The sequence below is a fragment of the Centruroides vittatus genome, unplaced genomic scaffold (genome assembly GCF_030686945.1).
Source record: "Centruroides vittatus isolate TY-2023 unplaced genomic scaffold, ASM3068694v2 scaffold_3315, whole genome shotgun sequence".
Taxonomy (NCBI): Eukaryota; Metazoa; Arthropoda; class Arachnida; order Scorpiones; family Buthidae; genus Centruroides; species Centruroides vittatus.
Window position 1 is genome coordinate 3219538 of NW_027122703.1, and position 51705 is coordinate 3271242.

Here is a 51705-nt window from a genome sequence, read left to right on the forward strand (position 1 = left end):
CAATCACTTTTATAATTTGTAGAATTTGATCCTAGAGAAGGTCAGTTGCCCCATTTGTCCCTGTGCAGAGGTTATATGCAGGGCTTGATCATCGCATAGACAAATGAGACAAATGTCTAGGGCCCGGTTTTTTGAAGGGCCCTGTCAAACTGTCTATTTTGAAAAGACTTGTAAATAAGATAGTTTACTTTTCTGTTGCACAACTGTATATAATAAACAAATAAACAAAAATATATTACTTTTTATATGGTTATTGTGAATTCTAAAATATAAAGAAAATGTGTTCTTATATTTTTTCTTGTGGGAGAGGGAGGGGTCCGGTAAGAGGAAAATGACTTGGGTCCCAAAGTGGGTTAATCCGGCCCTGCACTTATGGTACACAGTGTTTCATAAAGCTATTGTACGAAACTCGCATTACATAAATTAAACAAACGAAACTTTTTCATTTATTATTGTTATTTTTTAAACAAAAATACATAAATGCGTAGTAACATTAAAATTTTTATGGCTAATGTTACCTATGGTTCCAAAATGGCAGCTCGTCTCTGATTCTAGCAAATAGAAGAAAGGAAACAGTGGGGACGCACGTTGTAACCTATTCTAATAATTTTGTTGGTAATTATGGTAATTTATTAGAATAGGTTAGGTTAGGTTAGAACGTGTGTCCCCACTGTTTCCTTTCTTCTATTTGCTAGAATCGTAGACGAGCCGCCATTTTGAAACCATAGGTAACATTAACCATTTTTATTAATAGAAGCACATTGTTACAAATTAAGCGTTGAGTATTTTAATTTCTGCGTTCGATTTTTAAAATGGCTTCTTTAGGACTGTGGACTTCGAAACCAGAATTGAAATCCATCACCAACTTTAAAAAGAATATAGAATTATTAAAACAAATCAAAATATCAATTTAAAAATATTTTTTTGTTAAATTTAAATATTCGAACCTTTGATTCTTCACAAAGAGAAAGGCGAAAATGGCGATAAACATTTGCCAGACACAATTTCATTTCCAATTGACTAAATTTCATACCCAAACAACTTCTCGGTCCCAATCCAAAGGGAAAATATGTATAAGGACGAATGAACTTCTTATTTTCTGGAAGAAATCTGAAAAATAAACATATTCAATGAAATATGATAATTGAATTTATAAAATATCTTAAAATATGTATAAATGTTTTACTATACGAATATTGAAGTAGCTTTAGACGATTATGAAGGTTTGGTCACCTTGAATGAAACTATAGTTAACATTACTTTTTGTCCATTTAATTATTACTAATTTTTTTCAATTCTATTAAATTACAAATATAAATAATAACAATAATTTTCCACGCAATGGATACGTCACACACATTTACGACCATTTTTCTAATAATAGAACTACAGGATGAAACCGGGTGAGACGTCCATAGTTTTTATGAATGCATATAACTAAACAGTGGGTTCTATAAGAAATAAATAGGCCTATATAATAAAAGTGAACGAACTTAGATAAAATCTCGACGTAACATAGGAGCAATAAAATGACACTTGCCCGTTTTGGGCATCTATTTCTTACCTCCGGGAGAGTTGCCTAATGCCTAAGGCTGAGTTGCCTAGTTTATTTAATATTTAATTTACTCATAATTTTGCATTTTTTATATTTTCCACGCTAATTATACTTTGTTATATACATTCTACATATTTTATACCGCCATTTTTTGTACATTGCACATCGATTCCAATCGGCTTTACTTCTTTCGATTTTGTAATTTAATTATTTTTAATTATATTGAGAATCAAGTGTTTTGATCGTTTTGGGTACAGTACCTAACATTGAATTTGATTTGATCCAAGTGCTCGCTTTGCTAAATTACTATCTTTAAGTCTTGTGTGAAAAGGATGATATAGAATGTTAAATTCTTTTCTTGTATTGACAAATAATGTACTATTTTCACAAAAGAAAACAAAGTAATTTGTATGGTAGTTTCATATAAGCTTAAGTTACACGTGTCGCACGAGAAAGTGTTTGAATTGGCTACTAACGGTGAATGAGCCATACGATTTATATACGGTATAGTAGAGTGCCCCTTATTTTTCGACTTCAAAATAATTGAACGCCCACCCACCCTTTTTTTTCTTTTTACTTTAAAGCATGTCCATATTTAATTTCTCGGCGATCAGTGAATGTTAACCCGTGCCGACTTGAGCGTCAATGTGTCAAAAACAAATCTGGGTGTGCCGCGCTTCACTCAGGCCTGGACTGGGTATTACACATGGAGCACTGTCAGTTTATGTTCGGTTTTCCGGCTGTTTTAGATGTATTTGCGCGCCTTTAATCCGAAGGATAGTGTGTTTTTGATATAGAACATGAAACACCAAATAACAGAAAGGATATTGCCGTTAAATAGACAAGTGCAAACCGTTTTATTTTACAATATACGAGAGGTTAAGCAAACTATAAGTGAGATTGCAAATCTTGTAGTTTGTGAGTGCGTGATCTTTTCGAAAAGGCGAGAGGCTGTGCACAATTGACAAGAGCAATTTATTCCCTAAAAATGTTTCTCATAACTCAGTATTTAAAATATTCATGAGAGAAGAAGAAACTTTACGTAACATTTCTCTGTTTGTTGTAACAGTTATGTTAAACCGTGGCTTAAATGTAGTGCAACTGAAAAAGCCCGTAATCAAGATCTCTGCTTCTTGAAGTCGTTAAAATCTTATGAAGTAATAAATATAACCATTTCTTCGGCAGTTTTAAAGGAACATAGCCAGCACTTGTGGTATTTACGCGAAGAACTGGCAGTTCTATCTCTTTGATGATGACGCTGACCTTCAAACCAAAAGTAAACTGTTGGTCCATTTGGGCAGAGAACATCGATGTATGAGGAGGAAATTTATTCTTATGAGTGAAGGATAGAAAACGATTTGGCAAGTTTAATTTCTTTTTACTGTAGTAACATACTTTTATTTGCCTTGTCTCATCGATTTGTTTCTCATTTTAAAGGAGAAAGTTGATGACTTTGTATCAATTCAAAGTACAGGATTCTTTTCTCGTCTACAAATGGATACAAGTTTTCTCCAGGAGTATCCTTTAACGTGCGAAACAACACTTTGTATTTAGATCCCAAAGGACAGTTAAAAGCTATAAATGACTCTGCTGAAAGGGTTGTTAAATTATTGCAAGGGTTTCACTGATTATTAAGTGTGGATGAAGAACAAAAGGAGTTTTGTGCAAGGCCATCAAAAGCTATATCCAGAGCTAAAAAAAAGAAACATTGAAGAGAAAATATGCACAATAATTTTCAATCTTACAATTGGATGTTACAGACAACTACTATATCAAAAACAATAAAATGTTATATTTCTTAGTTATTGATTTTTACTGTTGCATAAATTAATTATTATTCCCTTCGTCAATTCCTCGTATACAAGTTTCGCGCTCAAGTCGGCATGGGTTAATGTGCGACCAATGTCAGCCACTATTGAACTTGCCGTTTCTCTCTGGGCCAGGGTTTCCCGAATTTCGCACCCAGTTGATCTACTTTAACTGTAAATCATACCTTATTTCTTGGGGTTGCGGGTTGTTTATTTTTGGACAGATTTTCATCTATTGATATTTTACATCTTGAATTTAATTCCAAATCATAACATAAATATTTGCATTTCAGCACAATTTGGCAACCTTGATTTTTGACACGTAAATAACAGTTACTATTTAAATCAAATCATTGACATAAGAGTAAGTTCATTATTCACATCAAAAATATTCGTCATAGACAATAACTGCGCTAGGATTTTTATTCTGGAAGGGCGAAGATGGGACAGAACATTGTTTCTGTGAACTAGTAAATCGTCAAACAAACTAATTTTTAAAATATTGTGATCGATTTACAGTAAGAAAGATAAGCGGAAAAAAATTTAGTGAAAACGTGTATTCAATTACGTTTAAAGAAACTTTCAATAGTAATCAGAATAGGGAGACTTGAATAAATTATTTCAGGGTAAATGAAAAATTTTAGGATAGATTGGCACCATTCCAGTGTCGTGCGTGGTCTTAGATTGTAATCGATATTAATATAAAGTATACGATTAATACTATTTTAAATGTTACAGATGTAACATTAAATGTAGTTTACTCGAAATGCATCAGAACAGTCTCAGCTTATAAGATGCATCCGTACTATAGAAAAATGCTTTCAAATTTTCACGGCATATTTGAGTCAAATACTCTCATTTAAGATAGCATGTAGACATGTTTATACTTAACACAATTGTTAAAAAAATACAAAAATGAATAAAAATTGCAGGAAGAAATGGCTAAAAATCGACGAATAACATACAATATATATGTAATCGAACACAACAAAAATAAAGCAACGAACACCGAAAAACACAAGCTTAATGCAAAAGAGAGAGCGAAAGACGACTTGGGCGCACAACAAATTGCATTTATACTTCGCATTTATTTTTTGACTGAGCCGGTAGTTCGAACTCCGAAGCGAATTTTTGACAAATTTAGCATTCGAACTCAGAAGCGTTCGATGAACGAGATGTCACCGTATATAAAAAATTTATTTGAGAAAAAAATCCTTATAGAATAGAAAAAAACTGTAAAATACTTTAACATTCTTGTTTCTATGTATACGTCTCGAAGGAAATAATATTTAAATGTAATATTTCACTACCTAATATAATAAGTCTTATTTGATAGCATTAAGTTTCTGTATTCTATAACAATTAACGTTATCTAAAACATATATTTTAATATGTAACGTTAAGAATTTTATAAATAATTATGTATTATTTTTGAGGTATGTCAAAAAAGACAATAATTTGTTTTCTTAATAAAGCATAATAATAATTACCTTTCAGGATCAAACTTTTTGGGATTCGGAAACCATTCTTCATCCTGATGAATCGCATAAATCGGTATTCCGATCATGATATTTTTAGGAACAACAATATCCGTTCCTTCTAAATGATAATCTTCGTGTCCCATGCGAATAACTCTACAAAATAAAATGTAAAGTTGAAAATGATAATATACTTACTTTTATTTATTTGAAAAATAAGAAGTATTTACTTTGGAACTGGGGAGTAATATCTCAATGTTTCAGAAATGACTGCATCTAAGTAAGATAAATTCTGAACGTCTTCGTATTGTAGTTCTTCCTATTAAAATATATTACAAATATTCACATTCAAGTTAAGTTTTATATTTAGAAAAAAGGAAAACCAACCTTGTTTTGAAGTTTTTCTTGTAATTCTTTTGCTAACTTTTCTTGGCATTCGGGATTCAATGCTAAACTGTATACGATAAAGTTAACATTGGCAGCAGTTGTGACGAATCCGACAATAAAAAACAAAATGCACTGGGAGATAATTTCGTCGCGGGTCACATCTAATATTTTTACAATGATTTTATAAAAATATAAATATTATGAGTTTTAAATTTTATTGCAGATTTTATATTAGTTTCAGAAACAATTCTATACTTCTAGAAAATAATTTCCAGAACAAAATTGGGTTATCCATCTAGCTGAACTTGTCTACCTTTTTAATACATTATTAATAAAATTACTAGAATTTAGTGTACAACATAAATTAAATGATTAATTAATAATTTTAGAAATGATAAATTGAAAAACTATATAATATCTTTTAATAACTATTGAAAACTCTCGTAGAAATATGTAAAAATTTTAATTACGGAAGGCAGCCATTTTCATGTTTTTTTAATTTGAATATACTTTGACTTGTATTCCATGTAATTAAGATAAAAAATAAAATAAATTATTAATATATATTCATTGATTCGTATATAATACGATTATTCCCAAACACTAACCAATAAGCAAAAGGTGTCAATTCGTCGTAGCGCTGTACTTTCCTTAAAATCTATGTTTGTTTAGTGTAATTTTGGGAAACACATACAGTAGAGCATCGATTATCCGACTCAATTGGGGACTGGGGTTGGTCGGATAACTGAAAAAACGGATAACCGAAAAGTATGAAAAAATACATTATTAGTATAGTATATTAGTATATCGCTATTAACCTTCTTCGCGTTGAATTTTCATCGATGTTAAGCCTAACAAATTTTTTTTTTAAATAATAATCGTCGCTATTGCATCGTTAAAAGTTATTTCTTTATTTTGCACAAAATAAATACAAAAATAAAGAAAATAGAAAAATTCAGCCTCGTTTAAATACGCCTCCTTTTATGGCCTCCTTTCATGGCTCAAAATGGCCTTTCATGGTTTCAAAATGGCCTCCTTTTATGGTCGAGCCAGTGTTGCCAGCTAAAACACGCAAAAATTTAACAAAAATAATATTAAAGTAGCCAAGACATAGCCAAATATTGTAGCGCACACCACTAGCGGACATTTGAATTTGCCGACTAGAACGCGGTCGGTTAACCGATGTGACGGTTGATCGGGGTTGGATAATCGATGCTCTACTGTAAACCTCATGGATGCCATAGAATATCGACTTCGCTTGGCAAGAATTAACTGATGAATGCATAAACGGGATGTAGAAGAAGTTATGGATGAAAGTATCCAAGAATTCTCAACGAGAAGAGCCTATTGCTGTATTGTTAGGTTGACCAATCTCAACCTAATCGATACAGTAGGACTAAGAAATGAAGACGAGCAAGATATTGAGGAGTTACTGCAAGTTTCTGGTGATAGCCTTACCAACGACGACCTTCAAGAACTAGCAGAACAAGGAATTCGTGTAGAACTGAAAAAAAGTTATTCTGAAAACGAAGAACCCAAAAAATTTCTCTACAGATTTCCTCAGTAAAAGTTTGGTAACGATAACCGAAATCGTTGATCGAATGATCCAGATTTTGAAAGGAGAGACGAGACGTTTTGGATGCGATCTTCTGCTACCGACATTTGCTTTAAGGAAAGAAAGAGAGCGACAAATGAAACTACACGACTTTATCGCAAAAAACAAGAATTTCAGAAGAGCCAAGACCTTCATCACAAAAAATGAACTTTACATTTTTGTGTGCATATGTTTAAGTGTTATTTAACTTATATTATTATGCAAATTAATATAAAAATAACTTAAAATTAAAATAAAATCTATCTACTTTTGGTCGCGTGTTTCCATTTTCCTATTTACTCTGTGTTAAAATGACCTTTTCTGTCGCTGTTTCGTTTAGCGCTTTGTCGACTAGGAACGTACTCCCCGCCTTAAGCGGGGTCTTGCTGTATATATATCTAAAATACATCTCAATAAAATCGATAAAAAGAAATAATACACAGTATAATACTGAAATTGTAAAATTTTAAAAGGATAAAAACAAAAGCTATTATAAATATTAATCATTTCATTATCACTTATTGAAGAAATCTCATTATGCAATGTTACAGAGTTAGGTAATGTACAACTTCACTTATTAAGTATTTTTTTTACAGAAATGTTTATTTTACTCTCTCATCTAGCATCAAATATTCTAAATTTTCGTCTGTAAACGATAGTAAAATTCAGATTAACATTTTAGGGAATAATTTAATATTAGTAATATGTCTCTAACCATGGAACTAATAGAAAGTTCAGCAGTAGATGCACAGTAAAATGAAGAGTATCCAAAAACGAAGTAAAGTTGTAATTTTGAATTTTATAGTGTTATAAACTTTTCGTTATAATAATGCACAATACAGAATTAAAGAAAAATATTTCGAATTTATTACATTTAGAAAATCATTCATGGCTTTTAATTTGTAATTTTAAGAATCTGTATTTAATTGTTTGAGTGTGTTAAATATAAAAATTCCTCTTGTATTTACAAAATAATTGTAAAATAAATAATTATTGTTTCTGTAAAGTGGTACTATTGAGGTTTCCATAGTTTAACTTCAGTATGGTTGGAAGTAATCAATATGCAATTGAAACTATTGAAAACTAAACCTCACTAGAACCATTTCAAAAAATCTGTATACGGAGAAAGTGACCTAATTTATTAAATAAAAGATGTCTTTTTTGAATGCTTTTGTAAGAATGGTGCATTATCCAAATAGGCAGACAATAATCCATCAAAAATTAGAAATTTTAATTTTATAAAAGAAGATTGTAGGACAGAGAATAAGAAAATGAAATGAAAACAGTCTCTTACTAATTATCTGGTTTTTAACTAGTTTATCAATATGAAATGTTAATTTTTATAAGAATGAACATAGCTACTTAATGGAAAAGATGGCAAATAGAGTCTCTTAACAGTAACATATCTCCATAGATTTGTTTAGAATCATTTTCAGGTTAAACGACTCGAGAGACTTCGCTAAAATATTCAAGTCTTCTTCAAGAACTTTCTAGTAGGAATTCATAATTTTAAGATCATCGGCATAGGCAAAGGATAGCGAACGTTTCTGAGTCCGTGTGCCATATAGTAGGCACAATTATTTTAAAAACTGTTGCATGCCAGTTTTACACGTGAAATAACGATTTTGAATTAAATTTAATGAACATTCTATAATTAGAATAAATGTAAAGAAGGTGATTGAGAAAAACATGCTTATTGAAATGAATATAAAACCGTAATGATAAACTGAAATTTAAGAGTAAAATTAAACGAAATCGTATAGGTTACGTGTGAAATAATTTCTCCTCAGATGCCATTTTGGGCACGCATGGCATAGGTTCGCCATTTATGGCATAAACAATAATTGTGGCGTTTACGTCCGGAATAATATAATCCAAGGCTTTACCTGGATTATATTTAATTTTTGGCCAATGTATATCAGAAATGGGCGAGGAAGATGATCTTAACACTCCAATATGGTGAATAGCGCATCGAACATATACTGTGAACTTTGTGGTTATTGTAAATGTTGATGTTGATAAAACAATAGATTTCGGTAGTTTACAGTTATGAGAACACCATTTTTGCAAATGCACATAAAATCATTTAAACCTTGATAATGAGTAATACCTCGTTCGCACCGAGCATTTCAATCTAAATTGTGACTAAGGTCGGCGACTATGCCTTGGTGCGACCTCCCTCGACCGTTTCAATCTCGACTGAAACGAGGTTCAATCGCAATTGAGTCAAGAGAGTTCTTGAAACTAGATCCAGTCATAAGAGAGATCCCACAATCCCACGCGTGCGAGAAAATACAAGATGGCGGCGGAAGATGTGTCGGGCTATCGACAGAGAAATAAAAAAGATACCGTATTTGGAGAGACGATGACATCTGTCTATTATTAGATAAATGGCAAGAAAAAGTACTGTATTTATTTCTAACCAAAACTTCCATTTTGTTTGTTGGTGTTTGTGAATTACCGCGTAGTTATGTCAGTTTTGTCATCGCGTGTAATAGCCGGGTTATTCTCAAGCGGACTGGCTGTGCGAACAGCACGACGTTCCACTAGCGACAGTCACAATCCAGATTGTAGGTAAATCGAGATCGAAATGAGTCGTGGATTGTGTGCGAACGTAGTATAAGGGTACGTTAAAGTTAAGGATACTATTATTTTTGTGGAGAAATGTACACCATTTTTTTATGGTTACGTCCACCTTCTCATTATAAAACTTCGAATTAAAATGACGAATTTTTAGATGGCCGCCGTGTTGACGCCAGAGACTAACTGGTTTTTTCCTTCCCATACCAGGTGTCGAGACATTTGTTTACTGTTTGCCAATACGCTTTTGTTTTACAGTATATCGGAACTTCTACACTTTTGGATTACTCTACAATATTAAAATGAGACAAGTTCTTCCAGTTTAATTTTTATCAACTCATAAAGTGAACTTACATTTGTTTTTAGAAGTATCGTAATTAGATTTTTCATCTATGTTTTCAGAACCTGAACTTTCTAACATCCATTGAAGAAAATCATCATATTTTTCCTATATAAAATAAATTCAGTTTTTTTATTTATAAATATATTTCAAATAATAATAATAATAATAATAATAATGTAAAAATTATATAAAGAATTATAAAAATATATATATAATGTAAATATTACGTTTTCATGCATTTTGCGTTTTTCCAGAATTTCGAGTACTGTTTTATATAAGAATGAAGTGGATTTTGTATCAGCAACGGACAATTTCAGTAACTCGCTTAATTTTGGAAATATTGCTATAAAATTTGTATTTTTCATTATTATACACTACATATTGATGTTAATACAATCCATATGCTTAAAGATTTACCTAACATCAAATTTCTCCATGGAACTGATGAAAATATATTGGCGACGGCATTAACAAAAGGATTTTTAACATAATCGTGACTATCAATGACCATATTGAAAGCACATCTGGAAATTGAATCCATAATGAAAACATTAAAATACCTAGAAAAAATACAAAAATTAAACATTATTATTTATTGGACATGAACACTTAGCTTTATTTTATGAGAAATGTATTATAGTCTATATTACGAAATTTAAAAAAAAAACGCGATTATAAAAAGGAATGAATGATTTGAGAGTAATATATTTACTACTATATGAGAGGAATTCCAATCTGACCCCAAGTGTTTTACAATACCGATAACCTGAACACTGTTTTGTAAACATATATTTTACGTACAGATTCGTTAGTTGCAGTGACGGTACAGTACTGTACATGCTACGGTTTATTTTTGTATATATGATAAATAAATATGTATCTTCTATATCAATACGAAATGCCACAATATTTAAGTAAACATTAAATTTAACATTTTAACAGCATTAAACTTTAAGGACTTTCCTTGATTTTGAAACAGGAATGGCTACTCGAGTTTACAAACTTTTATGCTTAGGAATATACAAAGAAAGAAAGTAAATTATTTTCAAACCCTACATCAGGTTATAGATTGTGTCAGAAGTTACCTTGCAATAAGGCTTGAAATGTGGATTGTGTCTGGCCAATAGAAAACTGAGGCACAGTAACTGGTCCAATAGAAGACCAATGGAAACAATCAGAAATTCTTCAACCGATGACAGTAACTACCACACAATATAGAACGTCACTAAGAAACCCGTAATTCCCAGATAAAGATCTGGAGACTGCCAGAACTCATATTGAAGTCTGTAAGTCATAATCGCAACTGATTCCCGACTTCGTTAGTGCAGCAAGCTTCACGCAGCCATTCGGACACAACCTTATCAAACTCAATAATATCTGCATATTTTTGGTTTTAATTTAAATATTATCGTTTAAATTTGCATTAAATAAAAATGAAAAAAGGTTATTATCCGATTGATTTCTGAAAAATTCAACATTTCCTGGGTAAGCGATTTACTATGAAACCGTAATTTTCAGAAAACGAGATTTGAAAATTGGATCAACTTTTAATTGCCTACCAAAAAATTCGGTATTTTATGTAACTATTTGGAATTTTCTATGCCTGTTTATGGTGTCGAATATAACAGGAATAATGTTTTATTGAAAAAATGCAAAATTTAGAGTTAGTCGTATATAGTTCTATATCCACATAAATGTATTATTTACTGAATTTGTTTAGATAATTCGGAGCAATTAGCCTTTTTGTGATGATTTCACGAGTTAGTGTTGTAACTGGTTTTTTATCTACTTTGGCAAAGACTTATTTTTGCGCCCATAAATTTTTTGCAGAAATAATAATAAAAAGAATATGATTAAGAAACTGTTTATAAATAATTTTTGTGTACACAAAAAATATACAAGAAAATTGACATGTATTTTATAAACGAAAATATTATTACGGTATTTTTTACAATTTTTTGTCAGTTCCATTTCGAAGTCCTCTTCGTCCTGGGCACCAATTGCACCTGTGACGAATTACGCAATTTTTTTATGTAGTTTACGAAATAAGCAACATTCCCGAATTCGGAGTAACGTGTATATATATATATATACATAACCTGAGGAAAACTTTTCTGATCACACTGAATTTTCGAACAAGCTTTAAGTTTATTAGAAAAATTCAAGTCATTATACAATAAAATAAATAACAAGAAATGAAAGAGAAATATTTTGATTATAAACATCACTTTTTCATTATGCTGATTTGATTTTACAAGCAGGAAATATATATATATATAAAAACAAGAAATGGAAATTTTGAAAAAGAGCCCGATCATGCAGTTTACAGGAAAAATATCCGATTCGTTGAAACATTGTGTCAATGAGGCGTTTGCAAAAGTCTAGATGTATCTGCCCAGTTAACCCAAGTTGCATAATACAATTCTTCTCTGATAAATTGGTTTACTTATTACATACTAGTCATTCGTTTTAGTTCCGTCTCACTTTACGTCGGGGCTGTTTGCTGTCCATGGAACAACGCTGATGCCATTCCGAGCGTGAAACTGTATAATAGAGTTTCTTTAGTGACAACAGAAATTCGTACCTCCTTTTTCGGCTAACAGGTCGGTGAGACCTGCCCACTGTCAAGGATGGCGGTTTCCGGTCTGGCGTTTAATTGTCCGGAGATGTCGGGCTTAATTGTTTGTCAGGTCGAGTGGAGGAAGCGAGTGGGTTCGTCGATAAGACAGTAGCGATATTCGAATAAACGACACCATTTAAACAATAAAACAAAGTTTATTAATTAACAAAGAGGACGAATATAATTCTAACATCGAGATTAATCATTTGACCCTACGTCCTAACACGGGGGTGTCTCGCGAGAGAGCTTACATAAAATTGGTCATCATACCTCGTCGATGGATTACTTGGAGGGTTTGTGAACGTAGTTCGGCTCGAAGAAGGTCGGAGTAGGAGCTTGGACGTCTCGGCAAGTTCTTCGGCTTATGCTGGGATTTCGGGTCCTGACTAGGATCGAATGACAAACGACTTCCTTTCCCCGCGCCTTCCCTCTTTTATTCTATCTGATCCCGTTACCTTTTTTTTACCAATTACCGAATTTTGTATTTAGTTCCTTCCGACTAAGTCTTGAGTTCCGTGGGGAGAAGAAACAACTTTAGGGAAGGAAATATAGTCATCCTCCGTTCGGATTTTCAACCAAGTTCGAAAATTAAGAGAAAATAATAAAATATTATTAAATATTAAAATTTGTTTTTATTACTCAATTCGGACTCTCACATCTCAGGAGTGGGTTCGAACCTACGCCCTCCTATGAGGACCAGATTATCATTTTGTTTTATCATCTTGATAAAACCAAATGATTTTCATTTTCAAACTAATCTGCAATGCGCAGAAGTAAAAAGTGTTTCAAAATTTCTATATACCGCTAAGTGTTCACAGTTGTTTTAATAACGTTTATTCGTCCATGTCCTGTGACATTCATAGTGCCTCTTATCATGGTAGATTGAGAAAACTTGTTTTGTGTTTCGGCATGCTCGATAGCATTTTTTCCAGGTAATTGCTAAATAAAATAGCCTTGCCGTCGCCTATTCCTATGCACATCCGCGATTTGTCACTAAATATAACGCTCATCCAATCATTTAGTTTTTAATTTTTATATGCCTTACATCATTTCAATCGTGCTTTTCTCTGTGCACGCATTAATACTGGTTTTGTTTTTGCCTTGCAAAAGGTATAGTCTATGCTATTGAGTCAATCCTTACTTTACAATCACTAAAACCGTAGACCCCCAGCGCCCTTGGAGGGGCGCTAAAATATTTTCTTAGGTTTCATGAAAATTTCCGGCCTCTATAAAATTTTAATTTTTACTAACAAAAACTAAAATCTTTAAGACTTGCGGTTTTTATTAATACTGTAAATACTTTACGTTTTCGTTAATACAAAAAACAAAAGACCCCATGCAAGATCTCTATTCCCGATTTTGGACGTCCACTTGTTGGTAATCTAGTGCCATTGTTTGTTGCTTTTTATGTTCTCATAAGCATTAAATTGTGCTTTGACTATAATTAAAAGTTTTTGCAATATATCTTTGATTATGTCCTTTCAATAGTAAAATTATTACTTTACGGAGTCGTCAAAGTAATGATTCTTTGTTTCATTTAGATTAATTTTCTGCTTTGTCCTGAAACATTAGTTTCTATTTGCAAAATGAAAGTTAGCATTATGAAAAATTGATAATTTTTTACTCAAGATGCCTCTTTTTTTATTTATTTATTTCATTCTTTTTAGTAAACTTCAAAACATGTTTTTGAAAATTAAGGGATTATAGGAAAGTTTTGCTCAAGAGTTACATATAATGTGTGTGTGTATATATATTACATATATATATACATTTATATATGTCTTTCAACAGTATAATATTTAAATTCTTAGACAGGAAACGTTTTCACTGTTATATACAAAAGATCCAGCAAAAACTTGCGTAACTTTTCAGGCTGTTAGGATTTTATTTAAAAAATACAGTAACTTTTATATTATTGATCATATTAGTACTAAACAAGATTGTGTGTGGTGCTATCTGTCATGAGATTTTACTATAAAATTCCTTTTATATTATTAATTATTATAAAATTGCAAAAGAGTCAGAGCGTCAAATTTTACACGATTTTAATACTTTCTCTTGTTATTTATACGTAACAGCCGGGAAAGTAACAACAGAGTGTTAGTATTACAAATCATTATTATAATATTTATTAATAAATTATTGATATAAATATATAAACTTACTGTGTATAGTCGACAGGTTTGCCCTTGTTCGCTACTTCGTACAGATTATTTTCTAGAGCTTTGACACATTTGTTGATTTTTGGAATAAGCTAAAAATTATTTCCAAAGCAAAAATAATGTTACAAAAAATTAAGAAAGTTCATAAAGTTTATATAAAAATTTCATAACGAATCAATATTTATTATTGTTTATTTATTTATTTATTTATTCCTTTGGTGTTACTTATCACTGAAAAGGAGTTACACTTGATGATATATTTTTTACCATATTATATCTGATAATAATGTCAACAGAAAAATTTATACAAAATAACAATGTAGTATTTTGCAATTTATGAACACCATCATTTCATACAACAATAACATTTATCGCTTTTCTAAATTCTAACAATTTTTAACAATCAAAAGTTACGTTTTCCAGATATAATAATATCGTTTACAAAGGTAACAACAGTTTGTTCCGCATAATGATATATACATTTTGCCATATCGAAAGAATTTATTTAACCTGAGTTTAATGTTAATATTCTTATTATATAATGTAGATGGATCATAAATATTTAACATAGTGTGGGTGCCGGGAGGTGGACGGAGTCTCGTTCCTCCCTTTTCTCTCGGCTAACAGATCAGTGAGAACTGCCCACGTCAAGATGGCGGCTCGGTTTCGTTACGCGTCACGCGTTACGCGAGTGAGAGTGCGGAAGAGAATGGGTCCGACGATAGAGTGGCGGCGATATTCGATAATACGTTCTTATAATTCGAAACGTTAAAATGGCAAAATAAAGTTGAATAAATGTAATATGTAATATAATACATAATATGATATATAGTATTATAATATAATATATAGTTTAGAATTATAATAAGGTCGAAACTTCGAGAGAAGAAGTTTGAACAAAGGATCTTAAAATGGCGGTGTTAGTAAGTTTGAACAATGGACCGTTGGTGAGGTCGGATGGTATCGCTCCGAGGTGCTTCCTGTAAGGGTGTGTCACTTCCCGGAAGCGAGTTAGCTTCCCTTTCTTGAAGACGGATTTCTTCTGGTCGAGTTTCTTGCTGTTGGCGTCGGCTCGCCGGAGTTTGTCGTCGGCGGTGCGTAACCGCTCGGAAAATATAGATAAGGCCAATAAAAATTATTGCAGCACCGAAGCAGCTAGCAAGTATAGTGGTTAACGTTTGTACGTAGGAGGCTGGTGCGGGTGTTGCCGTCATTCGCAACAAGTGGTTGAGATCATACTTGACGTTAGCTAAGGATCGTTCGGCTACCTGGATGTCGTAGTCCGTCGATGATATTAGTCTCTCGTGCGTTGCTGGGTCCTTAAGACGGTTCTGAAGAAGTTGAATCTTCGTTTGATTAACAATTTGGTCGATTTGTGGAATGACCAATTGGTGGGCCAACTGGAGTGATATAGTTGACTGGCTTCGGAAATGTGATGTGAGTATAACTCTGGGCAAATAGCCAGTACATGCATTTGGGAGATTGATGATTCCGGTGTTATTTAATTTTTGCGTTGTAGATACAAAGGGAGTCTTTTGATGCCTGTTAGGGCATCTAATAGTTAACGTGAGAGGCTCAGGAGTGGAATAGATCCACGCTCCTGGTTGATCTAATCTTTTAAAAATCGGCGTATACTTGAGGATGATCTGCCGCTTGCATAAGTCCTTGACCTGTAGTTCATTTCCGCTGAATAGTGCATATTCACAGTTTTGTTGAGGAGCCCTTAGGATGGGAATATCCACGGAACAAATGGCGAAGTGGGCGGTTGTACAGGTGCTTAATTGGTGCAGCTGTAGCAACATATAGGATTGTCGATCCATAGATAACGCAATTACGGGATACGGGGTGTGGAATTGGATAAAGGTCTTTATCGCGGGGATGTAGGTAGGAAATGGTACAATTTCGTACATGTCGAAGTACCCGTTAGGAGTGATTAAGGGTATCTTCGCAAAAATTCTTAGTTTCCCCGGTAATGCCACAGCAATGGTAGTGATCCATTGATAATACTTAAATAGCGTATCCGGCGTCGTAGGTTCGATCATGGCGTAACCAGTGGTGATATTCGAAATAGTTAACAAAGGGTTCGCTAGCAGAAAATTTTTCCCTGACAATCACCGAGAAACGAAATTGAAGTTTTGGCTAGAAATAAATACAATACCTTTTCTTGCGATATATCTAATAATCAGTGGCGTATTTGGAACGTAACGAGTCCTGGGCGAAGACCAGGTAACAATAGTATATTAGTGCTGTCGACTTTTTTTTTCTTTTTTTTGCAGAGAAATTTTTCACCTCGAATGGCACTGCTGATAATAGACAGATGCCATCATCTCTCGAAATACAATATCCTCTTTATTTCGCTGTCCATACCCCGACACGTGTTTCACAGCCATCTTGTATTATCTCGCGCGCGTGAGATTGTGGGATCTCTCTTATGACTGGATCTAGTTTCAAGAACTGTCTTGAATCGATCGCGATTAAACCTCGTTCCGGTCGAGATTGAAACGGTCGAGAGAGATCGCACCAAGACATAGTCCCCGACCTTGCTCACAATCTAGATTGAAATGCTCCGTGCAAGCGGAGTATAAGGCTCTAGTTTAGTAGTATTACAGAGGATAATACGTATATTTTAATATATTAAAAAAAAACAAAAACAAAACCACTGAGAAATGTTCCGTGTGTTTAACAAGGTTTGGAAAACTGAAAATTTTAACAACGGGTTCGGCCGAACCTGTGCGAACCCGCTGAATATCACTACTGGGCATAACCCTCCGAAAGTTTCGTTTGAATATCTCGGAGAGTACGTAAGAGAACTTCGCGGGAAACAAAATAAGTGCTCAGTCGATTCTGTTCTAGGATATCTATCGCTTCGCGTAGTTCTAACAGCTGGAAATGTAACTCTTGGACAGATGATTCAACGGTTCTCAAGATAATTTCATAGGCGAGATTGAAGCGGTATAGGTTAAATAATTCCCCGAAGCTTTCTACCCGTTTAAATAGAACGTAGATTTGGTGTCTATTTTGTTTGCTTATGTTTAGCGTATCTTGTATTAGGGTAGTTTGTGATTGCAATAAGTGAATGATCCCTTCGATCCGCTGTTTGATGGTCTCGATTTCTGTATTTAACGGCTCGACTTCGTCGGAGGTTGCTGTTCCGAAGAGGAACTTAAGAGCTTTCCCTCCTAGGTCTATGAGTCCTCTTTTCCTTTGGGGAGTGGGACGAAGCGTGATTAACGTAAGCAGTTCTCGATATTCCCGTTGATAGTTCTGGAAAGAGGCCTTTATTAATTTGAGGCCCTGAGTGGGAAGCTTCCATTCAGTTTCGGTCTGTGTCGGCGCTTGCTGTTCCTGTTGTTTGATCAAGGCCTCCAGGTAATCTAGCGATTGAGAGACAAATTGATGTTTTTTTTTAACTCTTTCCGCCCTGTGGGCACTAAGAGGGCCTCTTTTAGTAGGCCCATTATGGGTTCGGCCAGGCCCACAATGGGGCGACCGGGTGGTGAGGGACGGGGCCCGACATATCTGAACGGACCACCCCCTGAAAAATTCCTGGGGATTATTCGACCCGTTCGGATTCGATCCCGGGTCCCCCAGAGTGGTAGGCTGCCACCTTTACCACTCGGCCATCCGGCCGTCGACAAATTGATGTTGTCGCTCCAACGGTTCAAAAGTGATATCGGTGACCAAGGTCCAATGGCTCGCCGTGATGAGGAAATTTCCTCGATGTAGGAAAATTACTCCTTTGGTGAATTCCTTCGGGTCCGAGGGAGGATGTAGCACGGTATAGCTGCTACTTAAGATAAGGAGGCCTAGTCGTAGGAATAGCATGGTACCTTTCTAGATTGGCTTCTGTAAAGAGTAGTAGAACCTAATCAACATAGGATGTTTAAAGAGGGGTTTCATTTATTGTTATTCCTGTTATCAGGGAGGCCTTTTTCCCTTGTGTACTGTCTCCGCTTTTGGTCGAATAACTAACACGGAACTAAGGGTTAGATCAATATTAGATATAATTTATTAAGTAAATGTAATGTACAAAATGATATTAAAAAAAATTTTTTTTTGAATACAATTCGTGAGCGGTACAGAAGTATCCTAATAGGTGGGTGTATCCCTTGGGTTGACGTCCGGCCTCGGGTCCTGTCCGTAGGGCGGCGGCGAGAAGAGGACGAGCTAGCGGAGCTTTCCTGTGTGGCCGCTGTTGAACGGGGAGCTCGCGAGGCTTGCCCGGGTATTGTAACCGGTCTCTGTCCTCCGGCCATCCTGGTAAAATTCCTCCACCCGGGCCACTTCGTCTCAGAAGTCAGCTTTTAATTCCGGTGGACATTGGTGGTTGACCGGGAGGAGCAGGGTGGCTGGGATGCGTTGGTGTCAGCGTTGGGAGCGGTTAAAGCTCAGAGCTGCCTGCAGCGAGACAGCGTTTACCTCCGGCTGCTCAGGGGGCGAGACCAATGTACTGACCGGTGTTTCCCACCATTTCGCGTCTGGGTCCATGTCTAGAAAAGGGGTTTTTTTTTGTTAGTGGTTTAGACCGACTCAATCGGCTTAATGTCTACGATAAATTTAAAGTTATTAAATGCCCCAAAAGATTTAAAAGATTCCGCGGAAAGCTCAAGGGGAGCATAGATGTCGTATGTATCCCCATGCCTATACCGCGGAATGTGGGTCGAGGTCCACTGTAGTGTGTGTGGTTCCTTTTTTAAGGTAACTGTGTAGATAAATGTGGAAGACAAAGGATTGGACAGAAGATAAAGTCTAATGGGGAAAATGGGTGGGTCCTGGGACGTTCTCAAAATTTTGACGAGGAACTGTTGTTCATAACAGTCTAGAACGGCAGCCCAAACCTGGGAACTGGGCTGGTCCGTGTGGATCCCCAGGATAAGTAGTGAGGACCTTGAGAGGAAAGGTATTTGCGGATGAGCGTCCCACAGATGAGCTGCAACATCAGTGCTAGCTCCCTCCCAAGGACAATGGAAATCTAAAATAGGGCATGATAAGGGCGCAAACGCGCAAAGTGGCCTATGTGTTTCCCGGTCCGCCTCAGATAAAAGTTCCTGGCAGCCGAAGGGTTGATTCACGCAGGGCACCAGCATCGAGGAAATAATTTGTTCCGCCACGCGACTCCGGATGTTTCCGAGAGCCTCGCGGCAGGTGTGACAGTTAGAGATCCTCGGCCGACACTTAGAGCACACGATATGCCCATTTGTACACTGGTACACCGGCGCCTGCGCGAGCTCATAACAAATCGGGCACGTCACGAAAAAGGCGAGCATTGGTCTGGTCCGGTAGTCGCCATTTGTCTGGAAGGATAGGGAAAAAGTTAATTATGGAAGAGGGAAAGATGAAGGCTAGTAATATTGTATGGCTGACCTTCCTTAGTCTAACTCCCCGGGTTCAGAAGAGGACAGTCGGCTTGTCGCGGGGGAAACGAACCGCAGGATGCGACTACGATTATGGCTCGGCCGCGGCATTACCCATGGCTGTTCAGGGACAAGGCCGCGGCTGCGCAGCGCGTATGGAGGAGTGATTTCTTGTTCCTCGGCTTCCGATTGTTCGCGTTCTGAGTCCCTGCGCTCGGTGTCCTCTTCACTTTCCCTTTCCCCGCTTTCTCCTGTTGGGGGTTGAGTAGGGATAGAGGCTAAGATAAATTCGTCCCACGGGTCGAGATACAAGGATTGGTCAAGCTCGGCGGTTAAGGACAATGTTGTGAGTTGATCATTACCTTGGTCTTGCCATAGGTGGACTTCCTCGCAGGCTGTCGTTGGTTTTATTCAGTCCGCGTGGACGTGCATTTTCCGTTTGGTTTCTAGGTGTTCAATTTTAAAATTAACAGGACTGAGAGCTTCAATAATTCGATAGGGTCCAGACCATCAAGGTGCTAATTTTCGTTTTAACCCTCGTGGCATGACAACTTCCTTCCTTTAAAAGCACTCGGTCTCCCACCTGATAACGGGGAGGATTATTTTGTTGCCGATGTCGTTCTTGTCGAGCTTCGGCAGCCTGTTCCGCCATTTGTTGAGCTGTTTGATGAGCTATTTTCATCCGTTGTTGCAATTCTGAGGTAAAATTGTCATCTATATCATAGCGCACCTCTGTCGGCTTAGTAACTATATCAAACGGATAGGTAGGGTCTCTTCCATACAAAAGAAAGAATGGACTTTCATTCGTAGAAGCGTGCACGGAGGTGTTGTACGCAAAGAGAGCGTAAGGTATCCACTTGTCCCAATCGTGTTAATCTCTTGCTACATAATGTGCTAAGATATCAATCAGCGTTTTGTTAAATCTTTCCACGACACCATTACTGGCGGAATGATAGGCCGTGGTGAGGAGCCTGTTTATGTTCAGGAGCTCACATACTTCGGTAAACATTTTTGAGATTCGGGGCTCGGTCCGTTAGTAATTGCGTCGGCGTCGAGTGACGTAGTATAATGTTAGTAAAAAAGGCTTTCGCGATCGTCTTACTACTGACATCTGGTAGTGGAATAGCTTCAGCATACCGGGTAAAATGATCGACAAATACTAAGATATATTTATTCCCCGTAGTTGTGCGTGGGAGTGGTCCCACAATATCCATGGCGGTACATTCAAAGACGTGTGAAAGAGAAGCAAATAGTTGTAATTCGGCTTGGGCTTGGCGTCCTCGCCGACGATGTTTCGCGCAGCTTAGACAAGTTCGGCAATAATTTCGTATCTCCTTGGTCATTTCTGACCAATAAAATGATTTAGCTATTTTAGTTCACATCTTAAGTTCTCCCAGATGTTCAGCAATGGGATTATCATGGAAGATATATAGAAGATAATCTTTGAGAGTGGCTGGGACCACAATTTGTTCCCACCAGTCGGACTGGCCTTTATTGGTACCTTTGCGGCATAGGGCGCCTTCTTCATTGAGATAGAATTTGTCCAAGGTAAGGCTGTTCCAACTTCCTGAGGTTGCTCTGTCTTGCAATTGTTGTATGAGGGATTTCCAATGAGCATCGCCTTGTTGCCCCTTCGCTATCTGCGTCATAAAAAATATATGTTCTACCTCCTGGATTTGACGAATAGGAATACGACTAAGAGCATCAGCATTTTTATGCGACTCTCCTGCCTTGTGAACAACGTCGAAATCGAATTCTTGGAGGAAGATAATCCATCGTGATAGCCGCGAATTCGTAGTTGAGTCCTTACAGTCAAGTAATCAACGTATAGGTCGATGCTCCGTAAGTATCGTAAATTTTCGACCATATAAATAGGGTTTAAAATATCTTACAGCCCAAACAGTAGCTAAACACTCCTTCTCAGTCGTGCTATAGTTAAGTTCGGGTTTCCTTAATAATCGACTTGCATAAGCAATCGGTTTCTCCGTGCCATTTTCCTCTTGGGATAATATGGCTTCTAAGGCAACATTCGAAGCATCCGTAGCAAGGATAAAAGGCTTTGAAAAATCCGTTGATTTGAATAACGGAGTCGAGGTTAGAATTTGCTTTAGAGTCTCGAAACATTCCTGTTGAGTCGGGCCTCATTCAAAAGGGATATCTTTCTTTAATAAATCTGTCAATGGTTTGGCGATTTTTGCATACTGGTCTACATGTCTATGATAATACCCAGTTAATCCCAAAAAGGATCGAATTTCTCGTTCATTTTCGGGTCTAGGAAAGTCTAAGACGCACTCTACTTTATCGCTATCCGGTTTTATACCCTGTTCAGAAATTTCATGGCCTAAAAATTTTATCTGCCTCTGCAGGAAATGACATTTTTTCGGTTTTAATTTAATTCCGGCTTCGTCTAATCGTTGGAATATTTGTTCCAAGCGTTTGAGGTGAGTAGGGAAGTTGGGACTGAAAGTCAAGAGGTCGTCCATGTAAACGAGGCATGTCTTTCCCTTAAGACCATGCAGGACGAAGTCCATTGTCCTTTCAAAGGCTGCAGGAGAGTTACGGAGCCCCATGGGACACCTGTTCCATTGATAGTGCCCATCAGGTGTGGAGAAGGCGGTTTTCTCCTTATCACATACACTCAGTTGCCAAAATCCCGAGACTGTGTCCATTGTGGAGAAATACTTCGCTTGACCCATTAAGCTGAGGGACTCCTGTACTAAGGGCAGTGGATATGGATCTACTTTGGTGATTTTATTTAATTTACGGTAATTTATTACTAATCTTTATCCACCCAATTTCTTCTTAACGAGGAGCGCCGCAGAGCTCCAGGGTGACGTAGAATGTTCGATGATATTATTCGCTAAAAGTCCATCGATTATTTCATTCAATTACTGACGTTGCGCATATGGAATTCGATAAGGGGGGGAGTAAACGAGCGCCGCATCGCCGGTATCAATTTTATGCTGCACAATGTCACAATAACCCAAATCATAATCATTTATAGTGAAAACGTGTCGATATTTATATAATAAGGCTAAAAGCTCTGGGTGTTCATCTTCAGGGATATCGGTCCAGTCAAATAATTGATTAAATTTGTCTTTGGATAATTGTGCCGTTTCTCCTTCTCGGATAGACCCTACTGGGTCTGTTTCCTGGACCACCTCAAAATACATGCCTACTTTCTCTTTTTTCTTTAAAGATATAGTTTGGTGGGTCGAGTTACGGAGGCGGATAGGTACTTGTCCCTTTTTGTTGGGTGTGTCCAATACATCGACCCCGAAAATTCCTTCTTGAGCGAGGGGAAGTGTCTCAATTACTCCCGTTTTATTACCTGGATGGCGACGTCCCCGGATAGTAGCGCTTACGATATTATTCGTCATAGGGGAGAGTCGACACGGTTCTATTAAAACTACCTCCTTTCCTTCTTCTACTTCTACCCGTGCTCTTTTTCTAGTTCTCCTTCGACTTTCCTGGACATGTCGGTTACGCTCCGTCATTAGGTTATTTTGTTCCTCCTCCGATTCTTCTCCGGACATCATAGAGGTTAACAGCGTTACTACCGTACAAGGGGGTATAATCAATTCTCCTTTCTTTAAGTTGATAAGAAAGCCCTTATCAGAGATCATATCTCTCTCGATAATGCTGTCGCAAGGATACGTAACATCTATATCTACTAGACAACAAGCAAAGGGGAACTGTAGGTCGCCGATTTTGAAGGTAGGGTTCGCAATACCGTAAGTTTGAATGATATGGCCAGTAGCACTTCTTAAATCAGTCTCTTTATTGTGGTCGACCTGTATCCTTTCCTTCATTGTTTAGCTTTAGCTCCAGTGTCTATCTGCACTATGGCCGGGTTCCCTCCTATATAACATTCAAAGGTGGCTTCATTTCGCGTATCGGGATAGCTATTAGCATTAACCGATTGAGCCTTTGGCCTCCCGGATTGACATTTTTGCTTTTTCTCCTTTACGGGATTGTATCCAGCACAAGAGAGCTTCCATCGAGGACGGATCCCTGGCCTTTTATTATACAGAGATCATCGACCTTGGACGCTTTGCATGTTTCCTTTCCACCTGTTGGGTTTCTCCTCCCTAGCACAACCCCTATTGCTCTCATTGCTTTCGCGCCTTCTTGGGGCTTCCGTATGCTCGACTTCGCTTTGCGTACGGGTAGGAGCATCACGATAATTATTATCTCGGTGATCGGAGGGATTCCGGTTCTGATAGGGTTGATTGTTCGGTCGGTTGGGCCCACGACTAGGGTTACCTGGGCGGTATCCTCCTCGCCGGGAAGGCAGATTATTCTGATTACTTCGATTATTTTCCCGATTATTTCGCCTGCTGGGAGGGGTTCTAACGTTACCGGTCGCGGAGGTTCAGGTTAACCCTTTTACCCTGGCTTTAAGCTCCTGTATAGCCAACGTTAGTTGGGCTATCTCGTCCTGTGAGGGGGAGTCTGTCACCCGCTCGCTGTCCCGGACTGTTCGCAATATTCCCTGCGGATGGGAGGTGAGCTGTTTAATCGTCTCCTCACTAATGGCGGCTTTGAGCGCCTCGTCGAAGGTCTCAGCCTCGCGACTCATTACCCTTCTGCAGATTCTTATATCTATCCCGTTAAGAAATTGCACTTTTAACCGTTCATCTAGCTCCTTTCTTTGAATGCGCTGAATAATAGCAGCTTCCGCGGCATCCGCACCAGGCTCCGGCGTGATCTCGATTTCCATGGCTAGCACTTGAAGCCGGGCGGCATACGCTTGTACGTCTTCATCCCGCCTTTGTACGCAGGTATAAAATCTACTAAGCCTAAACGAATAAGGTTCCCGCTCGAACCGCGCGATCATTAAGCTCTTGAATTCGTCAAAGTCATCGACCTCTTTGATCTGTCGGTCTTTCCAGACGAATTCCCGAGCTATCCCGGTGAGTTTAAGCTTGGCTACAGCCAGCATTTGGGCCTTTGACCATGCCGCGACTTTCGTTACGTCCGCTAAAGAGTCGAAAAAAATCTGTGACTCTGATGCCTCCCGTTTCTCCGGAAAATACGGTCAGTAGTGGAATGATTCCACCCAACCCTCCTAGATTGAGGGGATTTGGATTCGGATTCGGGTGAGCTGGTCCTGCCGTGGGTTGCAAATTGCCCTCCATTTTTCCTAATAGATCCGATTAGAGTGGAACTACCTCCGATACTATTCCTAGTCTTTCTATCTATGATCTAGGTCCCTACTTCTACTGGAATGATCCTTTTTATTCGAATATGGTCCTTTCCGCTCTATCAATATTTCGAAGGAGTCGAACCCCACTCCTGACTCAAATTTGTGGGTGCCGGGAGGTGGATGGAGTCTCGTTCCTCCCTTTTCTCTCGGCTAACAGGTCAGTGAGACCTGCCCACGTCAAGATGGCGGCTCGGTTTCGTTACGCGTCACGCGTTACACGAGTGAGAGTGCGGAAGAGAATGGGTCCGACGATAGAGCGGTGGCGATATTCGAATAAAGGACATTACAACGGATAATAACAACAACAACGATTTATTAAGGCTAACGTTACAATTTCAAAAGAGGCGAGCGACTGTCGCCTTTTTTCGGATCCGCGGAGGGAGAGTTTACATGAAATGGGGTCATACCTATTGACCCGGGTCGGTCTTTCCTCTAGGTCAGAGTATTCCTTGGATAGTGGTCTGGTTCCCTTAGGACTTTGGCGCACACACACACAGTCTAAGTGACACTACGTAACCGGCCCCTCTTTCCTCTCTCGTCGCCCTTTTATCATCTCGGTCACGTTTTTCAGTTTCACCAACCAGCATTATTCGACTGTTGTTCCTTCTGATTCATGTATTCTCCGTGGGAACCAAGCAATAAAATAATTTATGATTAACAGTTTAATTCCGGCGGGTTCGAATTTACACAATAGATACCATAAAAAATTTGGCAGGAGAAATTCTTAACACGCTTTTCTTTTTAAAAACTCTTGAATGTTACTTATTATTGCTCATTTTCGAAATAAAATCACTTTTGCAAATATAATAATTTACAATTTTAAGTTTGTTACCTTTTTAACTTTAGCAATGCTAAATATTGGCGTGAGAGTAGTTTTTAATCTTCTCCATTCCTCATCTTCCATCGTGATAACCATATTATCGATAATTCGATCTCCAAATTGCCATCGCTAATTATTATTATTATATCAAAAAACCAATTAGAAATCACAATTATAACTTATTATTAAATAACAAAATTACTAACTCTTTGATTTGGTATTTTATTGAAGTCTCTTATCAATATATTTTTAATTAATTCCGGTTCAGAAACCATCAGAATGGGATTTAATCCTTCGTAAATCCTGCAAAATGTAAATAATGACGATAATTTAATACAAAAGAGAAACGAACTCAATTATAAATTAAGATACAACGTACCCAAATATTCTTCCATATTTCTTATACCATTCCAATTCTATATAACCTTGAGGCTTAAAAATACATATTTTATATAAAATTACGTATTAAACTAACAATTTAAAAGTAAATTTGAAATCTTTTATAGTACGTTTAGTTATAAGTAAATGTATTAATAATAAATGTACCTCCTTCCATCTTGTCCCGTATGAGCCTAACAACCACATTGTTTTTGGTGAAGGAATTCCTCTTCTTTTCCAGTAACTATACACTATACTGAAATAACTAAAGTATTTAAACAAAATGTTAGTTAGTCGCATGTTAATATATTAGTATGTTAGGATATTTAATAATTCTTCTAACTTAAGAGAGGAAAATGAAAACCTTACATGTAAGTAACTGATATTAAAGCGATGAAAAATCCAATAATCCAATATGTAGAAAGTAGAAATAGAAAGTAGTCCATTTGAACTTGAAATTTATTGACGATACACGTTATTATTATTCTGTAATGCTGCAAAATAAGTAGAATAGAAAGAAGTAAAATTTTAAAATATATTGCATTGGATACACAACTGATATCAGAAATAGAATTTTTTCGTAATATTTTTATTTATAACATAATTGATATATAATTTTATAACAGCAGAATATTAAGTTATAAAGAAAAGAAAGTTTATGCATGCAGAACTACGTGATAATTTGTAAATTTAACACAATATAACTTATTTTACTTTTTCATTCTCTGATTTCATATATTATGAAATTTCATTTACTATGAAGTTAGAAAATCGAGAAAGGTCTACATATTCAAATTGTCTAAATTGGATTAAATCTAAATATTGTTTTAGCAATTTTTTTTAAATTCAATGCCTGATAACTGCCAAAACCCTGATACTTTTTAATTAATTAAGCAACTTACCTATAGCATTGTCATTGTAAAATTTTAAATAGAGAAGTAAATTATTATAAAAATTCATTTTATTTAAAAATACTTTCACCGAAATTCTTTTTTGTTATACGCACTTTTAATATGATCTAGTAGACAAAGTTTTTCAAGAGTAACTTCGAAATATTTCGTACAATTTTAAAATCTAATTGTATATTTAAACTCAGCATAAGAATGCATATCGCAAGATATACATACATTATTATTTAAAATGTTAATGTTACAACAGTTTTTATCTTTAAAGTTCAAAGGTTAAATTGTCAAAATAGCATAAAAAATGCAGTTTTTAGCTAGGTTAATATACCTGAGGTATCAAACTCCTATATCTGTTATTACCGGAAGTATAAATTTGATACTGCATATCTTTGGCATACTTTTAAATCTATTCAAATTCATTCGCAATTTATGAATATGAAAAATAAATAAATAAGTAAAATAAAACATGTATCCAATGTGAGAATATCGTGATTGTTCTTTTAACTTAACTATTGTATTTCAAATAAATTTGTATGTGCTTTTGCTCTGATTTGTATGGATAGGGTGATTTCTTGGGTCTGTCGACAGTGTTCCTGTTGAGAAAAATTCACACGGGAACACTCCTTTTTTATGGAAAAAGTACATTTATTTTCTATAATTTAGTAAAGATATGCATTTCGGGCTTAATGCCCTTCTTCACTCCTATTTTATTAAGTATATCGGCAAAAAAAACTATGTAAGAAATTACAGAATGTATTAAATTATATTTAACAAACGCGTACAAAACAGTTTTTCAAAAAATAAAATTACCTAAAAATTATTATAGTGACAGCTGGAATAATCAGTTATTAAAACTTTGGGGTAAAATACGTATAATATATTTTTTTTCTTTTTTAAGAATGTCAAATGAGATCTCGCAGCCAGCAGGATTGCAATGTGTTGGGACTGCTGAGTTGGTGTAATCTTACTTCACATCCTTTATATGCTCTCTTATACAAATTTTTAACATTCTATCCGTTTCACCTACGTAATAGTATTTTGGTTGACACGTACTGTACAAGTGAAGTTGTAAACCAAATCATTATTTAACCTGTTTCTTCTCGTATGTTTGTATTTTACTTGATATGTACTCTGAATTTACTTTATAAATTCGTTTTTAAATCTTTATAAATTAATTTTTGTTGGGCTATTAAAGTTTAAACCTTTAATTATTGCTCATCAAGAAAATCGCTGTTAACCAGTACTACTGACCACTCAACACAGTGTCACATGAGGTGTATCTGTTTAAACTCTGAGTAGAAATGTAATCGAATGGATGTACGAACAGTTACAGTGTTACCATGTAACGAGTTACTATTGTGTTAAATATTGCAGGTTTGTTTTCCCATTTGTTAAATATTTCTATGCAACAATTAAAAGCTGAATGTTATATATGGGTTTTTACAACTATTTCAGATATTTTTACAACTCCTCAGCCACAACAACTATTCATGTTGTTGTGGCTGAGGAGGGTCCGTTGAGGAGCGAAATGCATTTCACCAGTTAAAGTCTTTTCTCAATGTGATGTCGATTACTTGGCTCCATTGCAGTTTGATAAGTCAAGCTCATATCTTAATCGATCAGATATTGAGATAATATATAATTAATTAATTAATTAAAAATATGATTTAAAATTGCAATCCGGCATTGTTACAATGTCACAATAAAAATTTGCTCGTAAAATTTTATAAAATTTTGGAAACATTTATGAAATATACAACATATAATTTTAAGAAAATAAAAATTGTATATATTATGGATTTATGTATAGGCCTATATGTTATGGACAAAGTGATTAATCGGGCATTATGAATAATGACCAAAAAGGGCGCGCAGTGTGATACATATTGATTAATTTATCAAATTGACCGGTCATTATGAATACTGCTATCACCTAATCAAGCAAGTGATAATGAGACATTGAAGAGTGATCATCCAACATACGCTAACCAATTGGAACTCTGAGTTGCCGATTGTATCGCGTTGAGTGCGTATGGTGTTTAGTACTGAATTTTAAATTGTGCAATATTAATTAATTTGATTAAAAAAACACCACTTATTTCATTTAGAAATATTTATTTTTTGTGAATTATTTCAAAGTATTTTAAAAAGAACATGTAATCTTTTAAAACTAAGTACTATTAACTATATTAATTAGATGGTAAAATTTTACCTATGTGCACCATCATGGTAATGGTGGCAACTGTTTGTGCTCCCGACAGATTCCTCCCGGAAAAGAGCCGCCAGCAGGTCGCCGATTGTTTAAGTCACTAGATATTGATACATACTAGTTATTGATACGTGTGTTCAAGAAGTACCGTAAATAAATAACTAGTGACGTTAAACAATCAGCGGCCTGCCAGCGGCTCCCCTCCGAGAGGAATCCGTTGAGAGCACAAACAGTCGCGACAGCCGTCAAATTTGGTACTAAACGCAATACACACACGCAACTCGTGTACGAGTGCTGATTGGTTAGCGTATTTTAGATGATCATCCCTCAACGTATTATTATCACTTTGCCCTACTAGAAGATAGCAGTATTCATAATGACCGGGCATTATGAATAATGCCCGTATTAATCACTTTGTCCATAACATATATATATCCATAGTATATTAGTATACCCTTTGTCATCTGGAGCATTCTTTTTGTAAAGTTTTTGGAACTCTCTGTACACTGCAATACATGATTTAAATTCAGAAAACCATAGAATCGTCCGTTCAGAAGGCGCAATGTGTTCTAACGTTGCGTCCTCTGAATGGACGTCATCTTAGAAACAACTGACTACTTTTTGTTCGAGTGACTTAACTTCACAATGTTGCCAATTCCAAAATTTTAAACTTTTACGTTCATTTTACAAGTCTGCGGGATCTACAAGCACATTAAAATCCGGCGGGACTTAAAAAAACACTTGTATTTTAGTAATTTTTATACTAAGAACACTTCTTCGTAGATAAGACTTTACAGGAATAAAAGTAAAATTATTATACTTTTTTCACTTTTTCCTTCCTGTGAGCGTTAAAAGGGCCTTTTTTCAGACCCATTTGGGTTTGGCTAGACCACAATAGGAGACGGCCGGATAATGAAAAATGGAGCCCGATATATCCCAGACACAGAAGAACTTTTTAGCATTTAAAAGTGTGAGAATCCGCGATAACGAGTCTATTACTCCTTCACCTATTCACGGAGTCGGACTCGTGAAGTCCGCTTTGTCAGTGGATGGCTTAAATGTTATATGTAAATTATGGGAGATAAGAAAATCATAAAATTTCCTTCTCCTGTCAGACTTCCGACACCAGTTAGGATCAAATTTCTCGTGCCCTAACTCACGAGTCTCAATTTTTTCAACAACGTTGGAGTGGGAGGACTCATAGATCCTTTTAAAAGTAAATCTACACCAACTCAATTTAATAAATAACGAAAGCTTAATGAGTAAAATAAAGTAAAAGTAAATACAAAGCGATAAAAAATATACCTATGTCGACAGGTTAACTAATTACACCTCTATTTGACCGAGAGAGAGAGTTTACAATAAGTAGTGCGTAATACCTCTTGTTAATAGTGGAATGTCTTCCGATGAAATTTTCTTTCTAATGTGGATCAGGGAGCGACTTTCGAGACCAGATAGCCTCGAGAACGGGATGTTTACTCCTTTTATTCCCCAATCTGGTGTTAATTTGTTACATATGTGACTGGATTTGAGGGGTGACTCGAACTAACAGATGAACCATAAACAAGTGATATGACTGATTTTACTACGGGAAGTGGTCTTATCTTTCTAACCAGAAAGGAAATGTCGTTTCCACTTCTTTCAATCTCGAGAGTGATATTTTATTTTATAGTTCGTTTTCTAATTAAATAATTTGTTTAAATCGTTAAATAATTATATTAAATTTTAAATAAATCTTCCTTATTTAAGAATAGATTCTTGAATTACATCTCCAAATTCTCACAAAAGTGTATTGTTATCAAAAGTGTCATCATAAAAAAGACTAAGCGTATTTAGCTATAAACATGTAAGAACCCGGACTTCAACAAAAAAATAACAATTTCATCATACCTATTTTGATGACTAACGTTGATGACTATCCTTTACTACCTGAGAACTTCTCATTTTTCAAGTTCTCCTCGGCGAAAGCGACGCTTTCCTTTGACCTATTCCTTCGTAATCCTTTGAACCCCGGCCGTGCGCTACCGTTTTAATATCAGAATTGACTGCCGAATGAGGCGGTCGCCGCCCGTTCCTATAACGGAAGTTATCGCCAGTGCCTCGGCCGATACCGTTAACTCTGTGCCTCCGAAACAAAATATGTTGCCATTGCCACATTGGAATACGTTCTTGCCTCTGAATAGGACTAACTTCGTCGCCGAAAATCGGGACAATCCTAGATTTTATCTCTACTTCCAGGACAGAGAGGTGAGACAAGCGGACAAGCGGGTCCTTCTAATCCCATATTTATGTCTACGCGCGATTTATTGTAAACTCTCTCTCGCGCGACCACTTACGTTATATAGACCAATTAATTTAATAGCGAAGTTGAGGCCGAAGTTTTAAACGCGAGAACGTGTATGTCAGACGTTCAGCGCCGCTTTTCTGTAAGCCTTTTATATAACGCTAAACAATAGGAAAATTATCGCGGAATATCGAAAGAAAAATTATTTACCACAACAATCCAGAGACTTGTACAAACGAAGAGAAACAGAATAATTATTAATCGCGACAGCGACAGAAATAATGATTTTTCTATTGTTTTGCGAAATTTTAAAGATAACGGAAAAATATAGAAATGAGATAGGAAATTCGGTTTTGTAATTGGGCACGAGGAAGGAAGAACTAACGAAGTTAAGTAATCAATTCCGATATTGATAATAAAACTTTAATTTAATTTTATTTTTAAAATTACTTATAATTTTAATTATTATTTTAAAATTAATTTTGTGAACAAAGCTTCCCAAACCCCACTACTACTGTTATGTGATAACAAATTGTAAATTTTAAATACAGAGTTTTAAGGTTATGTAATATGTGTATATTTTTAATCTTATGTCCTAAATATGCAAAAAAAAACTTGATTTATAATCAACACTTATATGTAGGCCTATGCAACGGATGTTTTCGAAATGCATTTTGTAATAAACTACGAATTACGTTATTGTAGGACCGGAATTTGAAATGTATAGGCCTAAATAAAAATTTAATTATCATCAGAAAGAATGAAAGAATATTTTAAATTGTAACTAAATGTCATAAAAAACTAATGGATTATTCTCTGACTAATTCAAAGAGAATAAATAATTCAAGAGAATGAAAATTAAACAAATGTAGTGAATGATTAAGAAAATTAGTCGTCTAAGTTTGAGGTTATACAGTATATTGCTAAAAATCTATTAATTTATTTAATGAGAATAAAATTGAAATATCCAAAACTAACAACATATTGTATTTCCTTAATTAAATCATGGAAGATTTATTTTTAAAATGCACGTAATTATAGTAAAAGTAAGTAACATTAAAATAGCACAAACTTATATCAAATCACCCAATTATTACCAACGTCTGGTTCGATTTGGCATAATAAACTTCTGCCAAAACACATTTATTAAATAAAATAAAATAAGATTAAGGAAACAACTCGAACTTAAAGTGGAAGTAATGCAGATAAACCGTTTTTTATAGACATAAAAATTTTCACATTGTCGTCATTTTCTATTTTCTACTATTTGTTTTCTATTTTTTGCAGGGGTGTGGAGTCGAAGTCAGAGTCGTGGGGGTTTTGGTATTTTAGCCGGAGTCGTCAAAAATCCCCCCGACTCCGACTCCTTGTTTACTTTACTTTCCCAACTTGTTATGTATATAAAAAACGAAAAGTATTTGAATCGTTTCACATTTGACTCTCCGACTTTTTTGCAAATCTATTCGCTCGGAGATCTCTCGAACCCAAAAAATCTCAAATAAAGAGAAAAATTCGCGCGTCCATGCGCGTATGTTGGAGTCTAATATGTTTAATTTCTTTATTCTGTTCTGAACTATTAAACAATATCCCAGAATGAGTACAGTTTAAGAAACAAAATTTGACACAGTAGCGTGTGTATGAAGAGCATTAATGCTATTAAATTTTTGTTCTTTATTGAAGGTCGACAGGGTAGAGGGGTAGGGGTCACGTGTCATATTTTCAGTGTGGTCGGACTTAATGAATATTTTACTCATTATTAGCATTCACAATCTTATAATATAATCGAGATAGGTTAATAATAATAATAATAATACTGTAATAGTAATAATGATAAGCTCAGAGTTCAAACGGTTAAGAGCAATATTCCCTCTAATTTTTTTTGTATATGAACGGAACATATACTTCTCTGAGCAAAAAAAAAAAAAAAATTTCTGAGCAGATTCTCAGCATATATATATATATATAAAATCTTATTTTTTTCTATAAAAATTAAAATAATTAAGGATTACCCCAAAGAACTCCGTTTCTACCGTACTATTTTAGATGCGGTATTTGGCGTTTTTGTGAAAAATCAAATATACTTTTAGACCCATCTAAAAATTCTCTAATTAGTCTCTGAAGAGAGAGGACCTAATTCTTGCACCCAATGAAAATAGGTAAAATCGGCTATAATTTAAATATCTTAATCTTTTATAATTTAGGTATTCTTGAAACCGTGTTTTCTTATATGTTGAGCATCAAACACAAGACCGTGTTATTTATTAAACACTTGGCACTTTTCCACTTCTATTAGTTGATCAACTATAGAAGTGGAAAAGTGCCAAGTGTTTAATAAATAACACGGTCTTGTGTTTGATGCTCAATCTTAATCTTTGTTATCGTTACTTATTGCGAGAACAACATCTGGCTCATCTGCTAGTTTTTTTTTTTTTTTTTTTTTTTATAAAACTCGTCTCTACCCTCAAAATTAAGCTTGAGTTCTAATATGAGTACAGACAGAAAAGAAAATCTTACAAAATTTGAAGATGATATTTATTATGCACTGGAAAAAATAAATCGCATTGACCACTCTTCAAGTTTGGATCTTAAAACGGCAATACTGCACTATCTAGATATTGTCCAAAATACAACATTGATTGTCACAGCATTGTCACCAACCAAATAGCCCTAATAATTGGTCACTGAATTGGAAGAGACACTAAATGTATTTACATTGTTTTCTTTTTAATACCTCAGGAACACAATAGTCTTTACTGCGGAGTCGACTTTTATGTGAGGTTAATCATCTACTTCGATATGCAAAACCGTTTAAAAATTTTAGGCACAATTATAAAAATATATTAATTAATTAATAAATACGAGGTCTGCCCCAAAATTAAGTGTACTATTTTTTTATTTCAAAGTATACAAGAGTTACATTAAACTACAAACAATCTCATTCAAAGTAGACCCTTGCTAGGTCACACAGTGGTTCCAAAGTTTTTTCCGCTGGTCTTAGCAATAGGTAGAAGTCGCATGGAGCTAGGGAGGTTGTGGAGGTGTGGGGATTTTTTCTTGGCCAACAACTCTCGAATTGATAGAATTGATAGCGCTGTGTGAACAGGCTCATTATCTTGGTGCAGCACCAATCTTCTGCAATATCCCTGCAGACTTGCTTGACCAGTTTTTGAAGTCGTTCCAAGACATCTTTAAAGAAGGCCTGATTAACCGTTTGTCCTGAAGGTAAAAATTCGTTGTGCACAGTTTCACGGTATTCGAAAAAAACGATAAGCATCGTCTTTACCCTGGATCTTTGTGCCACCTAAATACAATGTTTCTCGATAAAGTGGCATCAATATAAGCTTCGGTTAAATCTGCAAATGTCTCGGTTGCAGATTTCTTTAGTTTCACAAAAAAACTTGATAGTGTAACGTTGTTCGAGATTTTTCCCCATTTCAAACGTAACGATGTGTTAAAACACTATCTTAGACAAACAGAAATTGTGCACGTTTGACTTAACCGATCAACTTGAAACAGATCGAGACATGCTGCTAAGATATCTAGCAACGTGAAAATACCAATTAATGATGTGTTAAGCTGCACAATCATTAATAAAAAATCAGTACACCTACTTTTGAAACAGATCTTGTAAAATGTCGAGTCCATCGTAAAGACTGTTGTATTCCTGAATTATTAGAAAGGACAAAATATGAAAACATTTATTGTTTCTTTCAATTTTGTATCATTCCATAGAGTTTGACACTAATTAAAAATCGGTGGAAACTTTTTTTTTCGTTAGTCCACAGACGCGATAAGTTTGAGAGTGAAAGGTCTTAGGTTAATTGTTCACAAATAGTCCTAATTTACACTGACTGACGATTTTCTTTTTTCGAATTCTTAATTTCTTGGCTTTCTTCCATCGGGGTTAGCAAATAATATGTAAGTCATGTGTTATCGAAACAATTAAACAGTTTTAATAATTATTTCGGGTTAAATGGAAGAATAGTGAGTTCTTGTGTATTATCATCACATAACATCGGAAAGATTTGCGTAAAAACAAATGAGACGTAGCCTGAAACTCTTGCTGTTGACTGATTTATAGAAAAGTGAGATTTAATATTATATCAGTCATAAATTTCGGATTTCGCAACGATAATATTTCGCAATACATAAATATACGTTAGTAAACCGCATAACCAAGAATATGCGATATTTCTATCAAAAAACACACACAGAAAGATACATAATACATACAGTCATATACCCTCCAGAATAGCCCTATCTGACATAAGCCTATTTCTTTGAATGATTTTAAATAAAACCAAGGTTTTTTTTTATCTCATGGTCTGTCAACCGATGATGTTTTCTTTTCAATTCATAGACTCCAAAGGAGACAATTCTTGACGACAGAAGGCGTAAAGACTAGTAGTTCGTTTAAAGTCTATAGATGGAGTGTCAATGCTCCATCTACCATCTAATTTACAGCGTCAATAAGTCTACAGTTCTCGTCACAGTTTTTACCTCAGTCTTTCATTACCAGGGAGCGCCACCGCTCCTTCTGCTAGACTGTCGGGGCGATATAGCCGTGTAGCTTCTGCCCAACCGTAACCGTTAAGGTCTACATCAGGTTATTAATAGAGATTTAAATACCGATATTTTGTTGTTAGATGAAATCAAACATCCAGTACACAAACTGCTTTAATATTTGCATCATTGTAATGATGCAAATATTAAATGATGCATAAATGAAGTATGCATCATTTAAGTGGTTTCAATTAACCCTGTTTAAATTACATTAAAACACGGTCCTCAGATTAGTACTAGTTTATAGACTGTGGTAAAGTTATAGTTTTCTGACAGGTTGTATAACACTATGTAACTTATTAAACAGAAACATTAGAATAAAGATATTAAACAGAATAAATGTTATAATTTGTTGTTTGTTGACTGAAAACAAACTTTAAAAAATATAGTAATTGTAATTAATACGTTTGGTCATTTAAATTAACGTTACATAATAATTGAGAGTAATGTAACAGTCAAATTGCATATTCCAATGAATAATTGTTGCTTAATAATCATTTTATTATAAACTAAACAATAAATAAAGTCGAAGTAGATATTTCTATTTTTTGTCTACTGTTTAAAAAATTTTTATAAATATATTTATTTAATTCTCTATAAAAAGTAATTAAATTGAATTTATATACATAAGAAAGTTCTTAAATAAAGGAAGTTATTATCTCTTGCAAATACTTTTGAAAGTTTGAAGGTTTTGCTTTACATGATGTGTAAAGTTTGTGAGAATGGTTTTTGATCTTATGTTGATAGACCTCGGTTCGTTAAACTTTGCTACGAGAGCGTGTTTTAATTAGGTAATATTATAGACCAGTGTTTTCTAACCTTTTTGGATTAACGACACACTAAATTTAATTATATTCCTGCGATACCATACTTTTTAAAATAAAAATGTTTAAAATTATTTTTTAATTAAAAACTTGTATATTTTATTATCTGCTTAAAATTTAAAATAAATTACGGTAGATTTAAAAAATTTTGATTAATACGGAAGTAAAACTTAACAAGACAAAGCTTCGCAATATGCGAGGCTTTGTCTTGTTAACTTAACTACTGAATAACTATTGAATTTGTTTTTGTGTTGTTTTGCACAAAAGATAATCAAACTAAATTTATTTTAATATTTTAAATAATTTTATTACTTTTTGTTTTGTAAATTTGCCTATTTTCAATTAGTTTTTATACAAATATTGTTACATCATTTGTACAATACTTTTTAAAACACTTTTTTGCCATGTGGGCACAAAGGCCTCTTTTAGCAAGCCCATTGTGCATTCGGCCAGGTCTACAAAGAAGCGGCCGGGTAGTGAGGAACAGAGCCCGACGTATCAGGGCCTGGCAGAACCAACGGTAGGCTTGGTAAAAGAACTTCTAAGTGTCCTCAAGACTGAAAAAACGAAAAAAGTACAATACCATATGCAAAATAATATTAGAAACATAATTTTATTATTCTTTTTTGAATATTTATTAATTACATATAATTATTTGGATCTACTATAGATTACTATCTATGGAATTTCGGGACTTTGAGTATATATTTGAACTGAGGGAACCGAGACAAGTTCAACGATACCTTACTTTTGGGGCGGAGGCAAAAAATAAGAAAGTTATCATACTTTTTTCGGCGATCGTGCGATGATCGGGAGTCACGTCGCTCTCTCCGCTATGCCTATCGCGTGTTTAACAGGCAGTCCGACAAGTCGGCCATATATACCTTCAACAAAGGCAGATGTTGATCCACGAGCACATTGATTGTCTACAGTTCGAGTTAAGTCCTTTTTGCACACCCTCGCGCTCGTCGACCTCGGGGGCTACGGCTCCTCAGTCTCGCTATCGCAATCGGGAGTCGCGATGCTTGAACAAAAGGAAAAAAAAAAAAAACTGGCGTTCGACTGTTCGTGCTCCCGACGGACTCCTCTCGGGAGAGGAACCGCCGGCAGGCCGCCGATTGTTTAACGTCACTAGTTATTCATTCACGGTAGTTCTTGAACAAAAGAAAAAAAAGGAAGTGGCATTCGACTGTTCGTGCAATTTCTTGCTTTTCAGCGTGTTTTTTAAATTTGTGTGCAGACTTTATTGCGAGATGGCAGCAATAGCAACTACGGTGCTGTCTGTATGAAAGCATTAAAAAAGTATGATAACTTAAAAACTACGATAACTTTCTTATTTTTCGTCTCCGGTCCAAAAGTAGGAACGTTGAACTCGTCTCGGTCCCCTCAGTTCAGATATATACTCAAAGTCCCGAAATTCCATAGATAGTAATTTATAGTATCCCCAATTATTTTATCGAAAATGTAATAATTAAAAAGTATTATTAAAACTTAAGCAACAAATAGTTTAATTTCTGCATTCCATTTTTAAAATAACTTCTTTAGGACTATGGATGTCTAAACCAAAACTAAAATCCATCACCAACTGAAATTGGATTGAATTATAAAAACGAATTAAAATATAAATTTAAAAACATTTTTTAGTGAAATTTAAATATTCGAACCTTCGATTCTTCACAAAGACGAAATCGAAAATGGCGAAAAACATTTGCCAGACACAATTTCATTTCCAATTGACTAAATTTCATACCCAAACAACTTCTCGGTCCCAATCCAAAGGGAAAATATGTATAAGGACGAATGAGATTCCTATTTTCTGGAAGAAATCTGAAACAATTTTTATTTATGAGAATTCATAAACGAAACTGTAACATATTCAATGAAAAATAATAATTGAATTTATATAGTATCTTGAAATATTTCGAAATATCATTTTTTTGCTTTTTATATCTTGCATTTTACATACATCTAATAAGTTGTAGTGGTATAAAATACAGTATATTATATTTGGTGTAATAAACTATAGTCTTAAAAATATATTTAGTTGCGAATTTAATACACTCTTCGAATATTAGTATCATTTAAAGCAATGGATCCTAAATATCAGGATTAATTCTATTGTACAGTCTCTCTTAAAACACTTACTTTCATAATCATTATTCTCGAATAACAATCTTTTAGAAATACAATACACATAAATAAAATACAATGTAGCTCGGCTTGTTTATGTTTGTTGACACGTTTTTTAAACTCTTTCCGTCATGTTGGTCACTAAAATGACCTTTTGTAGCATACCATTTATGGGTTCGGCCAGGCCTACAATCAGGCGAGGGACGAGGTCCGACGTATCCTGACGGACCACTACCTAAAAAATTTTTGGGGCTTTTCGACCCGTCCGGATTTCCTACCCCAAAACGGTAGGCTGCCATTCTAATTGCTCGACCATCCGGCTGTCTAATAAAACATTCTTCGCTTCCTTATTCCATTTAGCCAATATAAGAAATGATTGTATTTGATAATTCTGCTATAAATTTAATATCGGTTTATATTATTTTTTCATTTATATATTCTTGTGCATTATTATTATTATTAATTAATCATGACATAATTCAAGTTTTCAAGCTCGTTGAACTATTCCTCATCGCAATTCATCTCATTCTACCTACAAACTGTACAGTTTGCAGTTCCACACTCAACTCACAATTTTTACTAATAGCGCACTAGAAGCGTAACAATATATGAAAAATGTCTTTGAAAAAATAGTTTCTTAGTTAAGAACATAGGAATGGAGAGTACGGTAATTTTCATGTGAATATTATCCATTTTAACATTCCCATTTGCATGTATACATACAGAAAGAGATAATATTTAAATGTAATGTTTTACTACCTGATACAAGTCTTACTTATAACGATTATGTTTTTAATTGAATATAAAATATAGGAATTTATATAAGTTTAGATAAACTATACATTTTAATATACAGCATTTTATATAGCCTATGATATAAACACTTGGTACTACTTTTCAGATACGTCAAGAAAGACAATCATTTATTTTCTTAATAAAGTATAATAATAATTACCTTTCGGGATCAAACTTTTTGGGATTCGGAAACCATTCTTCATCTTGATGAATCGCATAAATCGGTATTGCGATCATCATATTTTTAGGAACAACAATATCTGTTCCTTCTAAATGATAATCTTCGTGTCCCATGCGAATAACTCTACAGAATAAAATGTAAAGTTGAAAATGATAATATATTTACTTTTATTTCTTTGAAAAATAAGAAGTATTTACTTTGAAACTGGTGAGTAATATCTCAACGTTTCAGAAATGACTGCGTCTAAATAAGGTAAATTCTGAACGTCTTCGTATTGTAGTTCTTCCTTTAAAAATATATGAGAAATGTTCACATTGAAGTTAAATTTTATATTTAGAAAAAAGGAAAACCAACCTTGTTTTGAAGTTTTTCTTGTAATTCTTTTGCTAAATTTTCTTGGCATTCGGGATTCAATGCTAAACTGTATACGATAAAGTTAATATTGGCAGCAGTTGTGACGAATCCGACGAGAAAAAACATAATGCACTGGGAGATAATTTCGTCGCGGGTCAGATCTAATATTTTTACAATAATTTTATAAAAATAAAAATATAACGAGTTTTAAATTTTAGATGTAAGTTATATACAGTATTAATTTTAAAAACAATTCTATTCTTCTAGAAAATATTAGTTTGAATAACATTAAAAGTGTTATAAATCTTATTCAGTTTTGCTTTGTTAATACTGTGAAATTTCTGAAAATTACAGGGCCTTTCAGAATACTATCTCTTATATTATTGGTTATTTCCGAAACTAACTTTTTCGCTCTTATGATTAATGCAATTTGAAACGCTTTGAAAAGGCCAGTTTTTTACTGTACAATATTGCTAGCAATTAACGGCATGATAAGTTTCATCTGTCTTACATCATCGTTTTGGGTGGTTTGTGGCAAAATTGTAAATGTAAACGACGATGCTCTTGATGAATAGGAATCAATTCTGATCATTAATTAATGATGGGTATTCTGAACATGACTTCTATAAATATGGACAAGACGAGATTATAAAGCAATTCCAGACAAAGCGTAACAACGAAAAGTGAGTAATACAAAGGCGAAAAAATAGCAAAGCAAAAACTGTCTATTGCTTTGTGTGCTTAATCTCTGCAGGAAAAAGGAACCATCATTGATAATTTATAGCTGTTCAACTATGGTATTTCGAAAATATTCGTGTTTCATAACTTGTATTTAGTGGGATGCAAACAAGAAATGTGGATATCATGACATACTTTTTCTTCTTTGATAAGTTGAATGATAATATGTGCCGACAAATGAGAAAAATTCTGCTGTTTGTCGCAAATGCAGCATGCTATTGCTAATAATTTCATCTCCTCTTAAGAAGTTGTTTCACATGGAGTTGAAGTTATTACCAGCAAACACAGCAATCAAGATCGAGGACGTCTTACTCTAATATAGCAGTCTTCATACGATAACGATGATGTGCCATAACCTAAACGTAAAAAGCATACTAAAAATATTAGTCATTATATTATATTATGTATACTGTAGTATATTTTTATTATTTACTTTTCAATATATTTTAATAGGTATGAACATGTTAATAATTTGTTCATAAATATTAAAAAATATACAGTGTTTTCAAATACGAGGTGATAAAGTTATTACGACGTTATGGTGATGTCTCGTTATGTTGTGAAATGTTATTACCGTCATGGGGAGGCCGCCGTATTGCAAATACAAAATAAATACATCTAAAGATCTACACAGGTATGCTTCAAGAACTTAGAATACACTAAAATATCATAAACATACAACCATTCGTTACAGATTAAGCTCAATACACTCGACACACCAGAAAGATATACTTTATCATAATTATCCTAATATCGTAATCAGTGCTATGTATATATATAGCACTAATTATGATATTAGGTTTCATTGAGAAAATATATAAGATTAAACGAAAAAGCGCTATCTCGAAACAACGCTATGTCAGGGAGCGCTAATCGAGGTATTACTGCATTTGAAGTGTATCGATTGTTCTTCGGATGTACTGTACAAATAAAGTATTCACTTATTGCTATTTAATTATCATTTATTGAGACATTTTCCTGTACAGCCGTCCACAATTTACCCATTACAAGCAGATTTGATCCTCAGTGAAATAAGCCAGCATTGGTAAGGAAGGAGAACGATGTTATGAACCTCATAATCCACAATATTTTATGGACGTTTGAATTAATAATAAATTTTTCAAAAAATAAATAAATAAAGAGTTTCGTGTAATTTTTAAAATGTGGCAAGTTTTTCCAATTTAATTTCTAGCAACTCGTAAAATTTTGAGAAGAGAACTTACGTTTATTTTCAGTAGTATTAGAACCAAACTTTTGATCTTTTGTTTCATAACCTGAACTTTCTAACATCCATTGAAGAAAATCATCGTATTTTTCCTATAGTATAAATAAATTCCTTTATAAATACATTTTTAAAAATGCAATAACCTATATATATTATTGATATATTTAAATTATACTGTATAATTATTTCATAATTCTTTACGTACCTTTTCATGCAGTTTACGTTTTTCCAGTAGATCAAGTACTGTGTTATATAAGAACGAAGTCATTTTTGTATCAGCAAATGACAATTTTAGAAACTTGCTTAATTTTGGAAATATTGCTGTAAAAATTACACTTCTTCGTAATTATAAACACTCGTATTAATATAATAATATGCTAAAAATATTTAAAACGTTCAGTAAACGAACTCAATGCATCAGTGCATGTATGGATCGTTTAGTAAAAGAAATGATTTCGGTGCTCAGGGTTCAGAAAAGTACTAAACGTAACAATATGGCTGCTCCCAAATGTCGCGAATTTAATTATAAAAAGAGTTGCCAGATGTACCGGATTTTTCCAACTGCCATCGGGAGGACTTTATTGTAAAAATTGTTCCCAAAATAAAGTATTTTTTGTTTTCTACATTTTAAATGTATTTCTATCACAGAAAGTGTAAAATGTACACATCTTGCATGTCTTAAAATTGAAGCACCTCAATATCTTCCTGGAAGAACTCACTTTTTTTTTGATTTTAACTCCAAGTACCTGTCAACTCTAATTATGAAGGATGTGAATTTTTTTTCTTTTCGGATGAAAGATTATCTCAGATAATTGAAAACGATATGAATGTTATATAAATAACGTTGATATTCATTTTCAAAATACTAGCGAGATCTTGTAAGAGATGCTTTTTCGACAGTTTAAATGCACACAGTAATCATTCAGTAATTTTTTATATATATATATATATATATTTATCATTACCTCTGCACTGAAAGAATTTGTACTGATGCCTAAGTTTATCTACTGAATTTGTCTATTTACCAAGCATCAGATGTCTCCATGGGACTGATGAAAAAATATTGGAGATGGAATTCACAAAAGGATTTTTAACGTAATCATGACTATCAATTATCATATTGAAAGCGCATCTGGAAACTGAATCCATTACAAAGACGTTAAAATGTCTAGGAGAAAAAACGCAAAAATAACTATTATTTATGGGGTAGAAAAGACAATCAACTTTATTCTATGAGAATTTTAAAAAAAAATTAAGAACTCTTTGAATCAGGAAAAGGGAATGATGAGAATTATATACATTTAATTATGGAAATGTATAGAAATGTTAAACCATGTATTAAGATAAGATAGATTTAAAGTGTTACAAAAAAGAGATTTAGGATTTAAGGTGGCTTTGGAGTTTATCAAGGTTAGGCCCATATTTTTTTTTTTTTTTTTTTTTTAGTTATTAATATTAGGTAAATGATTGTAGTTTGCTGTGAGGAAAGAGCTATGATATATGTTATTTACAATTTATATTGTGTTTATTAATTTAATAAGATAGAGAAAGATTAAAATTGAGCCAAAAAAAGTTAGGAGCAGGTTAGAGAGAAGGATTTAAAGTCAGTAAATTTAGTTCTTAGATTTCAAATATAGACTGTTAAAAGAAAAAGAGAAGATTTCAACTATTTAGACAACATAGTCAACATATTTACAGACACATAATAACTTAGAGATGATTAGAGGATGATGAGTTAAAGGCTGACAAATAAAATAGGTAAACGTAGGGTGTAAGAGTTCAGACAGTATTATTAGATATTGACAGTGATAGTGATTAGTGATGACATGGAGACTAAAAGAAAGACATGTTACTGATATTTTAAACCTATATAAATAATGGACAGGTGTAGCAGGCCATCAATAAATATTCATTCATATTCTACTTTTGATAGTGCAGAATATTATATAAATTACCAAACTATGTAGAGCCAATGAATATAATTTCTCATGTCAAAAATACAAACTATTTCATTCCAAATACTATTTCTTCTCACTATACTTTATGTAGTGTTAACGTTAATAAATTATTTTAAAAATTGTTTGTCTTTATCTGGATTAAATTTCTATGACTATTTAAATGTATCAGAGGATAAGCTATGTTTTTCCTAATTGCCATACATATGCAATAAAACAAAACAGTAAAATGCAAATTTATTTACTTATTTTACCATTATCTACTTATTAAACAGATATATTATACACAAAACATTATGTACAAAACTTTCATTTACAATATGTAGAAATATAACAGTTTTAAACATTATAAAAGAGCTTCTTGTCTTGAAAATTGTTGAAACTATCTGAAATATTATAGTAGATGTAACAGAGACTTATCACAATGCTACTAATAGCATTAAATGATAGAAGTGTCATTTTTATGTTACCAGTAGCAGTGTGATAAGTCTCTGTTCTCTAATATTTGAGATATTAGTTTTAACAGTTTTAAACAGATCTCTATTTAAAACCTGGATAAATTAAACCTGGCCGCATCCTTATTTGTAATTTAAAATCATCATGGTATTAATTTTTTTTATAAACCAAAAACACTGTTTCTTTTTTATACATGATATAAAATTTAAAAATGTAATTACGAATAAGATTTTTTACATAGAACAGAAGAAAGTTACAAAAACGCTTCAAAACGGGAAAACTACTTCCTAACCAAATAGATAAACTTTTCCTCGCCTAGCAGCGACTCTCACGCCAGCTATCAGCAACCCGAGACATTAACTGAACTTTAAAGCATAGCGCAAGAACCAGTATATCTATCGACTCTGATATTCCGAGTGGGTCGAACTTAATGACGATTTTACACATTATTAGCATTTACAATTTTTTAATCCCAAACCCATACTTACCTTTAAAAATTAAGCTTTTTGCCATTTTATAATAAGTAAAAATATAAAAAGTGTTTTAATAAAACATCATACAGATGGTGTCACACACGCAGTTTTAAATGTTGCAGGAAAAGTGAAGTAACTCGTTGCTGATTTTTAAAATTCTTTTCGCCCTGTGGGTTCTAAAAGAGCCTTCTTTTAGCAATCCCATTATGGGTTCGGCAGACTCACAACATGGCGACTAGGTAGCGAGAGATGGGCCCGACACATCCGGACAGGCCACTCTCCTGAAAAATTCTTAGGAATTTTCGACCCTGGATTCCCAGAGCGATAGGCTGTCGTCGTAGCCGTTCGGCCATCCGACAGTGGTAGTGACAAATGGAAGGAATGACTTTTTTTTTCCAAAGGCCTACTTCAAGTCCATAAAGGGGCCAAATAGAAGATGTTCAAAAATGAACGCTGCCATGAAGTTCTTAATTAACGTGTTTGATGCCACACACTAAACCTCATCATTACAAATGGACTTCATATTAATCTTTGCTCTATTGGCGATGATTATAGGCTTCATATAACCGGATTCTAATCAATGTAGTTCAGTCAAAACTCATAACCAGAAGCTTTCGAGCAGAGGCATATTCAGTGTTTTGAGATCATGGTTGCTGCTCAACGTACGTTCAGAGTATACTAAGCGGGAATGCATTAGTGACATCAAGCGAGAACAAATAACGTAGAAAGTAACTACACTAGCCTAACCAAAGAATCTTTATTGGCTCTTTATCTCTTATGATGAAATTTCATAGCCTGCTTAACAGTTCTTAAAAATTATATGTATCATATAATTATGAATATAACCTATAAAGCCCTGATCTATAAGCTAACTGCATATATAAAGTATTTAATTTTTTCTGTATAAAATTTTTACACCCCGAACTTCCAGACCATCTGACATGATTCAAGAGAGAAAAAACCCGAAGTACTGGGTTAATCATGCAAATTAAGCAGCAGGTGGATTTCAGAGTATTTTTACTGGTTTTAAAGAGATTGCAATATTCTTAATTTGCAATGGGCTGTCCTGAAAAAATGTAATGTCAACCGATGTCACAATGCAAAGTATGCATGAGCATGAATCAAAATATGGTATCTTTCAGGTCAGATGCAGAATGTTAAGATGCAGGAATTTGAAAAACGTTTTGCCGGCCGATTAAATCTCTTCAAGAATCCACTACTGAGGCAGACATTTCGTGGATGCCGGTTATTTGGTCTCCAAAATCCTGTCAAATTGTATGAAGCCCTATAGTTATACGAGATAGTGAACGAAACCCTTGAAGCTGTAGCTAATGTATTATTTCCTGAAAAAAGTCTATTACAGTATTTCGAAAACTAGCTTGTCGATATTTACTATGGGTAGGAGAGTTGATGACATGTCAATGAATATTGAAGATATCTTAAAATTCAGAGCATCTCATTTCAACACGTTTTTCATGGTGTGATATAGCTCAACTGGCTATCTTCCTTTGAGGTATTAACGATGAATTTCACATAATTGAAGAGTTAGAGAATATGATGGGGATAAAGCTAGTGCGGATTTCAAAGAAGAGTTGATGAAAGAACTAAGAAGTTGGGCTTTTAACTCTTTGAAATCTGCAGAGAGGTTTTCAGGAATGTTAATAAATGATTGAATGGTTGACTGATATTGCAACTGATGGGTAACCAATGGTTAGAAAGAACATCGGCTTGATAACTCACGTCTCTCAAAAAGCCAAGATTCTTTATTTTTTCTTTATTGTCTGTTATCCTTAATTTATTACAACGATGGCAAAATGCAGTTATGTTTCTTTTTAAACTCCTTTCTACTTGCGAATACTAAACAAGGCTTTTTTAATCGTGTTTCCATCCCATTATGGGCCTGACAGAAACCAGCCAACAATAGGTAGGCGGATGGTGAAAGACGGAGCCCGGTCACCCACAAAAATTTTCTGAGGTCACTCTACTGAATTTCGTTTCCAAATCTATCAGAGCGGTAGGCTGATGCCTTAACCATTTCGCTATTCGGCGTGAATCATATTTATTTTTATAATATACAATAAAGGCTATACAACGTACAATACATATATTATTTGTATGTGTGTGTGCGTGTGCTTGTATTGCAATATTACAAACTTTAAATTCTTAGACGTAAAATTCTATTTAAAAATATATAAGAAATTCATTGTTTATAATTCCAAAAATGTTGACTGTTATATAAAAACACGATAAAGTATTAGTATTGCGAGTTATTAATATAACATTTATTAATAAATTACTGTTATAAATAAAAGAACTTACTGAGTACAGTTAACAGGTTTACCATCTTTAGCTACTTCGTACAGGTTTTCTTCTAGAGCTTTGACGCATTTATTGATTTTTGGAATAAGCTAAAAACAGTTTCCAAATTAAAAATAATATAATAAATAATTAGGAAAGTTCATAAAGCTTATATAAAAATTTCATAAGCAGTGCAACCTCGTTCGTTGTCGAAAAAATATACAAGAATAACTTTATTTTGGTATAATTAAAAACAGGAGTTCGCTTAACATGTGATGTTCTGAAAATATTATTTAAATCAACATAAGTTTAAATAATATTTATAAATCATTTTTGGTCTAAATAGCTTAGAAATGCACATAGCGTGCTAGCCCCTTTTCCTTTAGCCACTTCATTAATGATTGCCATCCCAGAAACATTTCTTCAATGAAGTGATATGCTGCAGCAAAAATAGCAGCTTAAAACAGGAACATTTTTCTTCTGTTGAATGGTGTTTCTTCTCATAATATCGACGACTTGAATTCGCCAAACATTAGAGTGCTCTTCGTTCTCTACGATATATTTTTATCTTTGTTACAGCATTTCGTCGATTCTATCGCATTTCGTAGATTTCGATGATCGATTTCCAGTTACTTTTAATCACTCATACAGATTATTTCATGTTTTCAAACAAGTTAATAAATATGTACCATGGACCAGGAGTCGAAAAAGTGGTCGACATAACATTATTGGGGGTCGATTATTAAGCTTAAGCTAAAGATAAGGGGGAGCTAAGGATCAAGCTTATCCGTCTCACTGATTGTCAGTTACAAAAATTATTATTAACATATATACAATAAATGCCAAAAATTCAAAATTAAAAGAAATGTATTAAAATAGTAAGTGGTTTTTTTTTGTTTTTTTTTTTTTTTGCTTGTAACACAAACTTTTTGGTGGGGGAGTCGATGTGAGGTTTCGGGGGTCGACGACGAAAAAAGTTTGGCGACCCTTGCCATAGACTATTATCTGTTAAGAAATATGGAATATGCAATTTGAAAGCAAACTTCGATAACTCAAACTCTGTATTTTATTATTTCATACATTTTGAGATAACGAGATTTCATTCTATTATCAATATTTATTTTACTATTTTCGAGAACAATAATTTCGATAATATTAAGATAAAGGAAATATCTTTTACTGACTCATTTTAAACAGTACGATAAGATCATTTAGGCTACAATTTTAAGTTTGTTTACCTTTCTAATTTTAGCAATGCTAAATATTGGTGTGAGAGTAGATTTTACTCTTCTCCATGCCTCATCTTCCATCGTGATAAGCATATTATCGATAATTCGATCTCCAAATTTCCATCGCTAATTATTATTAATTTTTCGAAAAAAAAATTAAAAATCAAAATTAAAACTTATTATTAAATAACAAAATTACTAACTCTTTCATTTGGTATTTTATTGAAATCTCTAATCAATATATTTTTAATTAATTCCGGTTCAGAAACCATAAGAATAGGGTTTAATCCTTCGTAAATACTGGAAAATATAGATAATGACGATAATTTAATACAAAGGAGAAACGAAATCAATTATAAATTAAGATACAACGTACCCAAATATTCTTCCGTATTTCTTATACCACTCCAATTCTATATAACCTTGAGGCTTAAAAATACATATTTTATATAAAATTACGTATTAAATTAACAATTTAAAAGTAGGTTTTAAATCGTCCATGGTACGTTTCGTTATAAGTAAATGTATTAAATAATAATAAATGTACCTCCTTCCATCTTGTCCCGTATGAACCTAACAACCACGTTGTTTTTGGTGAAGGAATTCCTCTTCTTTTCCAGTAACTATACACTATACTGAGATAACTAAAGTATTTAAATAAAATGTTATTTAGTATATTAGTATGTTAGTTAGGATATTTAATAATTGTTCGAACTTAAGAGAGGAAAATGAAAATCTTACGTGTAAATAAATGATATTAAAGCGATGAAGAATCCAATAATCCAATATGGCTGAAAGTAATTCGTAGTGAACTCCATTTGAACTTGAAGTTTATTGACGATATACCTATTATGTTGTAGAACTGCAATGATAAAAAGAAGTAGATAGATAAAACTAAGAAAAATACATTGAATACTGATTTGATATCAGGAATTTTTACCGTAAAGATATTTTATAGATAACATAATTGATTAATTGAAAATAATTTATTAGTAATTGAAAATAATTAATGATTTTTATAACAGAAGAATATTATAAAACTGTATAGAAAATAGCCTTTGTGTCTAATGATGCAAAACTCGATGATAATTTCCAAATTTAAATATAAAATAATAAAAATGTTATAGAAAATTATTATATATTTTTATATTTTTATAATTTATTAAACATAAAAGATAGCTTACTGATATAGCTATAATTTCTCATAGAGAATGATTACTCATTAATTTGTGCTGATGTTATAGTGATTTTATTTAGATTGTAATCATTTATATGTTACGTAGATTAAAAATTAATAATAAAATTAGAAAACATTCAATAAAACTTAATTAAAAGGATTATTCAAAAAGCTGAATAAAGCGAGTTTCTCACCTCTCAAACAAAAGGTTAATTTGACCAGAAAGTCCGATAATTTTTAAATAAACTACAATATATAATTTAAACTAGCAGATGAGCCAGGCGTTGCTCGGGGAAAAAAATATCAACAGAAAAGATTAAGATTATTAGATTATTTCGTAATTTTAACCTTTCTACTATATATTATATTAAAGTGTTTTATTTATATTTACGCAAGGATTTCTCACACCGAGTGCCCAATCTAATACATTTAAAAAATTCGTTAAATTGTGTACAGTAGACGAGTAAATAATATTTAAAATGTGTTATATTGGGTACTCGGTGTGGGAAATCCTTACGTAAGATAACCTTTTTAGTTATATAGTCGATCTTACCCGTTTTCACCGGGTACAAGAATTAGGTCCTCCCTCTTCTGAGACTAATGGGTCTAAAAATATGTTCGATTAACCGAAAAAACGCAAAAAACCGCATCTAAAACAGTAGAAGCAGAGTTCTTCAAAGTAATCCTTAACCTTCTCCCTCTCCCCCGAGAGGGGAATTTCCAAAAATTCCTTTTTAGTGTGCATTCTCATGGCATATCTTAACCGTATATCAAATTCCAACTTTCAACTCCTAACCGTGTGGGCTCTGCGCTTAATATTAACATTATTATTATTGTTATCAACCCATCTCGTATAAGACTGAGAAATCAGATTGGTTTTTTAACTCGGGATACGGAAGAGAAAAATGTTGAATAATGCTTTCGTTGTTCAGAACTTTTTTTCAAATTGCAGCTCAAAAACGAATTTAAAACACGAACACAAAATACCCCAATGAATTCTATGATTTATAATCTCGTAAATATTGTTAAAATTTTCGCTTTAAATAATTGTCAATTATTATTTTGTAGTGTGAATTAACTAGTTGATAGTAGGGTACATCATGACAATACACCCTAATAAAACATTTTTGGAAATCCCTCCGCAGGGACGAGGTAGAGGGTTAAGGAATACCTTGAAGAACTCGGCTTCTATTGTACTATTTTAGATGCGAATTTTTGCGTTTTTGACTGTTTTAGTAGGGTATGCCATGAAATGCACATTAAGAAAGAATTTTTGGAAATTTAACTCTCCGAGGGAAAAGGGGGAGAGAGTTAGTTTTAGTCAGTATAAAGTGTAAATAATAAAGAAGGAAAGTAAATAGTTTTCACATATAGTATACATTTTGGAAATTAATAAAGATTTTAATCATTTCCACTCTTCGGATAACCCAAAAAAATAAATCCAAAATAGAATTTAAAATTAATCATTTTATTCAAGTAAGGTTATCATCAAGTAAGTTAATTCTCCATTATAATGAGAATTAACTTACTTACCTGAGCAACACCGGGCTCATCTTCTAGTTTTAAATAATTGGCTAATTTATTAACAGCAACACTGCTTATGACATTTCATATGACATTC

General features: G+C 34.0%; 1 protein-coding gene across 5 annotated transcripts; it reads right to left on the reverse strand.

The window, feature by feature from the left end:
• Positions 1-691: 691 nt before the first annotated feature.
• On the reverse strand, positions 692-49746 carry LOC136988485 (cytochrome P450 3A8-like). Of its 5 annotated transcripts, XM_067286353.1 has the most exons (15): positions 30782-30843; positions 26658-26782; positions 26457-26553; positions 26290-26342; positions 26117-26213; positions 25923-26039; positions 14531-14619; positions 10163-10305; positions 9973-10088; positions 9757-9850; positions 5229-5389; positions 5072-5160; positions 4854-4997; positions 948-1110; positions 694-865 (listed from the first exon to the last, which is right to left on the reverse strand). In XM_067286353.1, the coding sequence occupies exons 2-15, from the start codon at positions 26732-26734 to the stop codon at positions 788-790; spliced, it is 1518 nt and encodes a 505-aa protein (XP_067142454.1). In that variant the 5' UTR covers positions 26735-26782; positions 30782-30843; the 3' UTR covers positions 694-787. The 5 variants fall into 5 exon arrangements, with proteins under 5 accessions (XP_067142452.1, XP_067142454.1, XP_067142453.1 ...); XM_067286351.1 differs by lacking the exons at positions 948-1110; positions 4854-4997; positions 5072-5160; ... (9 more) ...; positions 26658-26782; positions 30782-30843 and adding exons at positions 38738-38900; positions 40159-40302; positions 40377-40465; ... (8 more) ...; positions 49455-49551; positions 49649-49746 and having other exon boundaries at positions 692-865; XM_067286352.1 differs by lacking the exons at positions 26457-26553; positions 26658-26782; positions 30782-30843 and adding exons at positions 49455-49551; positions 49649-49746.
• Between the last annotated feature and the right edge of the window lie 1959 nt (positions 49747-51705).

Coding starts and splice junctions, on each gene's coding strand:
- LOC136988485 (XM_067286351.1), bottom strand. CDS start 49,725: ATGGAGTTCACTACGAATTACTTTCAGCCATATTGGATTATTGGATTC. Junction 43,665..47,699: donor AAACCTGTTAACTGTACTCA/GTAAGTTCTTTT, acceptor TTTTTCTCCTAG/ACATTTTAACGTCTTTGTAA. Junction 40,695..42,494: donor TAATACTACTGAAAATAAAC/GTAAGTTCTCTT, acceptor TAAAAATATTAG/ATCTGACCCGCGACGAAATT.